General features: G+C 39.3%; 2 protein-coding genes across 4 annotated transcripts; both read right to left on the reverse strand.

Annotated features, from left to right (window-relative positions):
• Positions 1–5,149: 5,149 nt before the first annotated feature.
• Positions 5,150–34,176, reverse strand: traf4a (tnf receptor-associated factor 4a). 2 transcript variants are annotated; one of them, XM_030152736.1, is made up of 8 exons: positions 33,891–34,176; positions 33,614–33,845; positions 13,164–13,215; positions 10,075–10,179; positions 9,734–9,895; positions 8,977–9,138; positions 8,426–8,581; positions 7,187–7,819 (listed from the first exon to the last, which is right to left on the reverse strand). In XM_030152736.1, the coding sequence occupies exons 2-8, from the start codon at positions 33,754–33,756 to the stop codon at positions 7,187–7,189; spliced, it is 1,413 nt and encodes a 470-aa protein (XP_030008596.1). In that variant the 5' UTR covers positions 33,757–33,845; positions 33,891–34,176. The 2 variants fall into 2 exon arrangements, with proteins under 2 accessions (XP_030008598.1, XP_030008596.1); XM_030152738.1 differs by lacking the exon at positions 33,891–34,176 and having other exon boundaries at positions 5,150–7,819; positions 33,614–33,756.
• A 746-nt stretch (positions 34,177–34,922) lies between these two features.
• Positions 34,923–46,606, reverse strand: nek8 (NIMA-related kinase 8). 2 transcript variants are annotated; one of them, XM_030152725.1, is made up of 15 exons: positions 46,507–46,606; positions 44,692–44,897; positions 44,153–44,385; positions 43,906–44,037; positions 43,000–43,208; positions 42,804–42,883; positions 42,526–42,710; positions 41,964–42,111; positions 41,390–41,466; positions 40,795–40,912; positions 40,518–40,668; positions 39,900–40,063; positions 39,649–39,801; positions 37,192–37,350; positions 34,923–36,127 (listed from the first exon to the last, which is right to left on the reverse strand). In XM_030152725.1, the coding sequence occupies exons 1-15, from the start codon at positions 46,551–46,553 to the stop codon at positions 36,099–36,101; spliced, it is 2,091 nt and encodes a 696-aa protein (XP_030008585.1). In that variant the 5' UTR covers positions 46,554–46,606; the 3' UTR covers positions 34,923–36,098. The 2 variants fall into 2 exon arrangements, with proteins under 2 accessions (XP_030008585.1, XP_030008586.1); XM_030152726.1 differs by having other exon boundaries at positions 46,546–46,589.
• Between the last annotated feature and the right edge of the window lie 7,368 nt (positions 46,607–53,974).

Raw genomic sequence — 53,974 nt, forward strand, 5'->3', positions numbered from 1 at the left:
TTGAAATTCTTTCTTCATCGATTAATTCCAGTCTTACTTTTTACTGCATAAATAAGTAATCTTTAGTTTTCTAATATAGTTTTAAATGTAATGCCCAATAAATATCAGAAATACAGTAAAATACAATCCAAAATACACCAAGTTTCAGGCAATCCTTGCATCTAAGTGAATGTTTGTGCAAAATCTGAGGACGTTCTGTCAGATCAAATTTTTATGTTTTATTCATCATGTTTTCATGGTGATTAATGGACCACATGACAGTCACAACTTCGTCTTATACAAATGCACCGTAGATGGATCTAAACATACTTTAAAATATAGGATCACTCACAAATTCCACAGCACCAGTCAAGGCACCAGGGGTGGCATATCGACAGGGGGGCAAGGGGTTCGGCTGACCTCCCACTGTGGAGCCTTGTGCTCCCAGCTGCCTCCACAACTTTTGTGATATAAAAACATAACGAAAAAAAAAACAAAACACCACCATGTACACTGGCTCAAAGCATTAAAAAAATATACATCGACTAAGACTGAATTAAAAAGGATTTTAGTCTTCAACTCTATCTTCTTCAACTTTGTACAGAGCAGAACTTTCACTTGTTGCGGAATATTTTCATTTTGTTATTAACAAATTCACTTTCTGAAAGGCTGCATGATTTTATTTGTACACTGGTTTTGTTGCTGGTGGGCATTATGATACACGGAAAAAAAGGTAATACAGAGCATGATGTAATGATTAATAGTTTAACAGTATTTTTGTGAATCTTTTGTTGAATCTATTTACATACATATGTGTAATCCCATGTACCATCCTCCCATGCTACCCTGTGAAGACCTCTCACCACCCCTTTGCCTCCTCTAGATCTGACACTGCAAAGAACACTTGAAATCATAGAAAATCTAACTAAAAGAAACATTTTTTCTTTCCTTCTTTTTTTTTTTTTTTTTTTTAAATTTGTTAAGAGTGAACGTTGTTACCAGTAACCAGTTAGATGATGAAAACATGTTGAAATTTTGGGTAAAATAATAACAAAAGTAAAAGAAGCTGTGATTGTTTGCAGCGATGAGTATCAGCAAGTGCATGATTAAAATTAGATTATTGTTTTATTATTCATGTGATGTGGATGTGGGATCATCTGCTGCTTGATACATTCTGAAATCTCTCTGAACCTCTGAAACCCAGCTAAACAAAGAGTATTTTTTTTTATCACGTTTATTATGATTGATCAGGGATTTATTGATGTGAGTGGGTGTGAATGACCTGAGAAAGCCTCCAGTCCCTTCCCCCCGAGCTAGTTTGTTATACCAGCAATCCAGGTCAGTCATTGATCCAGGCCCAGCAGCAACTCCATACTGGCAGGTAGCCACAGAGGATCTGACCTTTAACCTCGGGTCAGTGCTTCTGGTCTCGTCTAGCTTTAAAAAGGGATGAATATGATCAATCACTCCCGGGATGGATTCACATCAGAGGGAACATATAAATCAATATATAGGAGAGGCTTTTTTGTTGCGTAATAATAAATCATTCAGATGCATTTCTCATTCTTCAGCTGCAGCTGCAGTGTGATCAGATGGCCTTATCGTGAGCTTCTCCATTTCAAACTGATCAAACTGCTGGGAAATAACGGAAATTTGTTCTTCAGTTTCTATTTGTGGTCGCGCACACTTGAACCTAGATCCGGTGAATAACATGTACGGCACACATTGAGTATCAGTCAGGCCTCAAGCTGTATTAGATGACTCATATGTGGTAAAGGTCTGAGCTCAGTATTTCAGATGTTTTTAAATTATTTATTCGTGAGATATGTGCTGGGTATAATATGAGCAGAGGTCATGTCATATTATTCACAAATGCATAATGTCTTTGAAGGGATAAGTAAGGTGAAAAACAAAAGGAATCATGCTTTTAGACTTTTAGCTCCAACACATGCTGTCCTTAAATAACATATGTACCTCACTTTAGGAAGTCTTTAATCATGTCTAATTAAAATTCATGTCTTATATTCTATTTTGATCTCTTTACTTAAAAAAAAAAAATCCTGTTTATTGCATTTTATTTTCTACAATATTTGTTGACTTTATGATATTTACCACTTTGTAAGTGTAAGTGCTATTAAGTGTGTTGTTGTTCATTGGTGAAAAATAGAAGATTAATTTTATTTATTTATTTATTTACCTACTTATTTATTGTATTTTTTTTTTTGTTATTTTTTGTATTTTTTTGTCATTTTTTTATTTATTCATTTTTAAAATTTTTATTTTTATTTATTTATTTATTTATTTATTTATTTATTTATTTATTTATTTATTTATTTTATTTAGAAGATTCATTTTGGATAATTGAAGCCAGAGCATGAAGGCGAGTCTTCATCTCAAAACTTCCTCTTCCTCCTCTTTACCTCATTCAGACATTGGAGCTTTTGTCAGATGATATGTGTGAAACTGTGAGCAGAGTAACTCAGATGTTTACCACTGCTGGGAGTTTTGTAGGATGTGGGTATACTAACATACCACCAGCAGTTCAGTTCTTGGGCTGAGGCAGAATTGTTTAACTTCAGTACAGGGGACGACAGCATGGCACCGTTTCACAAACCACAGCTTCTCTTTGATGTGTTGTTTTTTTTTTATTACTGAGGAAAGCCTCATGGGTTGGGTCCTTTACTGCCTGCCTTCACCTCCTCCTGTTCCTCTTCCTCCTCCTTTTCTAACCCAGCTGGCATCTAACTATAAGCGCACTTTGGCCAAAGGTTTGGTGATCTTGCTGAGCTTAAACTACACTGATACACAGCATGAAAACGTGACTGTACCTGTGAATCATTCACAGAGGGAGCAGAGGGTCATTTGAAAGACAGAAAAGCCAAAGTGCGGACTGTACACTAAGCTGCACGTGACTCTGCTCTGCATGGGAAACGTGGAGCTTGCAAACATGTAATTAGCTGTTACTATTTTCATTCTGCATTGCCCTGAAGCTGCACAAGGCTGTTGGTTGTACACTCTCTGCCAGGAAAGTTTGAGGCTGTCAGTATGGCTTTAGACTTCAGCTCTCTGCATTCATCTGAAGAGACAGAGGGGACTGTCCTGAGTGGGACCCCTCCCTGAAATGAAATGAGTGATCCCTCACAAGGGAAACTCACATTTTGCCAAGTAAACTACTATCCTGAATGAAAAAAGCTCACACAACATGCACAGTATTTTAATATTGACTGTATTGACTTAGGCGTAGTATTTCTAAAGCAGATGTTTTCATTTTAAAGGGAAAAATGTGCACTGAGTGAGCTGAGATTATACTTTTTTTTGATCGGTTGACTTTGGCCAGTCAGTGTACAGTAAGTGGAAAACGGGACTGTCCTCCTAAGGGACCTCTCAGTTACTTTGACATTAAAAGCTCATTTTCCTTCTTCCGAAATCCGAAATCCTATTGCAGTGAACATCGTGCAAGCTGCAAGCTAATGCAATCTCCTGGCATTGCTTCAAAGTAGGGCTGGTGTCTGCCTCACTTCCTCTGCCCCCTTTCCTCTGTTCCTTCAGTTGCCTCCAACCTCAGCAGGATTGAAACAAAAAGGAAAAAAAGAAAACAAATACCACTAAAAGTCAATGTAACTCATATCAGTAGAATCTTTCATGGTAGTAAAACAAACTAGCTGCTGTGAACTGATCAGATAGCATTTTCTTTGGACTGAAGTACAGTCAAATTTTGCTCTAATAAAAATGACTAATTTTTAGTACTTTCAGAACAGACTGATGAGAGAGCTAAAGGGATTATGTGTTATTATTGTGAAGTTCTAATGAGAGAACAAACAAACAATGTACTGCTATAAAATATGAATAAGTGCAAGCAGAGTTGGGAGTAAATGCTCAACTCTAAAGTAGCATCTTGGCTCCGTTTCATCCACTTTGTCCTGTGTTGAGGTAAGCTTTATAGCCATTTAGTTTCATTAACAATTAATAGCAATAATACAGTATATTTCATGAATAATTGAATGTTGTATTTAAAGTCATTAATTGCAATTCTTGTCAGTTGAAAGTGAGAGAGTGAAAACTGTCCTCTGCCTTCCCCACCATGTCTAATAAAATCCAGCAGAGTTTTAATGGGCCAGTGTGTATGAGTTCGAGAAAGTTAGGATGTAATTTTTAGAGTTGTGATAACATTAATGTACAGTCACATGAGAATAAGAGTTACTGTGTTTTTAATACCTTAGAAAAAAAGGTTTATATCAAAGAGGAGCAGGTTGCTAGTGACAGTCTACCAGTTTTTCTACAGTGGGTCAGAATGTTTTGGTTTTTTTTTTTTATAGTGTGTAGCATCTTGTGTTAAGGTACATTTAGGACTTTCGCAGCCTCTGAAGGGGAGGGTGGGGGGATATTCCATTGGCTGCTAACTCTAACTTCACTGTCATATGTTGCTAAATATCACAGACTGAACCTTTAAAAGTGTTCCATACAACTTCTGTCAAAGTGTATTCAGTACCTTCAACAGAGAACCTGCAGAAATTTCCAGTATTGACACTGTTGCTGGTCTTGGTTTCCTCTTTTTTGGTGAAGTATTTCATCTATTTAACCTCAAGTGTCCTCAAATCTGATCACAGTGCCATCAGATCAGACCTTTCATACGATGATTTGCAGATTTAACGAGATTTTCCACAGTCACTACTCAAGTTTTGTCTCAATTATCTTTTACTTTACATGCTAATGGAGATAAATCTGAGCATAACAATGATGAAGAACAAAATGGTGGACTAAAAGAACTAACCTGCACTCACATAATACGGAGGTATGGAAAACGTGGGCGGTTTTGGTTGGGAAGTTCTAAAGAAACACTATCAAGTTGCATTCTGAGACATGTAGGACTAAAAGCCAAGGTATGTTGGCCTTTACTGCTTGGCTTTAGACCATTCTTTCTGGATATTTTTTGCAAGTCCTCCAATAATGATGAAGTATCATAGAAAAACGCCCTTCGTATACATTTCAGTAGTGAAGTGTAATCTAATCCAGGGAAAGCCTGTGGGGTAAGTTTCTGTTACACACAACTCCTGAGTCATTATGTCCACAACAATGTTTATATAGACAACTGTCTGAGACTCCATTCACTGAAGAACTTTAAAATGTTGTTATAAACATATAGTGATATTTATAAAGAGATGTCAATGCATTATAATATATGGTATTTTATTTCAATTAAGAAATTGACAAGCACTCCTCAATCAACATATTAAAACATTAGTGCCATTTGTTCAAACTCACATAATGGCTCCTTAAAATAAATACTTTTAAGAGGAAATAATACAGACAAAATGTGAGGTTCAAACCACACAGACAAACAAATTATCCAAATGTCCAAGAGACGAAAGGGTCTGAAAATTCCCAAAGTCAACCCCGACTCTCCAACAAAAAGTGTTTGTATAAAACAGCTACGCATCTTTAAAAATACAGAATCTTACAAAAAAGTTTTTTTGTTTGTTTTCCTTTTTTTATCTTCTCACTTCTTTAAATCACTGTAAAATATCAGCTGGTATTATGACAAGAAATCAGGAAATCCCATGTATAATAAAAGACAGAATGTGCTTCTGCATTTTTACATTAGTATTCACAAACATCATGAATGGACTGTATAGTCAAAGTCCTCCACCCCTCTGATGGTGCTGTGATAGAGTCTGATACAGGTGTTTTCCACTGGGCTGTTTATCTTTAGCTGCTCCTCATCGTCACATTGTGTGCCGAGCTGAAGATAGACACTGGTGACCATGGTAACAACAAAGGTGCAGTCAGTCCAGAGACACCCACATATTTGCAGAGACCGTGTCATTAACCATCTTTTCAAACAGCCTGTGCACACCGTCCACCGCCAGGCTATGTAAAACACTACACTTCACAGCCAAGTGTTGGGATGAGTCAAAACATCGTCTCTCTACGTAATAAACCAATGCTGTTCACATTTTCTTTATATAAAACAAACAAAATTAACATAAAAAGTTTTTCTTAAGGACAACTTTCAAACTGTTGCGATCAGAAAAAGAGAAAAAAAAATAGCCATCAATGGGAGAGGATTTCAAGAATACAGGTTACAGTACAAAAATGTGGTCCAGGTGGTAGCACATGAAGCATGCAGGTGTTTATGTCGCCCTGCTCACCCCCCACCCTCATGCGAAAACATACTGTATAAAAAGGCCACATGGCTTTTCCTTCACTATTTAAATGCACATGTTCTCTGACAAGTGTGGCTGGCCTCTTTGTCTGCTCTGCTCATCTGAAGACCAACAAAAGGTGCTTTTTGTCTATTGGTGGACTCCACAATCAATATGAAGCTCCATAGAGATTCTATGAAGTGTCGGTTTGGTATGTCTGCAAAGTTGTCTGTAATGGATGGATCTCCTGTCAGGTGAAAATCTTGTTTTTCCAGTTTTTTATTCAAAAAAACAGCACTGATTTTGTTATATTTTTTGTTTTTCTAATGTTGTTCTGATAATATGGAGGCTCAAAGAAATTTCTGTAATTTGTAAGTAAAATGTGAATCACCAGGGTGGATGTTGCAAGTTTCTCACCTGAAAATGTTGATTTGTCAGTTTGTGTGCACAAACATCACAAGTGGTTTCACACCAAGGGCTCTGTGTTTGTTAAAGGATTACTGGGAGTATACTGTACGAACATGTAAACAAAAGGCAGCTGGGCTTGAGCTTGAGTCTGCTGAGCTCCCTCTTCATCAGATCACCCCAGATAAAGCGGGACATCACTAACCGACCACCTTCTAACTTTCGTTCTGGTAAGTGCGGAGGCTTAGTGAAGCCCTTCATCCCTCCTCTTTATACCTTTTCCATAATCTTTATCATTTGTACTGCAGAAATAACAACAAAAATATAACTTAAGATAAACTCTCTAGGCACTGTTTGATATCCAAGGCGTTTTTGTTGTAGACTGTAATAAAAGGTCAACAAATAGATTTTAAACAAAATTCAAAAGAAATACCAGAGAGTGATGGTTCTGCAGACCAAACACTTTCTCCTCTGCATTATATCAGGTCCTTCCAGTCAGCTAACACAGCCAAACAGACTTGCTTCAAGCTCTGTGGTGGAGAGGCTGTAGGGGCAGAGAGTATCTAAAGGGTAAGTGTGTAGAAGTTTTCAAGGTTATGCATCTTTTCCAGTCTTTAACCTATCTTTCTCCTTCATAAAAAGAAAACAAGGATCAGATCTTAACCCATTATCTTCTGGGGAATCTCTATAGAAGCCTTGATGAAGATGCAGTTGTCTCGGATGTAGTTCCTCTTCTTGATCTCCTCGTGAGAGATGAATTTGGGATAGCCGAAGCCCAGGGTGCTCTCGTCCAGCGAGTTGCGGCTGCTGCAGGGCTTCTGGAAGTTTTTCCAGTTGGGGTCAGGGTTGAAGGTTTCGGTGATATGCTGCGGTTTGGAGAGCGATGGGTCGCTCTGGTCCAAGATGGAGAAAGTCACCTTGTAGGAGAACGGCCACTCCAGGAGATTGTCGTACTCTCCTGGCAACACGCGGATGTAGACGGACAGGTGGGAGCCCTCGCCACTGCCGTTACCGTTTAGAAAGGCCGACACCTGCAGCTTGTAGCCGTAGCGATGAGTGTAGAAGGGCGGGCTGAAGAACTCGTGGTTACTTCGGAGTTTGGCTTCCTGGAGTTTGCGGGAATAGTCGTTGAGTTTCCAGATGAGAACGCCATCATGACTGACTGACAGCTCCTCCATCTCCCTCCGAAGCTCCAGGATCTCCTGCCGCTGGCGCCCCACCAGGTTACACATCATAGTTAGGTGGGATTTAGTGGTGTCCTCCAGGTGACGACCAATAGCCAGTTTGGGGCACTGCAGACACAGAACAGAGATTAAAAATGCAGAAGCTGCTGCGTGCCACAGTATTAATGTGGTCATTTTTTTTCAAACAAATTTAACACATGCACAGCTACACATACTGTATCCATGTCTTCCATACTAAGCATGATGACAGCACTTGGATTATTAGATTTAATATTCAGTATTTGGTTTGAGAGACGCTTTCTGTTTCCTGCCAGACCATCTGTAAATATTATACATCAAGCTTTCCAGATGCCTTGTAATTCTCAACAGCACCCAGAGCCGACAACACAGAGTAAGAGGCTCATCTGCCGCTTTTCCTCGAGCATGTCCACATTTTCACAAATTGACGTCAGTTTCAGAAATAGAAAGAAATGTGTTGTCAGAATATAGATGTGTTGCTCTCATTAAAACAGACCCTACAGACAGAGCAATGTATGTTCAAAAAGAAAGAAATCATCACGAGGACCTGGTGAGCACGAATACGGAAGAAATATATCAAGCAAAGAGCATGTAAACAACACAAACAAACAAACCTAGCACTTCATTAGCATTTCAATAGCAGTATTAACAGTATTAAAGTATATTTTAAGGTTTGATTGTGTGGGTGAGGCTTACTCTGTGTTTGCAGCCGGCGTCTTTAAAGGGACAGAGGACGAGTGCGCTGCCACAGTTGTCCTTCACATGGTTAGCCAGATCCTCCCGGGCAATGTTGGGTGTACCGCACTGGTTTGGGCACTGGACAGGAAAACGAGGGCAGTGGTACTGATGGTTCTGTCGAGCCATAAAGGACAATGTTAATATGACTGAAGGCTTGACACAGGGTCGGACAATCAGAGAAATATGCCCTTAAAATGATACTTCAAAATAAGAATATAAAATATTACAAAAAATAAATAAAAAGTGGTCAATCCTGCAACATGAGGCCATATTAAAAATTGGGATCATGCTGCCAAGAAACATACAAAACCCTGCTAATTCATTAAAGGTTGAACAGAACATACAGCGTTTATCTCTGCAAAGAAATGCTCGAATGCACATTATGAAGACATTATACAATTACATTAACATATGCCATCACGTGGAGCCACAAGGAGAAGCAGGTGCTCAAACACTCTGGTAATATGAAAATCTGAGCAGAAAAGTATACATTAAGATAGTAAACTGACCTGGATTGTGTCATAGACAAACTCTTTGCCGCAGTATTTGCATGGTTGTGTGCGTTTTGGACACTCCGCCATGCTGTGTTGGGACAACAGACGACGCATCATCCTTGCTCCACACTTATTCTCACAGTAAACGCTCTCCTGGGGACACACTCCCTGGTGGTTCTGGGACAAAACAGAAAGAAATAATTAGAAGTTAATCCATGCTATAAATGGATAGGTTAAACTGTGTCTGCTTTTGTAAGAATGGCAGTTAAATTACTTTTGTTTTGTTCACTGAAATGGAGTTTTGAGAAAATATGCTTTGGTATTATGTAGTTATCACTTTGGCTAGGTTGCTGAAAACTCTGAATGGCAGCCATTCCATAACATTAGTGTGTAATTCTAAAGGGAAAGCCAAAAGTTAGATTGATGCCTGGTTGCTGTGTACACATGTGGACCAGAGTAAACAGAAGAGGGGCAGCTTGGTAAAAATGACAGAGGTGTTAGTGAGGAGACTTATGAGGTACTTCAGCCCTCTCACTGCGGAAAAAAGATTCGGTATAAAAGACCCAGTCAAAGCTTCTTCCCTTTTGCCAACACACGTGTTATTTCAAAATAGACTGTGAAGGCTGTGACACATGTTCTAGCGCTTCTCTCAAAGAAGCTTTTTATATGGACATGGAAATTATGTGGCGTCACTCAGTGTGTTTACGTCAAGCTCCTGCAAAGCTGTTCCAGAGAGAACAGAAAGAAAAATAGGTTTGGTCTCTGTGTTTACCTCATAAGCTTCTCCAGTAAACTCACTGCCACAAAACTCGCACTTGACTTTGCGCTTGGGGCAGTCGTGCTGCAGGTGGTCAGGCAAGTCGCGACGTGTCAGCTTGACAGAGCAACGATTGGGGCAGGGTATCACATTGAAGGCGCAGGTGGAGAAGTGGCCCTGAGGGAGGCAGAGAGAGAACATGTCATACTCATCGCACACACCCACGCATCGGCGTTCTGCCAGGATCCAACCACAAACAAGAAGAGGCGAGGAGGGGAGGCAGCAGGTACACACAAGTTGAAGTGTGTACGGCAAGACAGATAACACGGAACTGGAAAGTGGGTACGGCCTCTCACCTGCAGCTGCTTCATCTGGCCGGTCCAACGGCAGCCCTCCTCACTGTGGATGCAGCGGATAGGCAAGGCTAAGATCTGCTGCTCCAGCTCTGGATCTGGATAGATCTGAAGAAGAAAAGTAGGTCAGGAGGTCAGATTAGAGGATCTGACCAGGTCAAGTTGGTTGACAAAGTTAAACCCTATTTATACAGCATATGTACAATTGTAAACATTTCAACCTAACAGCCTCGTGTGAGGAATTAAAGACTTGCACTACACACTACTATCATTATGGCTGTCCAAAGACAAAAATGATTCATAGAAGAAAATTATGGCCATGTAGTGATAGCATCATACATTACAACTTTCAAATGAATAAAACTTGTCTAAACTGTCAAAATCACAAACAATATTAATATTTGTCATACTCCTTTTTGTGCTCTGACGCCTGAGCACCACATATATATTAACATTTTTGAATAGTTCCCAATAAATATAATATTTATTTATTAAATTACTGAAAACTACAGTTGTAGAAGTACATTTTAAGAACGGATTAAAGCTGTTGATTGTTGCTTGCTGTGGCCATCTATTTCTCATATAATACTGGACTAAAATTCATTAAATAGTCAACATGGTTTACTTAAAGGCTATGGAAATATGTAATAATTGTTTTTAGAAGGACAGCAATATGATAACTTCAACAAGAATTCATAAAAGAATAAATCTTTATTTACAAGTTGAATCCCTGATCTGTTAAAGTGTAAAATCAAACTGTTGGGACTGTGTGCTAAACCAGCAGTAAGTCTTAAGCCAACCACTGCAGTGATAATGAGTTGGTTTGTTGGTTTATGGGACCTTTGAGAGAGAGCAGAGAATGCAATGATTTATTTTTTTTCTCCGGTCACTGAGCGATGGGGATGAGTCAGTTTTTTGCCCAAACACCCCAAATCCTCCCCTACAGTATGCTGTCCTGAGGATTTACAGCTCCGTATGCATCTCCATCCCCCCATGCTGTCACAGCAGCAGAGCACTGGTCAAACAAGAAAAGCCACTTCCTCAAAATGTCACAACAGCCCTCCAAACAAACAGCTCAGTAACAGCCTGACTGCGCTTGTGTGTCCCTGTACTGGAATATGCAAAAAGATAAAAAATAGTTATCGCTCATCACTTCTTGTTTTACCCTGCTGTTTTCTGATTAACTACTGCTTTTTAATGTGTAGTGTTCAGATTAATAATTACAGTAATGCTTGTAAATAAAGCACATTTACATCTAAAATTAAAATCTAACTTTGACTTACTGCACAGTGGCAGTAAAGGCACATGCTATTTTGCTGCCATAATCACATTCTTTGAGGGCAGGCAAAGAAGGAAAAATCCTTTAAAGCAAACTGAAACACTCTTTCATTGTTCCACTCTTGGAATCTGCAGGGGGACAGCAATAATGACCTTTTAATAACTTAGTCCCAGGCAGATCAGGGGGGTTAAGCTCTTTGGAGCTCAAACTTGGGGTTTATTCTGTCTGCTTCTGGCATTGTCGGTTGAAGTCCCACACTACTACTACTACAGCAGCTACAGCAGCAGCAGCAGCAGCAGTAGTAAAATCCTTTAATAATGACTGCAGCACTCTTACTGTGGTTCTGTCAGAGCAAGGTTGTGTTCATGCATGTTTTCAGAGTAAGCGAAGGACACTGTGCAGTGAGCATTACAATAACACTGACAATAGACCACCAGCACGGGGTAATTTACCGGCGACTAGGAGCTTGTGAGGGCCTTGGCAAATAACAACGTCTGACAGGTGTGCCATGAGCACATCCTTCCCGTGGGGAGTCCCTGCGATTACAGGCACCCTCATCGCTCTTAGTGCAGCATGCAGAGCAGCACTGCTGCCACGCTGATCCTGCTGCAGCCCTGGTTTAATGGCTCGATGGCTAATTCAGGCTAAAGCTAATGGCACGGGAGAATTACATATAGCGGTTGACTCTCCAATACTTGTGCAATCAGTGGATACCAAAAGCTGCTCAGAAACAGGGATGATCATTTACTGTCCATAGTTCTTTAATGGCTTTTAAAATCTCTCATGCATAGTTCAGAATTAAGCTCTTATCCTTGTTTTGCACTCTCACTTCACAACAGGGACAAAGCCATCCTCTGACTCCGACTACAGTTAGTCATTATCTTTTTTCCCCTGAGCACAATCTGATTAAGCGCCTTTAATAAAACAAAGAAAAATAAGCCAAGTCAAATTTGGATATGGTTTTGTGTCTGTGAACCGGGACAGATTTAAAGGAAAAACCATGGAGCTTTCAATAATTATCCCTTCGATTTCTATCAGATCAGTCAAATGATCTGCTTTCCCACTGTAATAAAATGAAATGTAACCTCTGACTTCGGGGAAAGACGTGGATTATTGCTTTAACATTATCGAATGATTCACTGACAGATGTTTTATTATTTATTTATGTATTATTCCAAAAAGTTTAACCTGTTAAAACCATTGGGGTGGGAGGGTTTGGGGATGTAACTGCCACTACAAATTTAAAACTCTCTGGTTCCCATTAAGTTTGAGCCACAGGTCTACAGTTTCTCATGGAAGTAGTTGGCATGATGTAAATGGTATGTAGTGATTTTCATGATGATAACAATGAACATGGTCTTGTAAATGCTGTTCAAATGCGACTCACTGAAGACGTGAGCAAAAAAATGTGTTTTTGTCATATTTGAGCTGATGTCGTAGCTGTGGATGATTTTCTTTCAACTCCACAATAAATGCACACTTTGCATTTGAGTACATTGCCTTCAAATGTCTAACAAGTGCATTTTGGCCTTAAGGTTCTTCTGCTCCAAGTTTTGTATATAAGGGGCAAAGTTATTAGAGTAATATAGACACCCCCTTCCTCTTGGATTCTGTTTTCATCGTGTGCTTCATGTCCAATATATATAAAATGAAGCAAGTTTTTTAAAGGTCATCACGATCTGAGCTCCTTTTTTGTTATTCTTGGTGATCAAGAATTGAAGTATTTTTTTGAAGTATTTATATTTTTTGTTCAATTCAACATCAGTTTGGCATGAGGAATGAGTGGCACTGTGGTGTCAGGGTGTACTCATACCTTGGCATAGTCCAACGGCAGCTGGTCCTCAGGACACTTGAAGACCCCCTCACTGCAACAAAACAAACAGAAAATGCTGTTAGTTTTGGTATAGCTTAGAATAAAAGCACGAAGAAAAACACACTGCAAGCATCTCAAAAAGGACAAGGAGTTGCTTTGAAATCACATTCGATGTTCACTAAGATTACCAACACTGACCCTGACTTGCAGAAACTAGGGCTTAAAGGCAATGCTTTGACAGTCTGAATGAGCAGCACTGGGTTGGTTTTAGTTTTCTTCTGTCTCATCGAATGCATTACAAGTTCTCTGACTCATCACACTGTATGACGTACAAACACACAGCACAAAAAAGTTAGATCTCAGAGTCACTGGGGGCTAATGACCCTGCCTCTTAAATCTCCATCTCCCTCAGAGGACATGTCTGAACACATTTTTACAACTACACAAGACAAATTATGACTATGGCCTTCACTTACATCTTTTACTGTTTCACTAACAATTTACAATGTTTAATTTTTGACCTGATTTTCCAGCCAAGATAATACTGCCATAGTTTTAACAAGCTTCTGATTTTCTGAGAATAATGCCATAAAACCTTGCTTTTGTGCTCAGAGCTCTGCCTCAGGATTTGCTAGTGTAAGAGTAAGATGTTTTATTTTATTTCTGCAAGAGTTCAAACCAAAATAAGTTGAATTCTTGTTTTACTACAGGCCCTCGTACAGCTTTTGCGGCGCCACAGCAGAGCCCTCCTGGTCTGTTTTTAGGACTAGATGAGCTGAGTGCCATGGCTCATTAGGGCAGCCCTCTCCCAATACTGCACACCCCTACCCTGATGTCATCATGAAATATTCACAGTTGTAAATAATGAAGACAGCAGCCACTAGGGGTGAGCTGCTACACATAATTTAATCTCCCAAACCCATACAGAAACTCAAAGGTTACTTAAAACACAAAAAAGGCAATTGATGGCAGATCTCTTGAGATGTGAACAGGGTCTAAAGCACATATGATTTCTGTCTTCATTCTCGGGCCTAATACAGTGACAATCCCCTGTATTTTTAAAGTATTTCTGTGTTTTCTGGATTAGATCTACCAAATAGAAATGAACACTGTTTTATTAGAACCCTGGAGCATCATCTGACCTCTCACAACTCAGACCATGCCTAATTTATGTTTAAACTAATTAAGGACTATAATGTGCTAACAGTTTTGGTGCTTTAATTTGGTTGGCTGCAGTGTCACCTGACCAAGACTCCCAGAGGCTCATAGCCATGTGACTGGACGGGAATGCATGTGCACTTCGCCCCGTCTGCCCAGCTGCTGTGAAACCAATGAGTGTGTTGAAGGGGGGGATGGGAGCAGAGGTTGGGATGGAAGAGGAGGGAGGGTTGATGAAGGGGGAGTGGAGGAGGAAGGTTAATGCATGACGAGACAGCAGTAATTCTCCTCCATTAGGGTCACTGTGTCAGCAGGGAACTGGAGACCAGTTAACAAGCCACATTGGCTGTAAAAGAGGGTCAATCGATTAGAGGCAGGGAGAGCCCAGTCAGCATCTCGTGTGCAGTGTGAAATCATTTACAGTACTCATCGCCATCACAGACGAATCATCTCAGCTATTGAGGGAGAAAGTGGAGTGGGTTTCACAGTGTACGTACAGAGGGCACTGCTTGTCCCACAACCACACACAGAGAGGAAATGGGAAGCGACAGCCTCTCAGCGCTGGACGAGGGTGATGTAGGTGCAGGCATGCTACAGCCAGAGGCCCTATCCAGCTCAGGGCCCGTATTTGATGCACAGAGAGGCAGACAGGCGAAAAGAGCCTAGTCACAGACCGTCACAGACTAATTTGTTCCATGGTCAAAGAGAGGGTCCTGCAGCCACACATTCAAGTGCTCAGCCCACTGCTAATAAAAACCCTAGTCTTGCTAATACAGGAGTTGAACCCGCTGCCGCTTTTTGACAGCACAGTGTAACTCAGTTCCAATTGATTCTATCCATCTCCAATGAGTAACAATTTGTTTCTTTAGAGATGAAGGAGCAGCCCAATGAAAATACAAAAATACTGTTTGGTTTATTGATTTACTTTGATAGGTTATCAATTTTACTGGTTTATATAATAAAATAATAGCTAAAAAGAGCATAGGAGGCAAGTTCCTAAAAGTACTGGATTTGTCTGGCTTCATCTTTTTTCGGCTGGATCCAAATTATTGTTGATTTATTTGTTTCAATCGACTATTTGTTGAGCTCAAAACAGACTTGATTCTGGTACTGGTTTAGTGCAGTCCATTGTGTATTAAGCAATTAAAATAAAATAAATTAACAATACATTATGCCTGGGACAAATATGTGAATAGTGAGTGTGTGTGCATATAATATGATTTTTCTTATTCACCATAATTCACCCAGTCTTTTCCTTTGAGCTCATTGCATGTTTCCATATTTTGATAGTGATGTAAATTTCTTGTTGAGCACTGCAAAAATGTCATAATTCTCCAAAATTTTAAAATAAAATTAAATGAAAAGTAGATCCATATTCCATCTTCATAAACATGAGAATTTGCTGATTTCTCTATAAATTGGGTAGTGTTGGCTCTTTGGTCAGTCTAAAAACCATTTGAAGATGTCACCTCTGGCTTTGGGTTTGGACACTATTATCACTTGGAGAACTGAATAACTAATCAAATAATCGTTAAAAGTGAAATCAGTTGTCAGTTGCTGGTTTAATCCAGTTATTAAAAGGATAAACATGTTACACAAACCCCAAAGGGAAATCTCCTTTGTGTTTCCCTTGCATGCAGCTACTTGCACCTCACAAACACTCAACCGCCTTTTAAGTTTCACACTAAGGTTTGTCTCCCACAGTTTTCTAGTCACGCCCTAGTCCATGCACATCAATTGCATGAGACTGATAAACACATGTAACAGGGCTGTGTGGGGATGTCACAGTGGAGCAGCTACACACTGGACTGCATACTGTATAATACAATCACCTCATTAAACTTTCATGGCCCCCCCTCTGTTCACTCATACCGTGAGAGCAGAGAAGGCTCCACAGCTGTTCTGCTGCACAAACGATCAAACCACCTCAAATTCACTGTCGCACAAGAGCATACACAGCTTGCAATAAACACTGCAGGTGAAACGCATGGAAGAGTCACACCCTTCATTGCTTTTGACCCTAAATCCCTCTCCCCTCTAATTGCCCTCTCTCGCTTCCCTGGCCTCAAATCTTCTTTCAGGCGCAGATTAAACGTCCATCCATTCATCCAGTTGATACCACGAGGACAGCCGTCACAACATGCTTCGTCACTCCGCGTACAGCTCCTGACAGGCAGACGGTAAGAAGTACAAATCCCTCAGGTTTAATCTCACCGGTGCAGAGCGCTGGGTGTTTTTTAAGAGACAGCGACCGGCCTGCAGGCCACACAGACAGGACATGTTGGTGACAGCCCGCCTCCTCACAAACAAGAGCCAGTGACCACTGAGCAACCTTGAAACCTGCTCTTTACTGAGTAACAGAGACTCCTAAACAAAGCTCTCTATGTTTGTGATTGTCGCAGGCAAGGCTGTCGAGACACACTAAACAAACTAAATCAAAAGCATGAGGGTTTTGGAGAGTGGAAGCCTGTGGCACATTAACACTCTAAACAGACCTTTGTCCCTTTTGCCTTTCCTTATTGACTCAGATAGCATCGGAAGCCTTGACTGGACCAGTTTGCTTATCTCCACTTGAGGCTCCCTACAAGCTCTTATGTCCATCCACATGCTAAAGCCTTTTGTCTTTTCAACTTATAACCCAGATTAACTTTTATATACACAAACAAAATCCCACCAGTGCACTCTGTGCAGGCTTTGGTGTCTGGGCTGAAACCAAACTCCCTGCTTCTCCTCACAGGAAGTTGGGAGAAAACAGGAATTTGGTTTTATCTCAGATAGAGTTCCTATAATCCGCCAAAATCCATCTGGTTTTGAGTATCTGTATATAAAACTGTGTGCAGTCATGACTTCCTTCTTCAAAGCCTCCTACACTGAACAAAGATAGAAAGACAGTGCAGTTTATGCCTGACGCTGACAGAAAAAAAAGTCCCCTGCTTGAATTAAGCTGCCTAGGACAGAGTTGCTAGTTCATACACAGATGTTTCCAGAACAAAGGGCTTAATCACAATCTTCTGTGTAAAAACACATAGAACTATAACTGTTCTGACAGGCTGGACATCAATCACTATGACTTTTAAAGACGGCTGCCACTTTCAGTTTTAAACTTCAACATAAGAAAACCAAATGTTTTTCCAAAGATTTAATAGCTTATTTTTATGTTTTCCAAACTGTCTCTGTAGCTGTCTCACCACAATCCGCAATTTGTTTTAATTTCTTCCAAATGAAATAAAAAGCTGTCTACGAGACACTCCACTGCTGTGCGTGGTATTGTAGGGGAAACAGTTTGAAGAGCGCATTGAAAAATCAAACAGATTTAGTCAGTATTTTTCTGCAACAGCTCAAATGCATAAAACCTTCTCTGCTTCTTATGAGGTTATAATACATGATGCAGAAGAACCCACCAGTCAAATGATAAACCAACCTACTGTGCAAAACAAAACACTTTCACTAAAGTGTCCATAAAGCCGCAGAGGGTGTTACGCCTGCATAAGATCGACTGTACTTTTCATCCTCATGACTAGCTGGATTACCACCCACATGTGAACACACTGTGCTGACTAAAGCACCCTTTAAATGAGGTCGAGTGACGGTGCAGAGGCTGGGTGGTGTTTCCACCTGTGCAACCCGATACACCATGAGGATGATCTCCCTTCGCCCACGGCAGAGTTGGCTTTCAGCTGAGCTCAATGCAGCCCTCTCATTTGTCTGAAAAGGGAGGAGCAGCTCCTACTTTCACGGCGTGTGATGACAAACTGGCACACAGGGTGGATCGACTGCTCCTTCACAGGTTTTCTGTGTGGGACATCCACACAGAATGATGCTGTGACAGCTTCTTGTGTGGGATTTAATACCTACAAGATTAACTGTCCATACCTGTGGCTTGTTGGAGATTATATTGTATGTAAGCCTTCAGGAAATTGTGGTGACATTCTGCTTTGCCACTTCTAAAACCAGCAAAGAACTCTGTGGTCTTTCAAATAAAGTACTCAAGTAAATTAAATAAGGTTAAAAGATGCCTTGTAGGATATTCTTATTGAGGTCCTCTCAAAATATCAGACACAAAACTGATCAAATATCTGTTTCTCTGGTAGGAGAATAATTATAAAAACACATAAAGTATTTCTCAGACTCACTCCAGTAAATGCAGAGAGACACCATACGTACAAAAGTCCCCACAGGAAAAGGACTAAAACATAATAAATTCTCTGTGTAAGCTGTTTGAATTTATGGAGGTTTTCTGTATTCTTGATCATGTTCCAGTCTACCCTTTTTTAATTTGTGAACTACAGATTCTCCCATAAATTGCAGACCATATTTCACCAAACACAGGGGCTATCTGACAAGTGTTAGTCCTCTGTGATTTATTATTTCAGTAATAGGGTAATATCACACATTATATCACAATCTGGCAAAGAAAGTACATGAATTAGGGGTGAAACGTACATTGTTATATGAAATTAAGACAGAAAAAAGAGGGATAGGGATTCTGTCTTATATAACATGTTAATTGCATTCCCCCAGATTATTTTCAGGAACCTGTTTGTTGAATTCAGTAGAAACAGGCCTGAGGTGGATATCTGTTAAGTGCATGGCACCTGTAAAATCCTATCTGAGTTCCTGTGCTGGTCACTAACAGACACTGGCAGCTGTTTCATATGAAGCAACAATGGCTGACAGTTTGCAGGTCATGGTCATCAGCAAGACAGAAATAAATTACATCAGACTCACTGTCAGACAAGTCTAAAAAGACAAGCGGAAAATTAAACCCCTTTCAATGATTGTTACATGTATCCTGATATATTAAGTTCAGAGAAGCATTTTACATGTACAGAGTTTAAAATCTCAATTGTATTTTGTGCTTTGGTATATTGAAACATACTATTTTTGTGTTGCTTTGCCAAAGCAGGCAAAAATGATGCAAGTGAAAGAAAGGCACAACTACCAGAGTATGATTTTGAGTGTGGGTGGATGTCTGGCCTCTTTCCCTGGCTTCATCTTTAGCACCCCATGTAACACACTCACTGGGACCAAATGTGGACCAAGATTTAAAAAAAAAACATGTCAAACCATTAAAGGAAGGTTTTACTACGAGCTACACTGCACTACCTACAAAACACGAACAAAAAGAAAGTGGATTTTTTTGTTGCTGGGATGTTGTTTCCACCTTTTTTTTGTAATGTGCCAATGCAGAGATAATTTTATATGCATACACATTGTAAACCCAACGGTCAGGACACCTGAGGCCATCCTTGTTCATGGCGTCATCTCTTATGTAATATGTAATATTCAGTTTTTCCTTTTTTTTTACTGGCAGTGCACCTCACCATGTTGACATTTGTGAGCAGAGGCCATCTGTGAGCTAGTTCACACAGCTATAAAGCATTCAAAGGTTAGCAAAGTTTGCTTTTTTAAATGTCAGCTTTGCAGCAGAACTAGGAGCAGATAATAGAGTAGTATTAGGTTTGTTTAACAGTGACTGGGCTCCTTTATATTTCTAGTGAATGAACTATAGTCTGAGCAGGGTTCTTTCTTATTTTTGTCCATAAGACAAAGTACAATCTTAAACACAACCACAACAAACAGGTATGCTGCACTAAATAAACAGTGTGCAGCTAATGTTATATGTTATGCTGTTAACAGAATTACCTGCCCTTTATTGATAAGGTTACTGCAACAAATTTATATTTGCTTCCTGAAAGCAAATTCCTGGATGGAAATATTTGCTTGCGTGTTTCTAAAAGTGACTCATAGTAGCTTATGTGGCGGAATCAGACGGTTGTGAGCAATTAGACGATGACTCATCAGATTGCCAGAGGTGTAGCTTAGACATAAAGCCATGATAGCAAACTGTGTGCAACTAGAGTAAAAGGAGGGAGCCACCTGCCAGAAGACAAGCTGCCTACAAAAAAACACAGAGCAAGAGAGGATGAGAGGAAGGAAGGAAGGATGGCTGAATAGACAGAGGGAGGGCCAGAGGGAGGAGGAGCAGCCATCTGCAGCCTGAGCGCAAGCCTGCAAGATGCCATAATCTATCCTTAAGTGTGTGAGGAGGGGAGACGGTGCTTACAAGTATTTATAATCCCTTGCACTGTCTTCTTCCATCAGTGTGATCAGGCCTTGACATGGACTCTTTATAGGAAGGGAGGGTTAGAACATGAAATGCTAATCCATCTTTGTTTCTGTTGAGTGTACTATGGTTTTAAAGCTATCATAAACTCAGGTTTAAGGACTCCCTGTGATATTATGCATCCAATAGAAATAAGTGCTAAAAATTATATGGATTTCAGGCACCGGTTATGCAGTTTCATACCTATAGAGATTGTTTCGCCTGGGCTTGGCAGGCAATCAAATAAATAAAACAGCAAATGTAATAGAATGTTGCAGGATCTTTTGTTTTCCTGGTCGATTTCATCCCCCAGATTATACGCCGCATGCATGAGGTACAGGAAAATCAATCCACTTTCATTAACTGCTGCTGATCTGGGCACAGTGTGGGGGATGAGAGGAGAGGTCTGTCCCATCAGTTGTAACGGCAACTGAGCTCTTGCATGCATGAGTGCAGTCACCCACACCCACGCTGCTGTGGCAAACTACACACACAGTGAAAAAGACCACCATAACAGAGGCGGACACACACATACACAGGAGCTTGCACTGCGTACATGAAAGTAGAGGAAGGCTTGAAAGGAGAGGCTTTACGTTTGATCTGGTTGAAGGGCGGTTTGTGGGAGGGCGGGGAGGGTGGAGGACTGTGCCTGGAGATCAATGAAAGTCCTGAGCTTTAACATGTCGCACATGTGAGAAGGACCTGCTGGTGTGTGAAAAAAGTGCTAAAAGCTGCTGTCAAGGGTGCAATAGGTGTGAAATACCCCACTCTCCATTTTTACTACCCACTGTCACACATTTGCAAAGATTCAAATGCTGCATAAAAACAAGAGAACGAGCCACTGTTATTCAGCAAGTTACCCCAAATGGAAGCAGTTACATGCTACAAATTTCCACAGACACGTGTGACTTTTAGCTTGTTTTAATCACAGATGGCTGATCTAATTTTAGCTCAGCATCAGAGGGCAGATTTCTGCTCAAAAGCGTGATCTGCAGCAGCGACGGCTAGCTTCGAGGAGCTGCCACGCTGCCACACTAATCCTGTGGAATGCCTGCACTGGACAGAGGGGGTAGAGTTTGCCAAGACATCGCCTGGCCTATTAAAAGGAGAGCTGCCTGCCAACTGTATGCATATGGCATCAGAAAAGCAGCACCAGACACAGTTGCTTCATTTTTCCCCTCAAACGGCATTAATGAATCAGCTATTGGAGTCACAGTCATCAAGCAGCACAGCATGAAATCGCAACACTAGCACAGATTAAATGGGGAAGCAGCAGTGTGCTTTGGGCTATTGTACAAACCATCTATCAAAATAAAACAAAATTAATGCCATGCATTTCTAATCAGTATGTCATTGTTGAAATGTTCATAACTACACGTCTGAACATACCATTTATTTAAACTTCAGGAAGAATATATGTCTCATATTAAATTAATTATCAGAATTTCTGACAGATCATCATAAGGGGCTAGATGTCTTGTCTTGTCTAGCGCAGAAGTCCTAAACTTGTCCAAAACTGTATTATCATTGCGCTACACATTTCACTTTTGATACTCTTTCCCCTATGATTTGTGAGTCAGGATAATTTCTGTTTAAGCATCCAGAGCAGAGGTGTAGTCTTGAAATATGAAACTTTGGATCAAGCTTTAATGGAGCACTTCTACTATCCTCCCTCACAATAATAAAGATTAAAAACACATTCTTGGCACAACATCGCACAAAGCTTTTGTGTTAAACAACCATTAAAATAATAAAAAAGAACTTTACATCCAGAGGTTTCAACCAATGAAACCACCACGTATGAGTTCATCACAAAGGAGGGTAATTGAATGTTGACTTAAATCAAGCAAACGCTTTTATTGTCAAGTCAGTCTCAGCCTATGTGGAAAAATGACGAATGAGGAATAAGCCGATGGCTTGTTAGCTGGTTCTAACGACACATTATTCCTGCGTAACGACCTCCTTTTACTCCCCTTGGCTTTTGTTTTATGAGTTCTAAAACCGCCAAGATCTGTTTCACCCAGAAACCCGGAGGGACAGACTCTCTTTAAGGAGAATTTACGTAACGACACTTGGCCACCAGAAGGCAAAACATCAATCAGAGACCAGTTAGAGGTAAAGTTTCACCGTGTCACTCTGACGAAGTAACACCTATCGTCACATGAGCTCACAGCAGCAGGAGAGGTGAGGACGAGCTGCTCTTGTGCATGCTCCCATCATAAGTCATACTTTATAGTGATGCATAAGAGCAGTGATTCATTTTGCTTGTTTATAGCATCTACTTTTGATGCCAAGTCCCACAGTACACAAAAAAGGCTGTTGTTTTTATGCACGCAAATTTGTGCCCCAGGGGGATAGAGCCTCAGAGAAACATAGCTCTCATCACCCTTCAATTAAAACTTTTACTGCAGTCTGACTGTCGCGCCTTTAAGAAGAGCAAAGGAAAGCTGTAAAGAAGCCAAACTTAACACGCAACAAAGCAGACATACATATAAGTGATTGATTAGTGCGAAGATTATTTCCCTCATTTCCACATAGTTGCCCTCTTCCTCTCTGACCAGCAGCAGCAGGTGGGCGGTGCAGATAATCTCTGCAACCAGTAGCATCTTACTGACAACAGATCCTTTAATTAACCTGCACCTGTTCACCCCGCGCTCCGGAAAACAGAAAAAAGAATACAGAAAAAAGGTCATGTTTTACAATAATACTGTTTAGTCCATGTAACTATGTAAAAAAAAATATCTGTTGCTCATGAGAAGCTCAAACATCAGTATCCTGATTCCAAGTACACAGTTTTAACCTTTCTAAATGGAGCACAGAATTTTTCATTATATTCTGTATTTGTCAGCTCTGTTAACCCTAAAGAAAAGATTCATCTGCTTTTATTCTGTTTAAGCAGGTCACTACCGGTGCGTAAGCCCAGTTTTGCCGTTCTGAATGCAAACTCTATCAAAACTCTTACAACAGCTCTGCCATCATTTACCAGCTGTCTTTTCTTTGCTGTCCTTCATAGATAAGTACTCCACTCATCACACACATAGACTCCTCTTGAGCTGACCTGTTATGTGTGTGCAAGATAGCAGGTGTGGGAAAACCATTATCAGCTTTGCAGTGTGAGGGAGTTATTTTAGTCCAATCCCACAAGAACATCTTTGGAAAAAATGTGCAATGCCCTGTGTGACACATTCATTAATTAGCAAGTGGTGGAGAAGAGCAAGTCCAATCCTACAGGATCATTAACAGTAAAACATACTTATTAATGTGCCAACACAGCAAGTCCCACTCATGACTGTCTAAAAATGCTTTGAAACTGATAAGCATGTTCATGTTTGAAACTCTAGGATTGTTCTGGGGAGCATACGGGGTCATGGTGAGTGGAAGACAGTGCAAAATCAACACTGAATAATCAGCTGGATTTTGCTCTATTTGTGAGACCTGCTTCAGTATGATTCATCATTATCAGAGAAGGAGTACGGCCATGAGTTTGACGTGTCAGAAGTCACGGCAAAGTTTTCTCCTAAAAGCTGATTACCATCAAAAATTATTCAAATCAATGAGTCACCCTTCTTTGAAATATTCAAAAACAAAACAGTGTTATATAATGTGAATTTGTGCTTTCGGCTCATTAGCATTTCCATTGAACTGCTTGTGGAAAAGCTCCTTTTCCTGATTTGTCAGTAAGCTGCCTCAGGTCTGTGAGGTGTGCACATCACTGTGACAATTTTAGGTCTGTGCTTTTGTGTCCATGGAAACTGGGAGGGAAGGTGAGGGCTTTTTAGGTGTCTATGTGTGAGAGAGAGAGCAGTCAGCAGACAGTGAGCACACACAGACACATGCACTAATTCATAAAAAGTAAACAATCTCCTCTCCCTGCTTGCAGCGGCTATTATCGCATCTCAGACTCGCTGTGGCTCCTGTTTTCCTTATCGGCTCCAAATCTGAAGAGTACATGTAGATAAAGTCCGAAAGAATAAGGAAAAGCACCTCCAATCTGTGCATGCTATCTCCCCCTATGACTGATTCTGAGCCAGCTCTGAGCTGCGCCTCCTGCAGTTGTCCACTTCTCTGTTTTGTGGATGCAATTTCTTTGTTCAGTGAGGCGAGGTGCTGACGTCAAATCGTTTCCTTTGTTTCAAAACGCCTCAGCTGCATTGTTCATCTAGCATGAATTCTTCAACCTGCCCCTGTTGCTGGGAGCAACAATGAGATAAATGACAAGATTTTTCATACAGCACATAAAAGAACAGAGGGGGAGCACAAAAGAAGAAAAAATATAGAGTTGACATCTATCCTTCTTAATAAAAATCGTGAGAAAAGAGGAAACTATTTTTGGAAATACATTGTTCATTTACTTTTTTTATGCAGTCAGTGTATGAACCACTGAATAAATATTGTGTTTACAGTGACTTTCAGTGATAGAACTGAATAAACAGAAGGTTATGAATAGACTGATTATTTTGACTTTACTTGTTTAATTGATAAATCTTTGACATTATTACATTATTACTAAATGAAAGGACAAAAAGTACATCTTGACTTGGTTTCTCAACATAAGCAAATTAAAAAAGTCGAGGAAACACTAGACCAAACACTTAAAATGATTAATTAAAAAGGTGATAATGAACTTATTCCTTGATGTAAATAATCACTAGCTGCAAATGTAGGTATATGCAAAAGTAAATCTAAACGGATCAACCACTGTTCATCACTCATGAGCTGTGGATGCAACAAAACAAAACACTCCTTCATCCTGAATGAGTTTACTGTGGGATTCATCTGGACATGCACCTGACAAGACCACTTCCTCTGCTTCCTCAGCCCTTTAATGAGATCAATAGTTTGCCTGTGCAGTGGGAGGAAGAAGTGGGATCAGAACATTACTCTGTGTTGACATATCTTAAAATGAGCTGTGAGTAAGGTCCCGAGACACAACACAAGGGACTTAGTGTACTTGACAGAGTCATTGAGCTGTTTGGTTAAAGGACCACCACAGTAAACACACCAGCTGATGAGAGGAAGATGGAGGAGCCTTGGCAGGAAGGAAGGAAGACTCATTGCAGAAAAGGGCGGAAAGGCAGAGGGCAACTGGGCAATGACCTTAACATTGATGGGGGCCCCTGTGGCTAAATGACTTTAATTCACTATGTAGGCTTCAAGTGAGGGGCTTAAGTGCTCTGCCGACACCTGTTCTGGTGTACAGAGGGGCCTTTCACTAAAGACAGGTGCCTGTGCACAGAGCTGCACACTTCCCCGCGCTCCCTGCCTCTCTCCCAGCTGCCCTCCTTTCAGACCTCAGACACAGATTCCTCACATGCCTACCCATCAGCTCAGCAACTACAGCATTGGTCACTCAACTGCCTGTCCCTAAAGACAAGTCCCGGACACAAACACTTCTCTGCAATCACAGGAGCATCATACATTAACTTGACATGGGTGATAAAGTGAAAATCCTGCTGCATCATGTACTGTAAACGCTCCACTGTTCTCACTTAAAACACAAAAAGGTGGAATTCTGAGTTTTGTAAGCTAGAGGTCATAAGGTTCACTTCCTATATGAATAATAAAGTCATATTCCATCTGTTACTGTCAAAGGTATGACTCAAATCCGAGTGAACCTAAAGAATTGTCAGTTCTTCATTTCACAGAATGCTTTATCTCTATATTCATTTCCTAATTGGGAAATTGTCATTGAGGGTAGCGACTGTGTGCTGGATGTTGTGTAATTTCATTTGACACCCTGATGTGCAGAGTTTGACGCAAATCAGAAAAAAACAAAAGCATCCTGCTGGAAATAATGTCTGTGGGAATTTGAACACGTGCGTATTGCTGTATATGCATATGCACAGTGGGTCTGTTGACTTTTAGACGGGTTCAGTGACCTGTGCACAAGACAAACAGATTGGAGGAGTGTCAATTAGTACAATAGGGAGCAGAGCACAGATGTAGCTTAACTGAGCACTGAGAGGGTTCTGAACAGCTGAGTACAAGGTGCAAACTCACACCTTATAATATCTGCAATGTAAGACAGTGATTAGCACTCATCTCCCTGGTTTTTACTTCAACTACAAGTCTTCATTATACACTCTTGACGAGGCTCACACTTTTTGCGGTAAAGCTCTACATGTATGTGTTATGATGAACATATCTTTACCTTAGGCTTTTTCACATAGCAAGCATACCCAGGCACGTGTAAGCACTAGCCATGCTTTCCAGATCTGGGCCAACTGGCTGTGATCCAACAGCAGGGTTGGGTTTGGTGGCTTGGTCCCAGCACGCTTGCTGTGTGAGGGGCAAGGTGCTTCGCTGCATAGCTGGAATGTTTTCCGTCTTTGTTTGGACCAAATGAGTGGGAGATTCATTTTAAAGGAACTCTTATGGAGGCAGGCAAGTTGGGGCATGTCTATAACTGGATCTTATAGGTGCCTGGGAAACACACTACTGCTCCATATGAGCTCATATGTGATTAAAGGGACACTAATAAAAATTTAATTCCTACAAGCAGAACCATCCGCCACCACACCCTATTCAATGCAGAAACAGGACTGAGGAACCTGAGAAATACTTAATGCTCTTTCTGAGTAGCAATACGAAATTTTACGCTGCTTGAAACAACTTTTAAAAGTCTAATTTGCAGTGAAAATACTGACTTTTTTCTATATATGGTCATCTTTATATTGACAAAAACAAACAATAAAAAGCCAATGAGTGATCCAACAATAATTAAACCACCTACTACGATGAGGCAGCTCTTGTAACATAAATTACAACCAAAATTGCAGTAATTTGATGTTGTTCACTGCAAGTGAATCAGGTGTGTGGAAGTTGAGTCACCGATTTAGGACTTTCTCTCTACCGCAAATTGCCTCTGTCTAAACTTTCACATTGTTGTCAACCACATAATTAGGGTCAGCAGTGAGAAGACACTACATGTGGTCACTGACTGATTTTTTCAGAGTCACGGTTCATTTAGAAGTCAACTACAGGCTTGGAGTTGTTTTTAAATACCAAATATGAAGCAGCGAAATCCTTGGGGATGGAGTCTCGTCTACAGCTGCAGCTGGCTGAGTTTTTGAGACTATGTTGCTTGTGAATCAAATAAAATCAGTCGGTTTCAGACGACTTTCAAAAGGGATAAATTATGCCTGAACTGGCTGTCACTAATAAACTTCCTCACAGACAGATGACGCGACCTAAAAGTGACGCATTGAGAGCTGCCCCGTCACCAAGTGGGTTTCAAGAGGGTAAGCGTTGCAAAGAGAAAACCCAAAGAATTTTAAGTGCTCCTACATCTTCAGATGAGTTTGAGCTTCTTCCTGATGCAAGTGCCTGCACTCGTTCTTTACATTCACGCAAACAGCTGTCACAATAATATCTGCTCTTGTCAGTGTGACGGGGGACCTGTGCAGCTGTGTGAAATGGTCAGGACACTTTCTCTCAGCGATGTCATCATTACAGCTGCATCTCTAAAGCCTCTCAGCTTCCTCCCATGAGACTCGCCACAATTACCTTATCCAGAAACAGGCCAGCTAATATCTGTCTCTGTCTCTGGGGTGGTGGAGACGCTTAGAGAACAAACGCTTCCAAGAAAATTAATATTTCCCCACCCATTGTCATCGCGAGTACTAGAAAATCAAGCAAACCTCTCTACAAATGTCTTCCTGTCTTAGCCAAGTCACCTAAACCAAAAGCATCACTTAATCAGCCCCTTATCTTTGCTCCATATTGTAGTGGGAAAGTGCACTTTTTGTTTGTAAACAGAACTCACATGTGGGTTAAAACATCCAAGAGTTCAATTTTTCATGCCAGCTTTTCTAAACACGGATAATTGCTCACTATCAGATGTCAACATCCATTTCCTTATTCCCATAAAACACTGGGATGCAGAGTAATTTCCTGTTGTTGGGTTTGCATATTAGTGTGTGCCTTTAGGTTGTGAACAGATGGGAAACTAACACTAAAGAAAAACATTTTATCTACCATATTAGAGACAAAGTTTAATGAAAAAAGTAATCAAACTACTTAACTCCATCTTTTGACACACTGCAGTGCAAAAGTGTGGTAATATGTTGTGAATGTTTAAACACCAGGAAGTGAAGATCCATGTTAAATTTTAAAGATCAGCAGCTTCTCATATAATCATTAGTTTCAAAGTTCATAATGACATGTGAAGATCAGGAACAGTCAGTAACCAGCCCGCTCCTTTTCTAATCACTGCTGCTGAAATAGGAGAGTGGGCGGGTGTTTGTTTCCCGACTTGACATTGTGGAAGTGAAGGTACCGTCAAGTGAGCAAAGGATTGTCTGGTCTTTATTTAGACAAACTTAACAGTGCACCTTGTTGTGTTTTTCTCTTCTATGCGTGGGTCACTTCTCTCCAAGTAAGCGGCTCCTTCTATGCATTGATGTGTTAAAATTTACTGGCCTGTTTCCAGCTCTGTCACCCCTAGTCCATCAGCTGACAGCAGCCTCAGTTCGCAGCTCTAAGAGGCAAGTGCAGAGTGGAGGCCTGAGGGCTTTCATTCAGCTAAACAGAACATCTCTCTGTGCAGCTCACTGACCACCGTTGTCATCAGGGAAGGATGGACGGCAGAGTCCCCCTGAACTCCCGGATCTGAACCCAGGATGCCTGGGCGGGCTTTTGGACACCTGCGGGGGACTGTGAATGTCTCTGTGATGGGACTGAGGGACGGGGATGGCAATGAACACACAGTCATTCATCAGCCATCCATGGCATTGGTCCCATTCAGATACAGATACCCACAGAGAAACAAAGCCCCAGCTGCCTAAAGTGCCAGACTTACACACAACACTGGGCACCAATGCAACAGAGCTCCATTTAGGCTTTTAAGAAACACCTTGTCACAGCAGCCACAGTGCTCCTCTATACATCCTTCCACAGTCACACACACACACACACACAATGGACTGAAGGGAATTAATCATGTATTTAAAGGGGAGAGGTTTGCAGATCATGTTCAGAGACAAACACATCTCATGTCTTTTAATTTTCTAACAAAACACAAAGGGTTTGTTGTTGTGATCAATGGTGTTATTAGTAGTTAATTAATCATTTACTCATGTTTTCCTAGTTATAAGCCATCAAAATCAAAAGCTTTTAGAGAAATAAGTTTGAGACCCATTTATTTTTCAGCAGGACACTTTATAGGACTTTAGTGAAACACTAATGGATCAAATATAGTGGAAAAGCATGAGACTGTCATGTGTCAAAGTGTCAAATATTAGCAACTAGAAAGGAAACCCAGATTTTTTAACTTAAAATCCTTTCACAACTACGACTTATTAGAAAATGGCGTTGATTTTACATTTAATAAAGTCTTCCCGCATATATAATAAGACAGACTGACACTAGTGAAACAGGATCTTGACAGACAACAGGTAACTGTGAAATGCTGGCAACTGTGCTTCAGACTTAAAAGACGAAAGTATCACATTACAGTGCATCAACAAGACAAAACATTGTACTACAACATGTGGGATATGTAAAATGAATCACAGCCCATTCCAAAAACACTCCCCTGGTTTTGGACAGTGAATAATCGACCCATGAAAATTCCCCATATTAGCCCACTTTGGAGTTCCTTGTGACTCTGGGTAAGTCAGCAGTTGCACTGCTGCTGTGTGGCCTGTAGGAAGAAGCTAGAGAGCCGAACAAACCAATTATACCCCTGTCAAGGCTGTGGTACAGCGCTGCATCATCCCCACAGAGACACCAGTGTCACATTGCATGGCATTGCTCATGCTCAGTAGACCCAAAACTGATGAACCGTGAGCCTTGGCATGTGTGGCATGGCCGTAAGCCCTACTTAGCCCGCACACAGCGAGGAAAACTGTGTTACATGGCATTAAGTGTTTATTCTCCATTATTAAAGAGGCACTGTTCTTATTGTTTCTAAAACAAAGACCTGCCCAAGTCAGCATGCACAGAATTGCTGCAGCATGTGACTCATATTTGATTGCTTGAGTGTTAAAGCCTCAGGGCTGGGCTGTTTTAACCCCATGACTCTCCCTCAGAGCTGGGGCAGCCTTCAGGACTGCCACTGTAGAGTATTTACACATTCCTCCAAGACCGGAAACACACCCCATTAGCATCACATGCTAGCATGCCTGTGGACACAGGAGCACACACTGGCAGGGACATGGGAAAGTAAGAACAATTCATGTGTGCATTTTTACTTGAAAGCCTATCCAGGAAGCTCCCGTTTATTTTTAATTCAACTAAAAGGTAAATATAGGATTAACTTAAAATTTGCTCCTTTAATCCAGTGACCACTATTTCTTGGGAAAGAATGATTAGTGCGCAAGTAATGTCATGCAGAAGCATTCTTGAGTTTGTGTGGCTTGTTGCAACAAAGCAGCGGGCTCTGGAGAGGGTGACAGAGCTGTCAGCGTAAAAGGCGGGCAGACTCGGTTGGCAAGCCTGGACTGGATATTAGTCAGCCTTCAATTATTACAAGCAAACATCAACCTAGTTGCACAATGGGCAACGCATTAGCTAACTACTGTCTGTCAGCCTCAATAAAATTGAACTCACTGAACACAAAAGGACCATGCACTGTCCAAGAGCGATGAAGTGGCCTTGAACTGGCACACTCTGTCAGTAGAGGTGACAATACACCCCTCGGCCTCAGATGACAATCGGTTTCTCTGTGCCAAGGAATTGATATAATGCTCATTTACATTATATTCACCAGGAAGTTAGATGTGAAACAACTGATACAAGAAAAGACAGATTTTGTACTTTTGTAGCAATTTCACATAACATCATTTATTACTTTTAATTAGACTTGCCAATTCTACATAAGTTCTAATTAACAGAAGCAATGGTTTGTTAAATATTTACGCATCAGTTATTATTGCGTAATGAGAACTAAATAAAGAAGTTGTGTTAATAATTTAAGTGTAATGCATTTCTTGAGTTAAGTAATCTAACTAGTCACAAGGATAAGTCTTGGGTTTAAAACTGATGAATGAAACACTGCTTAAGCATTTATTATTGTGCATATCCTTTATCAGGAAGTAATGCACTGTTTACCTGGTTTCATCATTTCTTGTGTTTTTTCTTGCTATGTTGAATTGTGTACAAATGATTCATCACAGGATTATTTCACCGACTGCACATCTTTAGATGATACAAGCGAGAAACAAATCACCCCACACCTGGAGTGAGAACCCCACCAAATGCAAAGCACACTGTTACTCAACAGAAAAACTTTCATAAGTTTGGAAATGTGTTAAACTCAGTCAGTCTGTGGGAGTAAAACAGTGTAAACTTGAGGACGGACATGGAGGCGGGCAGGATGAGGCAGACAAAGCAGAGGGCCAAACTCATTGATCAGCACTGAATACGATTCCTCCCTCGCTCTCTTTGTTCATATGAAGTTCTGCTTTTCAACCAAATGCAATTTTCTGGTGTCTAGAAAGCCAGAGGAGGCTTTGCGATGACTCACAGTACAAACTGTAAATTCATCACAAAGTATTTAGTGTATTCCCAACATTAATTCACATTTCCTGACCAGTAGTAGATTATTTTACTGCCATAAAACTGCTTATCACTGATAGATTGTTGATATATTGCTCTGCCCCGACAGACTAACTACCTTTCAAATAGTTTATATTTTCTGATTTTTTCCTTCAGGCATCTTAAAGTTTCATCTAGTAAAACTGAAGACTTCTAAGATCTCTTTCAGTACTGGTTTTGGTGTAATGGAGGACCAGATTCATGACTGAAATAAAACCCAGAACTGCAAATAGTTAGACTGGGCCAACATCTTTCAAGAAATAGTGAGGTTTTACGGCCTGTAAAATTTCATTTTACCATCAAAATGCCACGTGTAAATACACTCATGGCTTTAAGGCGTCTGATTAAGTCAGCAAGCTGTTTTGTTACTGTGTCAAATTTCCTTTACATATGGCCTGTATCATTTAGAAATATGGCACTATAAACAGAATGGTTGGTGGATGACAAAATGAGATCATTTTCTATTTCCACCATAAAGACTCTGCTATAGTTACAGTTAAGTTGTCTGCTTGGTCTCAGAGAAGTTTCCTTTATTTCAAGGTGACACCAGATTATAACAGGATGTTTTTGAAGGAGCTATACATTCTGTGGTATTAGATTCTGGCCCCTAATTGTCTCATTGTTGAGGAGCATGTGTCATTATATGCAGCTTGGTGACCTTCTTGACAGTGCAGTCAGCCAAATAGTAAAACAAAAAGACTTTTCTTTCTACACGTCTTAACACAGACTTCAATGTTCAGCAGATTAGGAGGTGGTGGTGGTGGTGGTGGTGGTGGGGGGGTTGTGGTGGTATGTAGGACTGCTGACCTCTAAGTGAAAGGTCCCTCAGTGCCCCGGTGCCCTGACTGACACCAATGAAGGGATCTGTCTAATCCTGGACTCCAGGCAGACTCCACTGAACTGCCCCAGTCTGAACCCCCCCCCCCCCTCTTCCTCCATACACACACACATACACATGCACACATCTTTTACCCCTTTAACCCAACTGTCAGCCCATGCAGACTCATCCACCTCAGGGCAAAAACACAGACAGGATGGGAAAGAATGGGCCCTCTGCAGGACACACTCTTAATACCAGAAAATGAAAAAAATGTCAACACAAACATCACATTATTCTAAGCGCAGAGCTACATATGGAGGTAAGAGGTCGCAAAAAAAACCCAATCAAAATGCTCATTTACCTACATTTAAGTCCAACTATTTCCTTTAAAGTTTATCTATTGTTCCAGTTCAGACAATGATTGAATCTTCTACCTGGTTTGACAAAAACACCTGCATGACTTAGAGAAAAATAAAGCCAATGTTTTCATGTTGACACAGCAGCTCATGAATGTAGGCTATTTAACCCTTTCAGGTGTGGAGGATGTGATGGCAGGAGACACCTAAAACTAAAACTAAAAAAAAAAAACAAAAAACCAAAAAAACACACGGATAGACCCCAGTGTCAGTTTAGATACCTCATATGCTGTGATAATGACTGTGCAGCTGCATAAAAGACTAAAATCCTATTAATGTAAAAGCCCTGTGGAGGAAAGGTGAGGAGGACACACCTACACATCCTTTATTTACTATCGCTCGACCGAAACTAGACAAGTATCGCCTGCACAGAGGTGGATCTCTGTTCTGCACACATGAACATAGAGTATACCTTAGGAATTCTTGGAGACAGGTGTCACAGAAGCGGTGTCCACAGGTAGACACTTGGACCGGCTCCCGCATCGCCTTACTGCAGAGCGGACACTGGAAGCGTCTCTTTGGCTTTTCCAGAAACTTGTAATCAAACCCGGGCATCGTTGCAGGTTTGGCTCGGTGCTCGTCGGCCTCGGCTGCAGGTTATAAAGGTGTAAACGTCCTCTCTTGGTCCTCCGCTGTCCTCTCTCTCTCTCTCTCTCTCTCCTCTCTCTCTCTCTCTCTCTCTCTCTCTCCCCCCTCCCCGGTAAACGGGGCTATTTAAGCTGAGCTGTTGCACCGCCGTTCAAGCCGATGAGGGGTTCATATCACGTCTCCCTTTCCTCCTCCTTCCGACCGATCGGGCTTAAAAAGGAGGTGCTGATTCCTCCCAGGCTTCTCCCCCCCTGATGGCAACAAAAACAAACAGGAGCGGACAATCCAGTGCGGGTCGGGGGTTTATTTTGGTGCTGCTGCCGGTCTGTGTGCTGTGCTGTGTGGCCTCTTTCCCCTCTGTGGATGCGGTACTAACACACTGAGCACAATGCACAGCCCCTCCGTCTGTTTAGGTGCACCCAGTCCCGCCTCCTTCCACACGCAGGAGGAGTCAAGACGCTGAAACGCTCTGTTCACACCATTTTATCCCTCTGATCTCCCTTATGGATCTTTAATTGGGCTTATGTCTCACACTGCAGTCAAACCCAGTGACATCGGTTGTTATTTCCACACCTATATTAACAGGAATATTAGTTTTATTTTATCCATGTTGTCCTTAACCTCCTAAGATTATTATTATTATTATTTATATATATTCATTCTTATTTATTTGCTCATATTAAAATGCACAGGGTTTGTTTTTTTTTTTTCTTATTTAAGGTTAAACTCAGCCATATATCTAACTGGTCCAATAGTGATAATCAGACTACAGTGCTGCCAGTGGGGACAGATGCCCTCTGGTGGTAAACAGGCATTTAAAAAAATAAATATATAAATAAAATAGTCTAGTATTTCAACCCGTTTTTCATGTTTAAATGCATATAAAGACTAGATAATCATTAACTAGTGTGATAAAAAAATAAAATAAAATTTAAAAATTGAGTATTTCATTGGACAGTTTAAAGAGGATGCATACACCACATGCACATCCCACACATTCAGATCAGTTTTCACCTAATGTAATGTATTGCCATGGGATTACATCACCATTACATCATCGTAAAAGAAAACAATGGAAACCCATCTCTGTGTATATAAAAGTATATATTGAAAATCCAACAGTAAAGAGTAGATACAATTCGTAAAATAATCCATTTATTCAATCACTGATATCGAAAGAAATGCAAAAAATTGTGTATTTCATTAAAAAACACTAATAAAGTTAAAAGGAAGGGTATTTTATGATGAGGCTCTGTGACACTGAACCATAATCATACTGTCATAATACAACCATTGTGACATCTAATTTCACCCCTTTGGACATCCATTAGACATCAGTAACATCCTTATGTTGTCTGTCTGGTGAATTAACATATTATTTTAACAGCAGTTGGAGTACTGCTGAGATTGAACAGATCTTTTGTTTCTTCTTCAGCATAGTTAACCACAAGACTCCTTATATGTCTTATACTTTAAGGAGTTTACATTTAATTTCAGATGTTCAGTGATTAGCTAGACCGATGAGGCTGAAATAAGTCAGAAAGAGTCATAAAAATACTTTCAAAACACATCCTATTCTGTTTGTTTTTTAACAATATATGTTAAGATAATTTATCATGCAAATAGCTACGTATATGTCTTTTAAAGTAAACTGCACATTTTGCAGAGTTATAACACTAAACCAACATTGTGTTTACCACAATAACGCCTCACCACCTAAACACTTAAGATCTCATCGTTATCTGGTATGAACACTGCTGATGAGTTACAAATCTATTGGTGAACTAATCCAATAAACAACAATGTGACCACTGACAATACAATCCAGATTAAGGTGTTTGGTTCATTTAACTGATGAGTAACAAATCACTCAAGTCGCTTTCATTCTTTACATTTCTAAACTTTGTATCACCTTATTCACCTTCAGCTTAAGAAAGCTCAAACCAGTTTGACTTTTACTAGCCTTACAGGGCTTATCATGCTCACAGTTCACGTGAAAGCAGACAATAGCGCACCACATGAAAGTTGCCTAATGACTTCCTGTAAATCAGCTTCACCCAAAGTGTTACAACATCTAACCGGTTCGTGAGTTACACCTGTTCTAACAAACAGGTTCAGTACTTTGAGGCAATATAATTTCTTTCCAGGATACAAAAAAAAAAAGAGCTCGTGGAATTTAGAGGTCACAACTGTAGAATAAAATAGAATGCGCAGATGGAGTTATTCAGAGGAAGCTGTCTTTCACCTCATGCCACCGCCATGCTTCATGACAACCTCTGAGTTGGCTTCAATCACTTTCCAGGACAAAATCATCTTGGGACAGGTTCCTCAAGCAAAGCTAAAACAAGAGGGAGCAAACAACAGGAGAATGTAATAAATAAATCTCCTAATAATGAGGTCAATAATGGTGAATGGTTGCATAAATATCAATGCAATTCAATCATATTCGACCACGAGGACAGAAGATTTTACCTAATAGCTGTATGCTTACATCTGCAATTTCCATGCATATTTTTATGGATAAAATACTATTTAATTCATGTGTTACAGACTTAATCTTTCCAATTTGTATTATTAGATTTACACATATGTAGTCAGAAGATAATCATACAGATTCTAAGTAGGTGCAAAGTTTATATACTTTTAATAACCTGTTTCCTGCACCTGCCACAGTAATCACAGGATTTATACCATAATAGTATTTGTAGGTGTAAGGTTAAGTATAAACAGACTGCTTCATGGGTTTGTGATCTTTCTGAATAAATGTATATAATGTACTATATATTATATGTAAATCCTCAGATATCCTAACGCTTTAATAGTCATGTCATTCAATTGCCGTGTCCTCATCACATGACATGGATCAAAGAAACACTTCATCCCTGCCCTGTGGCCTGTAGCAAGGATTACCAACATCGCTGTTACTTATTAAATTGTGACGCAATTTAATCTGTTCAAATCTGCATCTATTTTCAATATGAAATTTGAGTGAAGAGGCACAGTTTTAATCCCACCTTCACTGTTATTCAGCCTTTAGTGGCTCTTGCACTGTCACCATTGGGAGGAGGAGGTGCAAAAGGCTAATTAAATATCTCCTTTTTCTTCCAGTAAGAGGCCTGTTGTTGCAAAACTGACTCTAATGCAATGTTAGACTGCTGCAAAAACTAGTTAAGGTTAAAGTAAAGATAAAATGACTGCCCTGACATAAATAACACAAATAGCTACTATAGAGGAAATAATCAAGCTTTGGGGATAAATACGAGTCTTTTCATCTTTGTAATTTGAGATAGATAAGACATGCATCTTTGTAGACCTTATCAATGAAAGCTTCTCTCGGGTTAGTTTCTACCACATCCTTAAATTTCAGTGTTGGTTAACAAAGGGTAATAAGCAAAATATTACGTTTCACTGCCAGGAGAGTGTTGCCATGACAACAAGCCACTGATGTCACTGTGAATGGGTGACTCTCATCAAGTTGCACCGCCTTCGGTATCCCAGAATCCTCCTCTTTCCTTCCAAGGCGGCCACGGGCCCCCTTTCCCCAGGTGTACACCTCCCCTTCTGGAGAAAAGAGAGGTGGAAGCTGGTCATCATTCCCCAAATTCACAGATCAGCCCCAGGAGGCATTAATCCACACAAATCTTTAAGTGACAGCTCAGCGTCTCCCACAGTGACAGCATAATGGCTCTATCTGTAGGATGTCAAAGCTGAACAAAGCCCTTCCTTGACAAAAAAAAACCTACAGGCATGGCTGGCACTGCAGGCTTTATTCCCAGGGGAGCCAATCACTGGCACACTACGGCATTTTACCATTTTACCATTTCACCCACAGCTAAAAGAACAAATCAAATGCACACTTTGACTTACGCAAGTACAAACAAGACACACATCTGTCACATATCTGTTAACCCACATGTTGAGGACAATATTGAGGCTTTGCATATTTAAGTCCATTATCTAAATTACCCCTCACCATTTTTGAGGCATACCATGTTTTTGAGTGACTTCAAACCATCATTGAAACCACAAGTTCAGAATTAAAATTTGGCATGAATATAGACTTTCAGAAACTTGATACTTGTTCAATTTGCAAATCCATCACAGTGATGATTTAATCAACCAAACCACAGAAATCTAAGCAATGCTGTCTCTACTCAGAGCTTAGCTGAACCCACTGTGTTTACTCATAAAAGTCATACATATACACACTCTGAAAAACTGGTGAGGATTTCACAATGTGATGTAAAGGGGTTTTCTGAAAATACTTCTTTTTAGTTTGTGTTATTCCTGTCAGAATTGGTCAAATATGATGTTTTATTAGCCTATTCCTTGAAAAACTATTCCAATAGACTAAACCAATAAATACTGGTATATGTATAAGATGTCTTGTAAAAGACCTATACACACTTATTACAAAATCAATATAGAAAGAACAGTTTTAGTGAGTTTGCCTCTCATTATCCCACATTTATCTATATGCAGGTGTATATGCCAGTGCATTGCCTGCAGTAATTCACTAAGCACAGACACTTTGGAGATGGACACAAGTGTTTTGATGAAATCCACATAAAGTGAAGGATACACTTTGACATCCCAAACCAACACTTTAGTTCATAACCTAACTCTATGTTACATCTTCAGTATAAACTAAAACCTCTGTGCCAATATTATCTGCAGGTCTGCAGTGTCCACAGTTTAAAGTTCACCCAGAAACAATGGTTTGTCTGAATGTTTGTACCAGTTTGTTGTCATTTTTGTGTTGTAGTGTGTGCAGAGAAAATTTGTAAAACAAAATGTGTGGATAGATTTTTTTTTTAATAGTGGAGGAAAATGCCAGTTTAGAAAAAATATTCACTTACTGTGGACATGCCTTAACTCTAGGTTACACAGCTTCAAATGAAACTTTGTCCCACAGTTCCACAGTTTTGCCATCTACGAACCAAAATCTAAAGTATTTCCAAAAGGGGCACTTTATGTTGCTCAGAGTACAAGTCACTCTCTCTGTGGCTGAATGGGGCTGTGAATGGTCTACCATCATTAGCACAGAGTTGCTTTTGAATCATTCACTCACTCCAGTCTGACCTACAGTTCAGTTTAAATCATGCCACGTAATATGTAACAACAATCACACAATACAGCAGCACTCAGCAGCGTAGACCCACCTGAAATGTTGAGACAGACATTGCTGGACAATCAAATATTAATTTTCACAATCATATGTTTGCTTTTATTATCATTTTAAATATACAATCTAATCAAGAATATTTTTGAAAGCCCTAGTGCATGTGTCCTAGTACATGTGCACTGCACATGTGTGCAAGATAGAAAAACCATTTTAAAGGGGCAATTTGTAACACTCACTGAACCCTTGTATCTATGATGTTTGTTGTATGAGTCAGTATTATACTGGGAGACAGTGTTTGCTGACATTATTTTGAATTTCTAAGCTAAGGGTCACTAGTGTTGCTCAGTGTTGCCACTATAGAGGAGTTGAGAAGCTACAATGAGGCACTCAGGAGCAAGCATAGCCATCACTTTCTGGATTTTCCTGTAAAATTCAACTCAAGTCCTCTGTATAGAAAGATAAGAGTCATGAGTACTCATTTTTCAAGGTACATGACGCACTTATAGTTTTAATGCACTACTACCAAATTTACATTACTGATTTGAGAACAGCCATCTATGCCTTTTTCATGAGACAACATGACTCTTGAAAGTAATTCTGCTGAACAAATGATTCTCAAACTTGTAAGTTAAAGGCAAGTTTACATGAATGCACCACAATTCAGTTCTTGAGGAATACTGTATCACCATGCAAAGAACACTCAAAACTTACATCCAAGAAATCCTTCTACTCACCAGATCCAATAGCTAAGGTAAAAGCATCTCCACAGGCAGCCATGGCAATACCTTGTAGACCAGGCACCAGGTAGGGCATACGACTGCTACGACGAGAGCTACAGCCCTTCTGACCATGCTGATTACTGCCAAATGTAAAACACTGACCTCTCTCTGAAAAGGTAAAGTGAAAGTAAGAGCAAAATAATCAATGAGAAATCAACTGCCAGTTTTAAAGATGATTAGTGCAAATAATATATGGTATATTTCACCTGTTACAGCAACAGAATGAGCCGTTCCAATGTCAATGTAAACAATCTTCTCACTGTTGAGAGGGGCTGATTGGACAGGAGTGTAAGAATGCACTTCTTCTACCTGACTGGATGGATTTGGTTCCTCTCCTACTGTTATCTTATCGAGGCCAAGTTTGTTGGACCTAACCACAAAACAAAAAAATCTTTAAACATACAGTTCTTGTAAGCCACTACAGCTGCAGTAGAAATGTATCTGAAAAAGCTGGCTCTCCTCAGACATGAAATGAAGTGTGTGTTTTTCTTTTTTTTGGTCGGCTCCTACTCATGCAGAGCTCTATATCCTGTCCAAAACCTGTCTTAGAGTGATATTAACAATGAGAGAAAACAAAGTGTATGTCATATAAGGAGAATGCTGTTTCACAAGTTGTGCACACAGTCTTTCTGTGCCATAACATCTCCTTTAATCAACCATCAAATTCAGATGAAAACTTTATAACTTCCTGGAGCCCTGTGGCAGGTATGAAATTCTGCGGCTGTGGGGGAAAACAGACAATGCTATGTCCTCTCATGTTTCATTGCTCATGTCAGTTTTCAAGAGTAATGGGCATAGTTTTGGGTGGAAAATAGAATAATTACCTGTTGCTTCCACATGCCACTATGTTGTGTTGAGTGCTGATAATCATGGAGCAGTCAACTCCACACACCACCCTCTGGGCCTCAAATTCCACAGGTAAACACACCTGCTGTGGAGAATTGTGGGTATCTTGGGTGCCCAACCCAAGACGACCTTAAACACAGAGGAAACCTAACAATTAAGGTATATGCTTAGATGATGCAGTCATAAATCAATGAAATACAAAAATCCACCAATTTAGGCATAGTGAATAAACAACAGCCATTTGTTTGACTCTACCATTGTCTCCTCTTCCCCAGGCAAATACTTCTCTTTCATTGGTCACAGCAAGCACATGGGAGGCTCCACATGACACCTGAATCAGCTCATAGCCAAGAAGTGCTTCCACTATCTTTGGCTGAGAACAAAAACAACACAGTAGAAAAATCAATGTAGTTGTGTTTAAAAAATGAAAAGTGCTACATATAATCAATCACACAACATTTAAATAACATTTAATAAATTAAACAGATCATTAATGACGGATAGGTTTATGGTACAGCTGTCTGGATGACTTTTTGAGAATATGTAATAAACTGGTACTACTGAATATTTAATGTGAGCATGAGAGTCAAAGGTAACAGTAAAATGTGACAGGCATTGTTTTCTATTTATTTACAAAGCCTTAAATGGTAACATGTCATGAATTCTATTAAGTATGTTCACAAAACTGGCTAATGCTCAAATTTCAATTGATTGCCAACAGTTTTATGTGTGCTCTTGACATTACTGAAAATACAGGCATGACCACTATTATTCTTCAAGATCTAAAAAAAAAAGACTCAGTTATTGAGGGAATGAAAATATTTTAATGAAATTACACTTGACAGAGTACCTGTGTGACATCATTGAAATTCCCATGTCCTAGACATCCATTGCTTCCACTTCCAAAAGTCATGATAATGCCTCTGTCTGCAAATATCAAAATAAAAAGAAGGGTTTAGAGGTATTATTACTTGATGTAATCTTTATGTATATTGACCAACAGAATTTGTTTAATCCCTACCTAGGAAACACTAATCTGTGTAACTACAGGGAAAAGTAATGGGATGGCAACTGAGCTGACAGACAGAATCTTTAATCCTGCATTATTTGCTTTGAAATGCTGAAGTATAACTGACAGAGCACCACGGTTTGAGCATAAAACTGTACCTCCAGACTGCTAGATAAGCATGGAAAGCCTTGTTTATGAGTGGATCCACACTATCAGATCAAGTCCAGATTACATCCACACATTCATTTGCGTTCAAATGCTGCTCTTAGTGTTTTACAGAGCTGTTGTGCTGTGTGTGAGGGCAGAAAACAGAACACAATCAGCGATTTTCTTTTGCTCAGCTCTTTGCTCTTTGGCTGACTGAGCGTGGATGTGATCTCTCTGATTGCAATCCAGAGAGGGATGGCCCACAAACCTGTCATGCAGGTGGTAAAGAGATCACCACAGGACACAGACTTGATGGTAACTCCAGACTGACCCTCAAGAAACCGTGAAATGAACTGAGGCTGCATCTGCTCAACCACACCAGGTAGAGTAGCATCACCAGAGGTGACTGATGGTGCCTGTGGCAACAAATAATCATTAGACAGAGAGATTATATTTTCTGTCAATACTGAAGGATTTTTCTGTAGCCATTTCTTCAGCCTACCTTATGAAATTCTAATTTTTTTAATCTCCTAAAGCCCACAGAACAGACTAGAAAGATGCTTTCAGAAAACCAGATATTATAAAAAAAAAAGTGTAGAACTAGCTGATGTAAAATCTTTTATTTTTTATCCAGCTGTCTGTGGAAATAAGAACTAGCACACCATCAAATGTCAGCAATGAGTTGGCCTACAGGGGCATACAGGGGTATAGTGCATGTTTTGTTTACAGTTTTGTTTTCATGGTTCAGGGCTGATTTTCCTGTATGATGCAGTACTTAAGGAAATTACAAATGCAGCACATTGACAGGTAAAAATATTACAGATACTGACCTCCCAGGTAATAAGACGGCCTGACTTGGTTACCCCCATCTTCTGAGTGCGACCCAAAGACACCTGAAGCACCTCAGTGTTGAGCATTGGTAGACGGAGGGGCATTGAGATGCCACTACCCCAAGTATACACAGAGGACAGTGGGAGGGAATGCACTTTACCTGTCCCTAAAGCTGCTGTTCCATCTGTTTCAGCACAAGAAACCACAAGCAAATTGACAAAGCACTGCATTTGACCTCATATAGCTCCTTCTGTTGCAAATGACATATGTGCTTCACCTCTTGACCTGCTAGTAGTTACTCTCCCTCCTGGTCTGCCTTGAGGACCAGTTTGGACAGTGGACAGTGGTTTCTCAATCCTGTAAAAAATGGTGTAGTGTGTATACTGGGAATTGCAAGCACCAAATACAGAAAAAGTCCATCTCAATGCATATATTTCAAACAAATAAAACTCAAACATTCAAAAAGGCATTACCGGCGCATTTTTACATTGCCTATATCTGTGTAGAGATTAAGAAGTGGTCGAATGCATACGGGAAGAGCCATTATTTCATTGAGTTGAGGCCGTTTTGATGGATCCAGATTTAGCATGTTAAGAATAAGCTGCCGGAGTTCTGGGCTGTACCGGTCTGAAATTGGAGCAAAGGTACCACTCATGATCTTCAGAACGAGTGCAGGTAGATTCTGAAAGTAAAAGTAAAAATTGTAAATATTAAATAGTGTCATATTCTACAATACACTGAAGACAGCGTGTGAATTATGCTCCCCTTTGCACCTTTCTCTGCTACATAAAGTGGATTTTCACATGGGCACATCAAGTAACTAAGCTGTCATTCTGCTTTAACAGAATCATGTAGCAATAAAGCAACTGTTCCACTATTTTGGAGAGAAAACAGATCTTTAAAAGCATTATTTGTATTTTTTCTATTGATAAGTGAAATATAGTTGTTTGTTTAGTGGCAACATCTGTGTGTTGATGCAAAGCTATACCATATTGTACTGAAAGCTGTCCGAGTTCCACCTTTTTGCTTCTATACTCTTTAGTGAGGTGTAAGCAAAAACATTTGTGACTTATTTTAAAGTACAACCCCTAAAAATCTGCTTTAGGCTTAAAGTGGGGAAACTTAGTGTCTATAAATTCATTATTCATTGAATCTGTATGAATCTATCTCTCATATGTATCATGTAACACTGGTCATAGTTAGGGTGATTCTGTTCTGTTCTGTACACTCATACCCAACACTCATCAATAATGTATATACTATTTAATAATAAGAGTGGTATTTCTGTAAAAGCTGAAAAAAGGAGGCATAATTATCACACAAGAAAGAATCACATCACATAAGGGAGAAATTACTGTGAATAAAAGTTTTTTTCGCACAGCAGCTTCGAAGGCTCTCTTAAGGCTAGCAAGCTCATACAGCACACAACCCAGGGCCCAGATATCGCTCTTCTGATTATAAGGCTTTCCTTCACACAGCTCTGGAGAGATATAACACGGTGTCCCAACCACCTGTGGTGTATAAAGAAAACAATTTGAGCAAGCTCTTGTTTAATAAATACTGTATGATCCAGGACATGCATAAATACAGTGGCTTGAGTTTCCACTTTAAGAGAAGTCTGCTCACTGTGTAGGCTTTGCTTTTGCTGACAAGGATTTTGGAGATGCCAAAGTCACCAATTTTAACGATCATTTGGTGCTTGTCAAGAAGGATATTCTGTGTCTTGAGGTCCCTGTGCAAGATGAGTTTGTTGTGCACATGGTACAAGGCAAGCAAGATCTGCACAAAGAAATGAAGGATGGTGTCCTCATCTAGCAGGGAGTTACAGCGCTTCTGTATGTAATCAGCCAATGTCCCACCTACATGTAGAAGACAAGAAGGAATAGTAAAGACAAACTGGGTCTTGGCATTCCAGTATAATTCTGGACACAATAATGTCAACCTGTTTTACATTATGACGTCTAATGTAACAAAAGTTACCTAATCAAGTTACTTATAAAACCCCACCACAGGGATTAATATTAGATGTTTTCATTTGGCCCTCCCAGGTTTGACACAGGAATGAAGAAAGGTATAGAGCCCCACAGCACAAAACCATGGGAAAATTGAACTGTTAGACAATGAACAAAAGGGGGTCATGTAATTAGATATTACAGTAATTTTACCTGGTGCATACTCCATGGCTATCATAAGGGCTTTGTCTTCAAGGAAGTTCTCATAGTACTCAATGATATTTGGGTGGTTGAGCAGCTTCAGCACCTGACACTCATTCTGAGCTGCCAGGCGTTCGTCTCGAGACATCTGCTCCACTGGAATCTCCTTTAGGATGACAAAAGCTCCATCACTCCGCCTACGGCATAGGTGAACAATCCTGGCAGGGAAGAAAAAGGAAGAAAATTAGCAATGTCCTGTCTATGCAGAACAGTAGAAGAGTAGAACAGTATGTAAACAAAAACATATGACTTGGGCAACAGGTAATAACTGAAAATATATTAAAATATACAGCAGGAAGGGTTTCTGATACATCACAGTTTTCTTTGAATATCATCCCATACACTGGCATGATTTAGCTCTATTTCCTAAACTGTGTTTTATTTGGAGGAAATAATCTCTTTAACCCATAAAGACCCAAACATCTACTGTCAACCACAATCATCTACTGATCTAATTTTAATATCTGTTGATCCACTAATCCTATCAATCCATGTAAATAATTGGCGTACACTAGAGTTTGCCATTTTTCTCGGTCAGCAGATATGACCCATTTGGATGTTCAGAGGCTCCTTAGTGAATGAGGAAACACTATCATCCTCTACATTGATTCACCAGTAAAACCCATGGAGTTGGATCAATGACAGTGGATGGACACAGTTGGTTTATGTTCAGTTATTTATATCTTTGCTGAAAAAGTCACTTTTTCTTCAGTTTTCTCTATTTCTGATACAGTAACTCTCAGCTTTGATCTGAGGTTGCATGAAACACCTACAAGATAAGTGAATCAAATACAGGAATATAATTGATTTTCACTGAAAAAACACAAAGCAAAGAAGGTAATATTACAATAAATGGTGATAAATCACATAAGAAAGGTTAAATATACACTGGGTCGTTATGGGTTAAATGTGTATATAGCACTGATTCATGTCAGTTATACATTACTAACATTTAACCCTTGAGAATTTAACAGCTCAGACGTATTTCTGTAAGGTTTCTGATTATGCTGAAAACTTTTGCTACATCCATCATAGGCCTATATTATAGGCTCCATATCTTTGTTTTATGATGATTTTATAAATATTAAAGCTGGAATAAACCTATGCCACATTTTCTCCATAACTGATTAAACCATCGATCGAGTCTATTAGAGAACAGGATGATGTTAAAGGACTGCTGTGGGGATAATGCTGTTTAACTCCAAATCATCCAGTGGTTGAATGAACACATAATTCAAGTCCAAATGACAATATACATTATGGGAAATGTTGTTTCATTTCTATCACACTGCAAAACTCTTACATTTTCATATGGTACATAGTTTAAGGGATTTTGTCCTGACAATGAGAAACACAGCCTGGCACGGCACTGTTCTTTATTTGATATTGCCGAGGAGCACTAGAGTTTTCACGGTCTGACAGTACAAGACAATCCAGTTAGTTGGACAAAGAATAAAACCAAGCAAAAATCCCCCAAACTAAAGCCCTGCGCCACACCATTCCAATGCATGTAAAGCCTAACAGAGACATTGGCAAAATATCTACTGTTTGCTTTCTTATCAAGAATGTTCCGGACATGTCTGACTTCTGAGGGCGGAACACATCCCGAAGCCCCGATGGATCCCGTTACAGATTTTTGGAAAAAGTGAGATCTTGCTGAGTTCTAAGTAACTTCACTCCGGTCTGTCAGCCCCGTATTACAAAGTATACAGAGTACATACAAATGTGGCGTAAAATCTACGAATGACAAATAAACTCTGACTTTACCCAAATGCTCCCCTTCCAACTACTTTGATTTTCTCATACTTTTCCATCGTTGCTTCAACAAGACGTTTCCGCCGTCTCCAGGCAACCCGTCCCCACCGTACTACAGGAAGCAGCGAAGGACAAAACACGAAACGCCGACTTTTCAAACTTTATCCTAACGGTATGAAAGACAATTAAATATATTTTGCTAAACCCACTTTTATTAGTCTTTGTTACATTTATTTGTGTATTTGGAACTTTATAGATCAAAAAGTTTGAATTTGAACCCTCCAGGTGCTGCAAAGCTATCTTTACATTCATTTAGGCCAAAATCGAATGGATTTCTACAACTCGTTTTAATTCCTGCTTAATTTGTTACGACTGTAACTAGTTAGGTCACGACATTTGCACTTTTTTTTTGGTTGATTGAAATCTTTATTTTGAATATGGAGACAGTGAAATCAAAACAAAATCAACCAACAAAATATCAGTTATGATACATAAAATGTTAATGTAAACAAAAGAAAAAATAATAAAATTAATGAAATTAATGAAATTAAACATGCTCAAAAAGGAGTAGGAAGAAGCAAAAACTTATATATTCCTACCCCCAATCTCTATTCCTTATGTAGCAATTATTATTTTATATAAATAAATAAATAAATAAATAAATAAATAATATCACACATCCTTATTCCTATATACACTAATATAATAATATAAGGTCAAGACTTCCAATGAAAATTTCTCCGAGTATGCCACAATTGTTTGTCAGCAACAGCGTTGTAGTCCATACTGAAAATATGTCTAAACTTCAAGCTGATTACCTAAAATGTTCATTCGTTGGTTGAACGGGACAGAGCAGCACAGCCAACAACCTGGAGGGGATGGGGCCTGAAGTGGCTCATTTGCATTTAAAGGGCCAGTGCTCAAAATGACCTTTCTGGTGTCATTACTCAGAAATAGGGTTGAAGATGGACCTGTGGAGTTGAATTAATGAAGAATTCAGACCCAAGCATAGCATTTACAGTTGATGTAGACCACAGGGAAATTTTTTAAAATGCATAATTCCACTTAAAAAAAAAAAAAAAAAAAAAAAAAAAAAAAAAAAAAAAGCAAAATATCACTCCTTTAAAATAAACATGTTTCAATAAAAGAACAGCAGTCCAGGTAGTCAAACCAGATATTATTGGAAACCAATGAAATGGGCATATACTGTCAGTGTTTAGACTTGTTAAAAGAATTTACATGTGCTACGATCAGATGGAGCAGTCTGTTCCTTATGGAATTGTTTTAGGTATCTTAATATTTAAATTGTTAGTTGGTACATTCTGTCCCCAAGGGATTTATTCCTGAAGTGGATTAGGCAGGAAACCTTTTTTTTTGGTGATGAAAGTCAGTAAAAAATGTAGATGTTATGTTATGGCAATTTGTACAACTACAATAAAATGTCTGAGTACAATATTGAAAAGCAAAAAGACATAAATAATAGCAGCGCAGGGCAGTACTTTTTTTTTTTTTTTTTAATTATAGTATAAGGTCAAATAATTAAAAGGACTTAAAACCTCTGGAAATTATCTACTATATTGGACAAACAGGAGAGGCCACAAACAATTCTTTTAAGCATTGAAGCTACTGGAAAAAGGAAAAATGAATCTGTCCTTTCACTACCCTTTGTTGAGTGAAGCAGACAGATCTATATTACAAAAGTAAAAAACTCTAACTTTTTAAGGCTAGTTTTCTTTAGTGGAAGGTGTGTTTGTATATGTAATGTACTGTATGAAGATGTTCTTCCTTGTTGCAAAGCAGGAGGATATTGTATTTAATGTTATTTATAAGTTTGGATTTGGGTTGACACCATGTTTCTCTTTTGGGTTCTGAGCCAAAAAAAGTTTGGAAACCCCTGGGCTACAATGTTGTCTTTACAATCCATGCCAAAAAGCAAATTACCTAAGTGAAAATGGAAATGGAGATAGGAGGGCAAAGGTGAGAGACATAGGGAGGCAGTGCTCTAGTCTTGAACCAGACACTGATGATTAAAAAGTGCCGGAGAACTGCAGGGAGGTGGCTGTGTGGGTTCTGTTTCCCCTCTCTACTATGATGGAGATAATAAATACTTTGTGCTGTTACAAAAGCTAATCTGTGTTGTAATACCTCTACTTATCATTTACCTTAAGTAATAATGCATCACCACAAACACTGATCTAAGAAGTGTGTATATAGTTTAAGAGAGGAGTCTCAAGTAAAAAAAAAAATCCTTCAGTTTACACACACACAAAAAAAAGATTTGTAGGTATTTGATTTTTACTGGACTGGAAAGGGAATTTTAAGAATAGCTAAAACAGACAAATGTAATGAAATAAAGTACCATTTTTGCCTCCAAGATGTAACAATGTGATCATAAAAGTAACATCAAACAATTCTATGTAGATTTAAAGCTTTGAAACATTTAAAATGTTCTTATAGAATGTTAATTATAAGACAATGACAATGCAATTATTGCTTTCATTTATGTAATATTATGAATTCACCTCACTCTTGGTTTTACAGAGTGTAAGGGAATCTTTCTCCACAGTTTGCTTCTTTCATGAAGATAGGTGGATGGAGATGAGAGGTGAGAGTAAAGTGCTTTTTCTCAGGGATATAATATCTCAGCACAGGGCGACCTAAAGGAGCCTTGCAGCATATATGCCACTCCTCCTTAGACCGGCTTAGTGACATATTTGGCTTCATGCTGTCATCTTCTTTCAGCAATAGATTTGTCTTGAGATGCTTGAGTCAGTGTCCAGGAATGTAATCAGTGGGACAGTGAAACTGATGCTAAACCCCAGGTATGAACTCTTTCCTAATGTGAATTATCTCTGATAGATTTTGAAAGAAACTTCTTTACAGGAAGTTGTGGGTGGTTGTTTTAGAGCAGGAAGCTTTTGCTACTCGTTCTTTCATTTTTTTCAGATTGATTTGTCTGAAATGCAACATGTAGATCTGGACTGAAACTGAATCGTTTCCAGACCATTGCAGACCTTTTTATGTTTTGCTATTTACGATGGCCTATAGACCAGCTGAAAATCAATTAACTATAAGATTTTCTCTGCACTGACTACTTGCACAACATTCACTGTGGCTCTATAGTTCAACAGCCCTTGAGGGAGAGAAAAATTGCCTCAGGATCAATATGGTTCAGTGCTGCTGAGCAAGGCACAGATTCTCATCTCAAACACATCATACAATATTGGGGGATCATCTCAGCAGTGTAACAGATGATCTTTGTTCTTTGGTAAATTAAACCATTTAAAGGTGGTTTGGCGTCTTATATCAGAAAGCCTGAGATGTTTCTTTAAATACCTAGGTATACAGATTTTGTTGATAAAAGAAAGCAATACCCAGCCTGTCATTGTCTCATGCCACAACAAAATAATCACAGGAAACCAGGAAACACATACCAGGTTATTAGGTTACATTTTGTTGTTAAGCGATGATGTGTTTTGTTACACAGAGCTCTGTACTGAGTGGAATAACTAGATTAATTATATGGTTCATCTTTCATTTCTCAAGTTTCCTACATCAGCAAAAACTAAAGGGTCATTATCTATTGTTTTAGCCTCTGCAAATATTCAGGCCTTCTTTTGCCCTTTGTTTCACTCTCTGATGCACAGAAGCACAGGTAATTCCATTATCTTCATAATAATAACTGAGAAGTGTGTAACTGGATTGTTTCTCTACCACTCAATGAAAGGCTTGGTAGCATTTTTAATCAAATCACATCCATCATATCTAAGAGGGGGTTATACATTTGAGGTGTTTTGGAGAGCAGAGCCCCCGAGTGGCTCAATGTGGTGACTGAAATGAAAAACGTCATCTGTTCGTGCAAGAGGTTAATTTTTATAATGAGGTTCTGCTGCCATCCAGTGGTGATTTTAACGTTAGAATACTTACATAAAGGTTGAAGGACAATTTTTAATAGGCCACCCATTTAAAAAGGCATAAAAATACCATGACATTAATTTTCCTATTTACAGTTTCAGAATGTAACTGTATAATTGTAAGTACAAAACTAGCATACTTTACCGAAGTATTTCTATTTGATGTTACTTTATTCTCCTCTGAATAACATTTTGCTGAAAACGCAGGTGCATTTTTACTTGCAAAAAAGTTTAATTCAAAACTTATACTGGAAAGTGAGTATTTACAGTGTGATATGTCTGCTTTTACTGAAGTAATGGATAAGAATACTTTTTCCACCTGTGCCTGATTGAGTTAGAAGTAATTAGTCACTTTCCTTCTTGCTGTTTATTTCAGATGTCTGCAATGTTTTGACAGTGAGTCAATAAAAAATATAGATTGATTTATTTAGATTTATTATCCATCCATCCATCCATCCATTTTCTATGCTCCCTACCAATTCTGCTTTATGTATTTAACATTATTATTTCTTCATAAATATTGTAGCTTGACGCCCTGCACAATGTTCCTTTTTGTTATCTGTGTTTTTCTTGATATTGCACAGAAAGCTTTTGAATCATGAAGAAAAATGTTTATAGTGAATTCTGCAGTGGGTTACAGGAGCAAAAAAGTCCAGAAAGTAATGATGTGATTGCGTAAAAATAAATAAATAAATAAATAAATAAATAAATAAATGAAATCATCTGTTCATCTAGGTCAGAGCTGTTAGAAATGAAATGCTAAAAAACTGGATCACTGTTGAAGTGACTTGAACCTTGTTTTCCCAAAACGTGCAATTCCTTTTATAAACTTTTTTTTTTTTTTTAATTAGATTAGTTAATTTTCCACAACACTAAATATTTGGCTTTCAAAATTGTCCATGTTCTCCCATGACAATATGTTGCGCCTCTATTTTCCTACAGTCTGTGGCTTCTGCAGTTACCTACAAAGGTCTTCCTGTTCTTTTTTCCATTTTGAAGCTGATATTATTTAGTGCCAAGGCACATCATCTTCATCTAATATGTTAGTTGTTATCCCAAAATGTACAAAACAAACAGAGCCTTTTGTGTTGCAGCCACCTTAGGGGAGGGAGTGGTGTAATCTGCAATCTCAATGCTATGCCACTAAAAATTACACACTGAACTTTCAATAGACACTGAATACACTGAATTTTTGTACACCTTATAAGCAGCGCCCACATTTGGTTTGTATTTAAAGTGCACTGCATTTAATGTAAAGCAGATGTGGGAGAACAACGTATGTGAGGGAGGCATCCCATTTCTGTAAAAGCAAAGAAGTGAACAGGCTTTATTAACCCATAAAGACCCAGAGCTAATTTTGTGTTAGTTCCCAAATGACATTTTCTCTATTTTTTAACCTGTAAGGGATTTATCACAATTTTATTTCCTAGTGTTACCCTCTGTATTTTGCATTTTAAAGTGAAAATCGGGTATTTTCCTGTATGTGGACATTCATAAAAGCTCAGATTAAAGTTGAGGGTTATTATATCAAAAACCCTGAGAAAAGTGTGGGAAAAGCGTCTTTTTCAGTAAAATCTATCATTAACTTAACATAAACCAAATGTCTCCATTCACTGTCATTGATCCAACTCCATGGGATTTACTGTTGAATCAATGTTGTAGAACATGACAGTGTTTCCACGTTCACTAGGGGGCCTCTGAACGTCCAAATGGGTCATATTTGATGACCATGAAAAGACGACAAACTACAGTTTACACCAATTATTTACATGTATTGGTAGGATTAGTGGATCGACGAGTATTTAATTTGTTATATCAGTAAATAATATTGGTCGCCAGTGGATGTTTGGATTCTCATGGGTTAATGATGCTGAACAGGAACATAAAGCTAGGGCCAAGTTCCAGCTCTGCACAAAATGTAGATGAAGGTATACATTAATAACTCCATTAGTTGTGAATGAGCTGGAAAACAATGACCAGGAAAAGTCAAGTACCTTTAATTATGTGTGTTTACATTCAGATAGCTGTGAATAGTAGTAACACTTCACATGATAATATATGTGTGTAGGGTCTTAGCAGTTATATATATATTTTAATTTGCTTTTTCCTTTCTCCACCAGCAGTAGAGAGGCCAGCTGTGGGGAACGAGGGCTATGCTGTGTTTATGGAAAAAGTTATAGTGGGGCAGGAGTCAAGATTGAAGCTGCCTGTTTAACATATGAGATTTATACTGTTATGGTTCAACCCTAACAATGATGCATATGGTTATGCTATCAATCCCTTACATATTTACAGAAACAGAATTTGGAGCTGTTGCTGCTTCCAAAAAAATAAATGTAGGGGTCCTCCGCAGCTTGATTAGTATAAATGTGTAGCTCTTTTTTTAATAGCTACAAACCTGATGACTGAGGATCGTTGCTTGAAGGCTCAGTAGAAACATTATGAGTGGAGTTAAGACCAGTGACGATGGCTGACCAGAAGAGAAAAACAATATGCATAACCTTAAAAGTCTACAACAATTAGAAAAACATTTGAACTTTTGCTTTGGATAACATGAACTCTGGTTTACTCAGATGCAAGCTGTCTTTATAATGGATAACTGACATTTTACCCAATAGAATAAGACATTAAAATTTAGGATTCATTGAGAGAAAATTCTGTACCTCCATGGATGTCTGATATTTAACCTATAAAGACCCAGACATCCACCGCCGACCAAAAGCATCTACTGATCTAAACTGTTAATCCACTAATTCTATCAATATATGTAAATAATTGGTGTAAAATGCAGTTTGTCATCTTTTCATGGTCATCACATATGACCCATTTGGATGTTCAGAGGCTATGTAGTTACTGTGGAAACACTGTCATCTTCTATAACACTGATTTACCAGTAAAACCCATGAAATTGGATCAATGACAGTGGATGAACATACTTGTTTTTTATGTTCAGTTAATGATAGATTTTACTGGATGAGTTACTTTTTCTTCAGTTTTTTTCTGTTTTGATATAATAACCTTTGACTTTACTCTGACCTTTAATGTTCATCTACAGGATCAGTTAATTAAACATAGGAAAATGCATGATTTTAATTGGAAAAAATGCAAAAAAAATTCAGAAGATAATATTATAACAAATGGTGTTAAATCATTTAGGAAAGGTTAAATAGAGTGAAAACTTTATTTGGGAATTGCCACAAAAGTAACACTGGATCCTTATGAGTTAAAAAAAGATGGATATTTATACCAATGCCCACTCATCAGAGCTGAGTTCAATATTTTCTTCCAGTGGTCATAGCTGTGATTTGTGCTTATTTGGGACTCTTATTTACAGTTGCCAAATGCGCTCATACCTGACAAATCTCATCATCTCTTTGTTTCCAGTTTTCTGCGTGTACTAGGGGGAAATTCCCTGTGCTATTCGTCAGCATTTTGGATAAACAACAAACAAAAACAGCTCGACTTTTAGTGTTTGGTGTAGCCTGCAGCAGGGTGCCAATCGAGGGACGGCTTTTACGCACAACACGTAACGCGTCGACGCTGTGGATATTCCATCCAAAACACAG

The sequence above is a fragment of the Sphaeramia orbicularis genome, chromosome 13, assembly GCF_902148855.1.
Source record: "Sphaeramia orbicularis chromosome 13, fSphaOr1.1, whole genome shotgun sequence".
NCBI classification, from domain to species: Eukaryota; Metazoa; Chordata; class Actinopteri; order Kurtiformes; family Apogonidae; genus Sphaeramia; species Sphaeramia orbicularis.

Coding starts and splice junctions, on each gene's coding strand:
- nek8 (XM_030152725.1), bottom strand. CDS start 46,553: ATGGAAAAGTATGAGAAAATCAAAGTAGTTGGAAGGGGAGCATTTGG. Junction 42,884..42,999: donor GGCAATGTAAAAATGCGCCG/GTAATGCCTTTT, acceptor CATTTTTTACAG/GATTGAGAAACCACTGTCCA. Junction 36,128..37,191: donor CACTCTCCTGGCAGTGAAAC/GTAATATTTTGC, acceptor CTCTTGTTTTAG/CTTTGCTTGAGGAACCTGTC.
- traf4a (XM_030152738.1), bottom strand. CDS start 33,756: ATGCCCGGGTTTGATTACAAGTTTCTGGAAAAGCCAAAGAGACGCTTC. Junction 10,180..13,163: donor TGCCGTTGGACTATGCCAAG/GTATGAGTACAC, acceptor TTTCTTCTTCAG/ATCTATCCAGATCCAGAGCT. Junction 7,820..8,425: donor ACGCCGGCTGCAAACACAGA/GTAAGCCTCACC, acceptor CTGTGTCTGCAG/TGCCCCAAACTGGCTATTGG.